The 72,089-nt window shown below is 35.8% G+C and overlaps 3 protein-coding genes and 1 long non-coding RNA gene across 5 annotated transcripts; 3 read left to right on the top strand and 1 right to left on the bottom strand.

Annotated features, from left to right (window-relative positions):
• Window positions 1–29,123: 29,123 nt before the first annotated feature.
• On the top strand, window positions 29,124–34,416 carry LOC110777059 (MLP-like protein 43). The gene is made up of 3 exons (XM_056839695.1): window positions 29,124–29,134; window positions 31,585–31,745; window positions 33,696–34,416. Exons 1-3 carry the CDS (start codon window positions 29,124–29,126, stop codon window positions 33,965–33,967), a joined length of 444 nt encoding a protein of 147 aa, XP_056695673.1. The 3' UTR covers window positions 33,968–34,416.
• A 4,617-nt stretch (window positions 34,417–39,033) lies between these two features.
• LOC130469428 (uncharacterized) lies at window positions 39,034–44,561 on the top strand. The gene is made up of 4 exons (XR_008929962.1): window positions 39,034–39,240; window positions 41,595–41,663; window positions 43,903–43,975; window positions 44,196–44,561. It is a non-coding gene; the product is annotated as an uncharacterized lncRNA (long non-coding RNA).
• A 3,327-nt stretch (window positions 44,562–47,888) lies between these two features.
• Window positions 47,889–49,408, top strand: LOC130470106 (uncharacterized). Its single transcript, XM_056839694.1, has 4 exons — window positions 47,889–48,015; window positions 48,138–48,523; window positions 48,614–48,789; window positions 48,937–49,408. Exons 1-4 carry the CDS (start codon window positions 47,889–47,891, stop codon window positions 49,406–49,408), a joined length of 1,161 nt encoding a protein of 386 aa, XP_056695672.1.
• Window positions 49,409–50,209: 801 nt separating this feature from the next.
• LOC110777058 (uncharacterized) lies at window positions 50,210–62,519 on the bottom strand. Of its 2 annotated transcripts, XM_021981666.2 has the most exons (8): window positions 61,998–62,513; window positions 60,919–60,994; window positions 51,449–51,798; window positions 51,146–51,334; window positions 50,923–51,039; window positions 50,700–50,781; window positions 50,510–50,611; window positions 50,210–50,420 (listed from the first exon to the last, which is right to left on the bottom strand). In XM_021981666.2, the coding sequence occupies exons 3-8, from the start codon at window positions 51,604–51,606 to the stop codon at window positions 50,313–50,315; spliced, it is 756 nt and encodes a 251-aa protein (XP_021837358.2). In that variant the 5' UTR covers window positions 51,607–51,798; window positions 60,919–60,994; window positions 61,998–62,513; the 3' UTR covers window positions 50,210–50,312. The 2 variants fall into 2 exon arrangements, with proteins under 2 accessions (XP_021837358.2, XP_021837359.2); XM_021981667.2 differs by lacking the exon at window positions 50,510–50,611 and having other exon boundaries at window positions 61,998–62,519.
• Between the last annotated feature and the right edge of the window lie 9,570 nt (window positions 62,520–72,089).

Below are 72,089 nucleotides of genomic sequence, written 5' to 3'. Positions count from 1 at the left end.
TTTAAACTCTAAAACTTTAAAACATTAAACAGAGACATCAAAGCCATTCTCCAATATGCTCGATTCCCATAGCTGCAGTGTGCGAGTTGTGCTTCGCCTGCGGCAGAGGTTTAGTTAATGGATCTGATATGTTGTCATCAGTACCAATTTTGCTTATCTCGACTTCTTTTCTTTCAACGAACTCTCGTAAAAGGTGAAATCTACGAAGTACATGCTTGACTCTCTGGTGGTGTCTAGGCTCCTTTGCCTGTGCAATAGCTCCGTTATTATCACAATACAGGGCTATTGGTCCTTTAATGGAGGGGACTACACCGAGTTCACCTATGAACTTCCTTAGCCATATAGCTTCCTTTGCTGCTTCATGTGCAGCAATGTACTCCGCTTCAGTTGTAGAATCCGCAATGGTGCTTTGCTTAGCACTTTTCCAGCTTACTGCTCCTCCGTTGAGGCAGAAGACAAACCCAGATTGTGATCTGAAATCATCTTTGTCGGTTTGGAAACTTGCGTCTGTATAGCCTTTAACAATTAATTCATCATCTCCACCATAGACCAGGAAGTCATCTTTGTGCCTTTTCAGGTACTTCAGAATGTTCTTGGCAGCAGTCCAATGCGCCTCTCCTGGGTCTGACTGGTATCTGCTCGTAGCACTGAGTGCGTACGCAACATCCGGGCGTGTACATATCATAGCATACATTATTGAACCAATCAATGATGCATATGGAATCCCATTTATTCGTCTACGCTCATCAAGTGTTTTTGGGAACTGAGTCTTGCTTAGAGTCATTCCATGAGACATGGGTAGGTAGCCTCGCTTGGAGTCCGCCATCTTGAACCTATCAAGCACCTTATTGATATAAGTGCTTTGACTAAGTCCAATCATCTTTTTAGATCTATCTCTGTAAATCTTGATGCCCAATATGTACTGTGCTTCTCCTAGATCTTTCATCGAAAAACATTTCCCAAGCCAAATCTTGACAGAGTTCAACATAGGAATGTCATTTCCGATAAGTAATATGTCGTCGACATATAATACTAGGAAAGCAATTTTGCTCCCACTGACCTTCTTGTATACACAAGATTCGTCCGCGTTCTTGATGAAACCAAAGTCACTGACTGCTTCATCAAAACGTATATTCCAGCTCCTGGATGCCTGCTTCAATCCATAGATTGACTTCTTTAGCTTGCATACCTTTTTAGCATTCTTTGGATCCTCAAAACCTTCAGGCTGTGTCATAAACACAGTTTCTGTTAAAACGCCGTTTTAGAAAGCAGTTTTGACATCCATCTGCCATATTTCGTAATCGTAATATGCAGCGATTGCTAACATTATCCGAATAGACTTTAGCATTGCAACTGGTGAAAAGGTTTCATCGTAATCCACACCGTGGACTAGCCTGTAACCTTTTGCAACCAATCTAGCTTTGAAAACTTCAAGTTTCCCATCCTTGTCCTTTTTCAGTTTGAAAACCCATTTGCTTCCAATGGCTTGGTAGCCATCTGGCAAATCGACCAAATCCTATACTTGGTTTTCAGACATGGAGTCTAATTCAGATTGCATGGCTTCTTGCCACTGCTTGGAGCTAGGGCTCGTCATAGCTTGTTTGTAAGTCGCAGGTTCATCACTTTCAAGTAATAGAACGTCATAGCTCTCGTTCGTCAAAATACCTACGTACCTTTCCGGTTGAGATCTATATCTTTGCGATCTACGCGGGGTAACATTTCTGGATTGACCATGATTCTCACCAGATTCTTCTAAAGATCTCTGAGCTTCATCCTGAATGTCATCTTGAGCATTCTCTAGAGTTTGTTGTTCGACTCGAATTTCTTCGAGGTCTACTTTTCTCCCACTTGTCATTTTGGAAATGTGATCTTTCTCCAAAAAGACACCATCTCGAGCAACAAACACCTTGTTCTCAGATGTATTGTAGAAGTAATACCCCTTTGTTTCCTTTGGATAGCCCACAAGGATACATTTGTCAGATTTTGGATGAAGTTTGTCTGAAATTAATCGTTTGACGTATACTTCACATCCCCAAATCTTAAGAAAAGACACATTTGGAGGCTTTCCAAACCATAATTCGTATGGAGTCTTTTCGACAGCTTTAGACGGAGCTCTATTTATAGTGAGTGCAGCTGTATTTAGTGCATGTCCCCAAAATTCTAATGGAAGTTCGGCCTGATCCATCATTGACCTGACCATGTCTAGCAAGGTTCTGTTCCTCCGTTCCGACACACCGTTCCATTGTGGTGTTCCAGGAGGAGTCAATTCTGATAGAATTCCACATTCTTTCAGATGGTCATCAAATTCATAGCTCAGATATTCACCGCCTCTATCAGACCGCAGTGCCTTAATCTTCTTGCCTAATTGATTCTCTACTTCACTATGAAATTCCTTGAATTTGTCAAAGGATTCAGACTTATGCTTCATTAGGTAGACATAACCATATCTACTGAAGTCATCAGTGAAAGTGATAAAGTAGCTGAAACCACCTCTAGCATTTGTACTCATTGGTCCACATACATCTGTATGGATTAAACCCAATAGTTCATTTGCTCTTTCTCCAACTTTAGAGAAAGGTTGCTTTGTCATTTTGCCAAGTAAACATGATTCGCATTTACCATAATCCTCTAAGTCAAATGGTTCTAGAATTCCTTCCTTTTGAAGTCTTTCTAAGCGTTTCAAGTTTATATGGCCTAATCGACAATGCCACAGATAGGTGAGATCTGAATCATCTTTTTTGGCCTTTTTGGTATTTATGTTATATACTTGTTTGTCGTGATCTAATAAATAAAGTCCATTGACTAATCTAGCAGATCCATAAAACATCTCTTTAAAATAAAACGAACAACTATTGTCTTTTATTAAAAAGGAAAATCCCTTAGCATCTAAGCAAGAAACTGAAATGATGTTTTTAGTAAGACTTGGAACATGGAAACATTCTTCCAGTTCCAAAACTAGCCCGGAGGGCAACGACAAAAAGTAAGTTCCTACAGCTAATGCAGCAATCCGTGCTCCATTTCCCACTCGTAGGTCGACTTCACCCTTGCTTAAATTTCTACTTCTTCTTAGTCCCTGTGGATTGGAACATAGGTGTGAGCCACAACCTGTATCTAATACCCAAGAAGTTGAATTAGCAAGTATACAGTCTATAACGAAAATACCTGAAGATGGAACGACTGTTCCGTTCTTCTGATCTTCCTTTATCTTCAAGCAATCTCTCTTCCAATGCCCCTTCTTCTTGCAGTAGAAGCATTCGGATTCAGAAGTGGGTTGACTGACCTTCCTCTTTACAGATTTGGCGCCAGTTTGCTTAGTTGGGCTGGCCTTGTTGCCACCTTTCTTAGCATTCCTCTTCTTTCCAGATTTCTTGAACTTGCCCCCACGCACCATAAGCACATCCTGCTTATCACTTTTGAGCGTCTTTTCAGCGGTCTTCAGCATACCGTGAAGCTCAGTGAGCGTTTTGTCCAGACTATTCATACTGTAGTTCAGTTTGAACTGATCATACCCTCTATGAAGAGAATGGAGGATGATGTCTATAGCCATTTCCTGAGAAAATTGCTGATCCAGCCGACTCATATTCTCAATGAGTCCAATCATTTTGAGAACATGTGGACTTACGGGCTCGCCTTTCTTAAGCTTGGTCTCAAGAATTTTCCTATGAGTCTCGAATCTTTCGACTCGAGCCAGATCTTGGAACATGTTCTTCAACTCACTGATGATTGTGAAAGCATCTGAGTTGATGAACGTTTTCTGCAGATCCGCACTCATGGTGGCGAGCATTAGACATTTCACATCCTTGTTGGCATCAATCCAACGATTGAGGGCTGCCTGAGTGACCCCGTCGCCTGCGGCTTCGGGCATCGCCTCATCTAGGACATACTCCTTTTCTTCCTGCATAAGAACTATTTGCAAGTTTCTTTGCCAGTCAAGGAAGTTTTTCCCGTTCAACTTCTCCTTTTCGAGAATTGATCGAATGTTGAATGAATTGTTGTTTGCCATATTAAAAACTACAATTGAAAAGAATAAACAAATAAATAACCATTCACAGTTTCTCTTAATAAACTTAAATTCTAGCATACATGCATAATTCAATGTTTATTAAGCATTTTATTCAAGTTATGTGTTCCGGCAGGTGTGAATAAAATGATTCCAAGATCCTAATGAAGGAAATAATGCCCTTGGTCCAAGTATGCATTCTATGTTAAGTCTAATAAATGCGGTTCAGTATTAATTAACAAGTTAATAATTCAGTGAGATCAGGTGAGCTGAATGCCTAGCTAGAGGCCGCTTCAGTTCAAGTGGAATTAATGATATTAATCCACAGCTTACTCTTGACTGAACCCGTAGGGTCACACAAATAGTACGTAAACGGATCAAGTATTTAATGGCATTAGATACTCCATCTATGGATATTCGGAATCGATGGATCTTGGTTTCAGTGGGAGCTGAGATCGCCACAGGCAAGAAATGAATACTCCGGAAACGATGATATTGCCGGAAACGGAAATATGGATCGTATCCGAAATATAAATATTATCCAAGTCGTAGATGTTGCCGGAAACAGAAACATGGTACGTATCGGAAAATATTATCGGAAATGGAAATATTACCAGAATCAGAAATATTGCCGGAAACGGAAATATTGTCAGAATCGGAAATATTATCGGAATCGGAAAATAATTCCGGAAACGGAAATATTAAATATTTGTTCGAAACGGAAATTGATTCCGGAATCGGAAATATTAAATATTGTTCGTATCGGAAATGAATTCCGGAACCGGGAATTTAATCGGAAGCGTATCGTACGAATTAGCATCGGACGAGGCCTGCCGGACGAAGGCCCAGCACGAAGTCGGGCCATCGCCCAGCAAGCCAAACGCGCGCCCAGCCAAGGCAGCGCCCAGGCCCACCGCAAGGCAGGCCCAGCGCGCGCCAAGGCCATGGCCTCGCTGCGTGGGCTGCTGCTCGCACGCACACGCATGGGCGGCCCATCGTGGCTGCCGTGTGTGTGTGAGTTTTTGTTCATGCACGATTCCTAAAACTATTAGAATTAGTATATGATTAAAATCCTATTCCTAAAAGGATAAATTAATTAATTAGAGTTCTTGTAGGATTCTAAGTTTAATTAATTCGTATCCTACTAGGATTCCAATTCCCTTTCCATAACTCTATAAATACGTGCCTAGGGTCACATATTTTCTGAGATTAATTCAAGTATTCAAAGTGAGTTTTGAGAGAAAAATTCAGTCATATTTCTTACCTAAGAGTGCCGAAAATTCTAGTACCTTAAGGGCGATTCTAGTTGGTCAATCTTAAGGCGGATCCGGACGTGCTGTGGACTATCTACGGAGGGACGACACTTGGAGTCCTAAAGACTTGTTCTTGTTCGGTTCGGGCACAGCTAGGGAAGGCACGCAACAAATAGTATGCATCTAAATTATGCTATATGATTATGTGTAAATAATATGTATTCCTGGCTAAATGGTTGTTTCCGCATGATTTATGAATTGTCATATGTATCATAACCTAACAGTGGTATCACGAGCCCCTTATTATTTTCATAATCTAAATTGCATGAACATGGTTAAATATTACAAATTTGCAAGAATTAAAAGGGGTGATTAATTTTCGTAATTGTTAATTAATTGCAAATTGCGTTTATTTAATTATACGTACGTAGTTTTTCGGCAGTTTCTTCGTTACTCATCCAAATCGAGTGATTTTTGTGTCAATTCCGCATGTAAAAGGCATTCTAAAATTTTGACAAAAACAATATTTTTCTGCCGAACCCAGAATTCTCAAATTCGAAGCCTAACTATGACTTTTCGAAGGTTTTAGTTATTCGAATGCAAAATTTCGTAAATTTAAGATGTTAAATTAAATATTTGCGATTCTTGTTGATAAATCTTGAATTTTTTATTGACCTACTGTATATGTTTAACAAGTTTGAATGCCTAGCCTTGTTAATTATGCAATCTAATTTGTAATTATGATTAATTTGTTGAAAATTAGAATAATTTAGAATTAATTTGATTTTCATATTTAATTATAATTTAATTAGAAACCTATGATTAAAAACCACCATAAAAATTGTAAATTTATGATAAATTTTAAATTTTTATGACCTAGGCTTGAATCCATAATAATCGGAAATCAGTTGAATAATAAATTTTCGATTTTTCGCCCTAAAATTATGAAATTAATATTATTTATTAATTTGTCATTAATTTTAAATATAAATTTTAAATTTTTTATGCGATTCGTTCATATAACTTGCACGCACAAAGCAATGGACGCTTCGTGTTACCCTTAAGGGGTGTTGTATAGTGCGGGCATGCGACGACGAGCAAGGGAGCTCGTCGCCCGTGCGGCACGAATGCAATGAGCGAGGCATGGTGCACGAGCACAAGGCAGCAGCCCTGCCTTGTGTCGTGGGCCACGAGCTATGGACGTATGGGCATGGGCGAAAGGCAAGCCATGGCAGTCGCGTGTGGGCAGCAAGCGAGCTGCGCCACAACGCGCACTGCCTCGCGCAAGCGGGCGCAGCCTCGCGCGCAGCGAGCGCAAGCTCGCGTGCCACGAGCGCTGCGCCCAGCGTTGAACGCGCGCAATTGCTCGCGCACAGCGAGCGATGGGTCGCGCGCACAGCGAGCGATGGCTCGCGCGCACAGCGAGCAATGGCTCGCGCGCACAGCGAGCGATGGAGCGCGCGCAGCGTGCGCTGGCGAGCGCGCACAGCGAGCGATGGCTCGCGTGCGTCGAGCGCTGGCGCGCGCGCAGCAAGCACCACAGCGTGCGATGGCTTGCTATGGGAAAATGCAGCAGCTATGCGACGAGCGCATGGGCTGCGCGCACATGGCCAGCGATGGCTGTGTGCGTGCGGCCCATGGGCGTGCGATGCGTAGGGTGTTTGCGTTGCGATTAGATCGTTTTGAATGTTTAATTTGAAATTTTTCAGTTTACGTAATTTTAATTAATTTTAAAATTAATAATTTAAATTATTTTCTTGGATTTTGATTTTGAATATTGTAATTATAATAAATTTTATTTATTCTAATTATTTTACTAAAATTAAAATCATGAATTAATTTAAATACGACTGAAATTAAATTAAACTTTTGGATTCAATTATAAATTTATATGAGCTTTAAATTTTAATTAAATTTGTATGTTTCCGGTTAGACTAGAAATACATTTTTATGTTTAAAATTAGTAAAGCATATGAATTTATTGGTTTAAGTGGGAGCCCTTTTAGTCATAAAACTCTTGATTAGGTCTACAAATCCTTAAGGTTAAAACAACTTGAATAGAATTAATAAGGATTGAATAATTGGTAGATTATTGGTGCCCTTGATTAATTGCTACAAATGTTTACGTGATGCATAATGTGTTTTACTAACCAGCTATGTGGGCCATTCATGATAATGAATGGGTGAATGGTATATATTGTATATGTACTGTTTTGCAGGTTATGAAGTGACTAGTATGGCCCAAATAGGATAGAAAATATGGTCTGCGTACCATTAATTTGAATGTAATTGGTCTAAAGTACCAAAGTTATTTTTCAATTCAAATATGGTCTGCGTACCATCAAATAAGTTGTAATTAGTTATAGCTTATCCTATTTGAAGAAAATGGTGCCTCCCACGGAGATATTCAAGACGGACTTTGAAGTCAAAGCTTCAAGATGAAGTCGGGCCATACTAGATCACATTTATCTTATGCATGTTTTAAGTTATTTATTGCTTTTAAATATGTCTTAAAATGCATGAGATCAAAAGCTTGATTATGTTGCATGATTAAGGATTTTAGTTCACTTAAAATCTAACCAACATAGTAAGAGCCTTAAGTTCCAAACTTAAAAATTGAGTTATAAGGTGCCATGCCAAAATATACACTTGCTTGGATATCCTTTACATCAATCTAGTAATAGTTTTCGCTCAGCGAGGTGTTACTTATTGGTCCTAAAGGGGCAAGGTACACAAATAATTGTGAGTACATGTTTGTTTTGGTGAAACTCAACGATATAAGAAAGGAGTCCTTTTATGTCGTGGCAAAATCGATAGGTTTACCTAATAAGTTCTTAGACGTACCTATCAACCAAGAGTAGTTTCTAGACTATTAGCAAAAGGCTTTTGCTTACCTAAGATGTTTTAGGATTAAGTCGACAAACTGTGCTTAGTTCTTCAATGATTTTAGGATCTTGGAATCATTTTATTCACACCTGCCGGAACAATAAATTCGAATAAAATGCTAATAACTTGTTGAAATTGCATGATTGCTTTGATTTTCAAGTTATTATTCATGATAAATGTTTAGACTTTGCATGCTTCAATGTATGTTTTAATTATTGTTTATAATTAAATATCTTGCACTGCAATAAATCCTTTTAGAAAGGTAACAGTAAATTTCCTCGATTGGTAGTGAATCCAAGAACGATTCACGGAAAAGAGAGAAAGTGAGCAATTTAAAATGTACGTTTCTTATATCGACTTTTATGGTTGTTTTCGAACATTAAAATCGAATGGCAAACCAATTGGTGCTTGTGAATTCAAAATACACTGTAGTTTTGAGATCATAAAGCATTGAGCTTAAACGCTCAGCTTTACCAATGGTTAACAACCTAATATCTTTGTCCATTTAATTCTCGAATGAGTCTAGTCCCTAGACATTCGAATAGATCGATGCTTAGAGAACTTTAGAAGCTTCTGGTAAGATCATCTAGTTGAAACTTAATATTCAACATAAATTAAATGTTAAGAACCTTGTTGGGGTGACATTGGACATGTCTAACAAAGTTCAAAAGTCAACACTAAAGAATTCAATTCTTAAGACTATAAGAAAGGGTACAAGAAATAGGAAAACGAGGAACAAATGAAAGGAATTTACGATTCCGTTTCTACCTATAAGTTTATGTTTAAAGAGAAGTGACCTAGCAATCAAACTTCCTTGGTATCATATACCGCTTGAGGTTCTTACTTCGGTAATAACTCAAACAATGGAAGCTAGGATACACTAATGACCTACAAGTGGGAAATGAAGCATGGCATTGCTACATTAATTGTAGGGTCATCTAAGTTTGTTTTAAGTCCTTTCAAAGGCTGGAACTTAATGGCTATTTTGTTCCATAATCAGCATACCTAAATTTCTGCTTCAAACACAGAAAGACTCACATTCAGAAGAACGAAAACAATGCTTGTTTGTTTGTTTATTTGAATGAAATGGTCATTTACGATTTGAGTCAATATGCTTGATTAAAACAAACAACTCTTTAAATAAAAACTTTACTAGGTTCAAATCAAACCCTTGATTTGAGTTCCATTAATCTTTGGCATTGTTGCTTAGACCATATCAACAAGTTAACATTCACAAGCTCTATTTTAATGGACTATTGAAAGTTGATTGATTTCTAGATCAACTTAAGACAAGCTAGTCTTACTTGTTGAAAGTAACAAAGAATATGAACTATTGTTAGAACGCCCAGACGATAGAGTTCAAAGCTAAAGAAATATTTTATGACTTTATTATTTCACATGGATTTGAGTGAATATAGGTTTATTTACTCAAATGTGATATAAGTTGAATCTGTTTGGCTAGTTCAAAGATTCAGAAGTATAAAATCCACTTGGCAAGAAATCATAAAGATCTAGGTTAGATCATGTTGATGATTACTTGAGACCAAATATGATCATCAATGATTGTGTATTGTAATTTCACAATCTAGGTCCATAAGATATGGCATATCTTAGTTGGAATAATCGAAGTCAATTAGTACTTGATTCGATCAATGATGGATCATAAAGACTTTTCCTATAATTTCTAAAACAAAATGCTCAACTACCACCAAACTAAACAAATTCGTCAAAGCTATTGAAAAGTAATTTCAGAATAACTTTTCATAAAATATATCTAGAGAGTTCCTAAACTCAGTGGGAGCTTAGTGTTTGTCATTCGACAAACTAAGGCCCAAGTATAGATATATGTTTCATTGTGATTTATTCAAATGAGACACAAGGGTATTGTTTCTACCACGAATTTTTGATAACATAATGTTTGTTTGCTCGAAATGATGTCCTTTTGGAGATTCGTTTCCAAAATGACAAGTGGGAGAAAATAGACCTCGAAAGTCTTCGAGGCGAACAACAAACATAAACGGACATTCCGGAGGCTTTTCGAAGTGCTTCAGAAAATCCGAACTTATTCTTTAAGGACTTTAGAAGTGGCTTTAAAGAATAGACATCTCTTAGAAGACTTTACAAGTGCTTCAAGGAGAACAGAATATTCAAAGGATTTTCAAGTGGCTATTGATATTCTATTGTTTGATGTTCTATACCCTAGTAGGCATAGAGTTCAAGTCACTGGAACTATGAGATTCTTCTATTAGATAGTGAAGAAACGTGGAGTTCAGGTCATTGAAGCTATGCGATTCTTCCATTAGATAGTGAAGAAACCTTCAACTTGCAGTCAAACTATTATCATGTAGATTAATGAGTTTGTGACTTGTAAGAAAGCTATGACGAAACCCAGATTCCCTAAAATGGTTAGAGGCCATATATAGACTCAAATGTTTTAAATGGTTAGAGGCCATAAAACATACTCAATGTTTTGATGACAAAATTGAAATTTTGTTGATTTGCAAGAATAGTTTCACACCTATTGGTTGCAAAGTTTGTTTTAAGGATAAAAACCATCAAACATGGAATTGTGTTCACACACAAAGCTAGATTAGTTGCTAAAAGGTTACAAGCAAATTCATGGCATGGATTGTGTTGAAACCTCATGCATAATCGTAATGCTCAAGTCTATAAATCAAGCAATGGTTGCATATTGGTACATATGGCAATTGGATGACAAAACATATTCCTCAATCAAATGTTGGAAGAAAACTATGTACATGGCATGTCATAGGATTTGTGGATCCAAATAATGCTTGAAATGAATGCCAGCTTAGGAAATCTAAGTACAGATTTAAGCAAGCAATTGGGAATTGGAATTGTATTTTAGTGAAGCTAATAAGTATTTTAGTTTCATAAAATGTACATGATTCTTATAGATATATAAGAAGTTTAGTGGGAGTGCATAAAAACTTGATTGGTCCTGTGTGTATCACACACATATCTCTCTATTGTGAAATAACATTCAAATGCTAATGACTTAGATTTGAAATTATTCATCAATGATGGACCAAGGCGAAACTTAGTACATACTGGGTACTAAGATCTATTTACAAAGATCTTATAATATTGTTTTGGATTAAGTAATGGCATTTACTAAATCAAACACAAAATACTCCATTGGAGATATTCGACCCATGTGAATAAATCTAAGTAATGAATGTTTGAACTATGTATAAGCATTTACTAAGTTAAACATCAAAGAATCTAATGAGATTCTTCACCTATATTATATGTCAAAGAATTTAGTTGGATTCAGTATCTACTGTAACTGAATGAGCTAAAGTTACATGAATAGAATTCAATTGGGAATTATTCTGCAAAAGAATTTATCATGTATGATATAATATGAGGATCGCCAAAAACGTATCGTATGACTTTAGCCATGACGAACATATACCAATCTCTATTGATCTAAGTAAAGATCAACTAGATTGAGATCAAGAATACTTATGGTACTTGAAAAGGTACATAGGAATAGTTCTTGATTCAAGGAAATAAAGATATGCTAAATATTGATGCTACACGCATAAACACTGGCAAAGGATCAAGCAAGACCCTTTGGAGTTAACCATTGATAAGGACGAGCTATAGAGCATCGTGTTTTGAAAATGGCAACATGGGTTGGAGACCATGAGTTGTTGCGTGGGAAATTAAAATATTAATGTTCTAAGATACAGCTGGAAAGTCTTCCACATGTCTGTGAACTGCTTGGATAAGTAAATCCAAACAAAGCATCACTAGCAACCTAAACAGTTGAAGTAAAAGTACTTATTGGCTAAGAAGCAATAAAACAGAGTTGTTTATATTAATGAGTTCTTCATTGAACTTGGGTGGATCACATGTCTGCTAACTTGATGGCTCTTCATTGCAAAATGCGTAGAACCACTATCGAAGTAAGAAAGACTAGATCACATAATAAATAAACTCAAAAGATCTTATCATCCTATCTCGAATATCATTCGATGAAAAGGATATTAAGATTGGCAAAGCATGATAACTAAACCTATGCAACAAGTGAGAAGCAACACTCACATTGTAGCACTGGAAATAAAGCATAGCTTTTAATTCCATGAAATGTTTTAAAGATGGGTTAGAGGCCCATGGTTGTAAAACATTGGGGTTGAACATTTATCATATATGAAGTGTACTTTCATATTCCATTTAATCTTGGTTTAGTATTAAATGATGAGTCCCTTCAAAATTGACGAAATATTCAAGATAGACTGTCAGGACCAGTCCTGTGACTAAGAAATGTCTATCAAGTGAACTTGAATGTCAAAGGTTGAAAATGGTCCCTAGTCGGAGTTTTCTATAAAATTGGACGCATAGAAAACGTTAGACGACTAGAATGCAAGATGACTAGTAGTTCTGTTTCTTGAACTATGTGGACATGGCAATGTCATAATCATTTGCATAGATACTTACTTTGGGAAGACTAGTATCGGACAAGACCTATGAAACTTTACTGTAAGAGATGAAAATCTGTCATAAGTAAATTTCATTAAAATTATTAGACACTAAATCCTCAATACCTGAGTGATTTGAGATTACTTGTTTAAGAACTGGTTGCTTTGACGTTGACCAACCGTCGCACCGTAAAAGGAGGCTATAAAGGCAACGCTCAGGTAATCACCTATCAAACGAAGTCTAATCTCAAGATCGCAAGATTGGGATTGTCCTCCCATAAATCGGGATGAGATGCTTAAAAGTTGTACAAGGCCACTCGGAGAGCTAGAAACTGTGAAATGCATGGCCGTGCTCGGATGAATCATAGGCTATGATTATCTGTTTATTTGATCAGTTGAACTCTGAAACCGAGGAACACCTCTGGACATAATAAGGATGACAACTCTTACCTTATGTTCAAGAGCAAGCATCGAGCGACAAAGGAATTAGGAAATGCACACTTGTCCCTAAGGACAAGTGGGAGACTGAAGGAAATAATGCCCTTGGTCCAAGTATGCATTCTATGTTAAGTCTAATAAATGCGGTTCAGTATTAATTAACAAGTTAATAATTCAGTGAGATCAAGTGAGCTGAATGCCTAGCTAGAGGCCGCTTCAGTTCAAGTGGAATTAATGATATTAATCCACAGCTTACTCTTGACTGAACCCGTAGGGTCACACAAATAGTACGTAAACGGATCAAGTATTTAATGGCATTAGATACTCCATCTATGGATATTCGGAATCGACGGATCTTGGTTTCAGTGGGAGATGAGATCGTCACATGCAAGAAATGAATACTCCGGAAACGATGATATTGCCGAAAACGGAAATATGGATCGTATCGGAAATATAAATATTATCCAAGTCGTAGATGTTGCCGGAAACGGAAACATGGTACGTATCGGAAAATATTATCGGAAATGGAAATATTACCAGAATCGGAAATATTGCCGGAAACGGAAATATTGTCAGAATCGGAAATATTATCGGAATCGGAAAATAATTCCGGAAACGGAAATATTAAATATTTGTTCGAAACGGAAATTGATTGCGGAATCAGAAATATTAAATATTGTTCGTATCGGAAATGTATTCCGGAACCGGGAATTTAATCGGAAGCGTATCGTACGAATTAGCATCGGACGAGGCCTGCTGGACGAAGGCCCAGCACGTAGTCGGGCCATCGCCCAGCAAGCCAAACGCGCGCCCAGCCAAGGCAGCGCCCAGGCCCACCGCAAGGGAGGCCCAGCGCGCGCCAAGGCCATGGCCTCGCTGCGTGGGCTGCTGCTCGCACGCACACGCATGGGCGGCCCATCGTGGCTGCCGTGTGTGTGTGAGTTTGTGTTCATGCACGATTCCTAAAACTATTAGAATTAGTATATGATTAAAATCCTATTCCTAAAAGGATAAATTAATTAATTAGAGTTCTTGTAGGATTCTAAGTTTAATTAATTCGTATCCTACTAGGATTCCAATTCCCTTTCCATAACTCTATAAATACGTGCCTAGGGTCACATATTTTCTGAGATTAATTCAAGTATTCAAAGTGAGTTTTGAGAGAAAAATTCAGTCATATTTCTTACCTAAGAGTGCCGAAAATTCTAGTACCTTAAGGGCGATTCTAGTTGGTCAATCTTAAGGCGGATCCGGACGTGCTGTGGACTATCTACGGAGGGACGACACTTGGAGTCCTAAAGACTTGTTCTTGTTCGGTTCGGGCGCAGCTAGGGAAGGCACGCAACAAAGAGTATGCATCTAAATTATGCTATATGATTATGTGTAAATAATATGTATTCCTGGCTAAATGGTTGTTTCCGCATGATTTATGAATTGTCATATGTATCATAACCTAACACCTAAAATCATTGAAGAACTAAGCACAGTTTGTCGACTTAATCCTAAAACATCTTAGGTAAGCAAAAGCCTTTTGCTAATAGTCTAGAAACTATTCTTGGTTGATAGGTACGTCTAAGAACTTATTAGGTAAACCTATCGATTTTGCCACGACATAAAAGGACTCCTTACTTATATCGTTGAGTTTCACCAAAACTAACATGTACTCACAATTATTTGTGTACCTTGCTCCTTTAGGACCAATAAGTAACACCTCGCTGAGCGAAAACTATTACTAGATTGATGTAAAGGATATCCAAGCAAGTGTATATTTTGGCATGGCACCTTTTAACTTAATTTTTAAGTTTGGAACTTAAGGCTCTTACTATGTTGGTTAGATTTTAAGTGAACTAAAATCCTTAATCATGCAACATAATTACAACTATTTGATGGTACGCAGACCATATTTGAATTGAAAAACAACTTTGGTACTTTAGACCAATTACATTCAAATTAATGGTACACAGACCATATTTTCTATCCTATTTGGGCCATACTAGTCACTTCATAACCTGCAAAACAGTACATATACAATATATACCATTCACCCATTCATTATTATGAATGGCCCACATAGCTGGTCAGTAAAACACATTATGCATCACGTAAACATTTGCAGTAATTAATCAAGGGCACCAATAATCTACCAATTATTCAGTCCTTATTAATTCTAATCAAGTTGTTTTAACCTTAAGGATTCGTAGACCTAATCAAGAGTTTATGACTAAAAAGCGCTCCCACTTAAACCAATAAATTCATATGCTTTACTAATTTTAAACATAAAAATGTATTTCAAGTCTAACCGGAAACATACAAATTTAATTAAAATTTAAAGCCCAAATAAATTTATAATTGAATCCAAAAATTTTAATTTGATTTCAGTCGTATTTAAATTAATTCATGATTTTAATTTTAGTAAAATAATTAGAATAAATAAAATTTATTATAATTACAATATTCAAAATTAAAATCCAAGAAAATAATTTAAATTATTAATTTTAAAATTAATTAAAATTACGTAAACTAAAAATGTCAAATTAAACATTCAAAACGATCTAATCGTAATGCAAACACCCTACGCATCGCACGCCCATGGGCCACACGCACACAGCCATCGCTGGCCATGTGCGCGCAGCCCATGCGCTCGTCGCATAGCTGCTGCATCTTCCCATCGCAAGCCATCGCACAAGTTGGTGCTCGCTGCGCGCGCGCCAGCGCTCGATGCACGCGAGCCATCGCTCGCTGTGCGCGCTCGCCATCGCTTGCTGCGCGCGCTCCAGCGCTCGATGCACGCGAGCCATCGCTCGCTGCGCGCGAGCAATTGCTCGCTGCGCGCGATCGACGCTGGGCGCAGCGCTCGTGGCACGCGAGCTTGCGCTCGCTGCGCGCGCTTGTGCGAGGCAGTGCGCGTTGTGGCGCAGCTCGCTTGCTGCCCACACGCGACTGCCGTGCCTTGCCTTCGCCCATGCTCATTCGTCCATAGCTCGTGGCCCACGACATAAGGCAGGGCTGCTGCCTTGTGCTCGTGCACCATGCCCTTGCTCATTGCATTCGTGCCGCACGGGCGAAGAGCTCCCTTAAGTTATATGAACGAATCGCATAAAAAATTTAAAATTTATATTTAAAATTAATGACAAATTAATAAATTAATATTAATTTCATAATTTTAGGGCGAAAAATCGAAAATTTATTATTCAATTGATTTCCGATTATCATGGATTCAAGCCTAGGTCATAAAAATTTAAAATTTATCATAAATTTACAATTTTTATGGTGGTTTTTAATCATAGGTTTCTAATTAAATTATAATTAATTATGAAAATCAAATTAATTCTAAATTATTCTAATTTTCAACTAATTAATCATAATTACAAATTAGATTGCATAATTAACAAAGCTAGGCATTCAAACTTGTTAAACATATACATTAGGTCAATAAAAAATTCAAGATTTATCAACAAGAATCGCAAATATTTAATTTAACATCTTAAATTTACGAAATTTTGCATTCGAAAAACTAAAACCTTCGAAAAGTCATAGTTAGGCTTCGAATTTGAGAATTCTGGGTTCGGCAGAAAAATAGAATTTTTGTCAAAATTTTAGAATGCCTTTTACATGCGGAATTGACACAAAAATCACTCGATTTGGATGAGTAACGAAGAAACTGCCGAAAAACTGCGTACGTATAATTAAATAAACGCAATTTGCAATTAATTAACAATTACGAAAATTAATCACCCCTTTTAATTCTTGCAAATTTGTAATATTTAACCATGTTCATGAAATTTAGATTATGAAAATAATAAGAGGCTCGTGATACCACTGTTAGGTTATGATACATATGACAATTCATAAATCATGCGGAAACAACCATTAAGCCAGGAATACATATTATTTACACATAATCATTTAGCATAGTTTAGATGCATACTCTTTGTTGCGTGCCTTCCCTAGCTGCGCCCGAACCGAACAAGAACAAGTCTTTAGGACTCCAAGTGTCGTCCCTCCGTAGATAGTCCACAGCACGTCCGGATCCGCCTTAAGATTGACCAACTAGAATCGCCCCTAAGGTACTACAAATTTTCGGCACTTTTGAGCAAGATGTGTAACTGAATTTTTCTCTCAAAAACTCACTTTGAATACTTGAATAACTCGTTATAAATTGTGAACCCAGGCCACATATTTATAGGGGTATGGAAAGAGAATTGGAATCCTATTAGGATACGAATTAATTAAATTAGAATTATAATAAAACTCTTATTTAATTAATTTATCAAATAGAATTAGGAATTTAATCATTAAACGAATTCTGCACGTTTTAGGTTTCGTATGCGAACACAAACACTTACGCGAGCATGACCCGCAAGCGTGCAGGCCATGCCCGCGCACAGCCCACACGGCCGCACGGCCCACGCGAGCTACAAGCCCACGCGAGCTGCAGCAATGCTCGCAGCCCACTGCTCGCAGCCCACTGCTCGCAGCCCACTGCTCGCAGCCCACTGCTCGCAGCTGCGCGCGCTGCGCGCGCTGTGCGCGCTGCCACGGCCTGGCCTTGCGCTGGGCCTGGCGTGGCCTTGGCTGTTCGTGTGGCGCGCTTGGCTTGCTGGGCGATGGCATGGCTTCGTGCTGGGCCCTCGTCCGGCAGCCCTCGTCCGATGCTTATTCGTACGATACGCTTCCGATTAAATTCCCGATTCCGGAATATATTTCCGATACGAACAATATTTAATATTTTCGATTCCGGAATTAATTTCCGTTTCGAACAAATATTTAATATTTCCGTTTCCGGAATTATTTTCCGATTCCGATAATATTTCCGATTCTGACAATATTTCCGTTTCCGGCAATATTTCCGATTCCGGCAATATTTCCATTTCCGATAATATTTCCCGATACGTACCATGTTTCCGTTTCCGGCAACATCTACGACTTGGATAATATTTATATTTCCGATACGATCCATATTTCCGTTTACGGCAATATCATCGTTTCCGGAGTATTCATTTCTTGCCTGTGACGATCTCAGCTCCCACTGAGACCAAGATCCGTCGATTCCGAATATCCATAGTTGGAGTATTTAATGCCATTAAATACTTGATCCGTTTACGTACTATTTGTGTGACCCTACGGGTTCAGTCAAGAGTAAGCTGTGGATTAATATCATTAATTCCACTTGAACTGAAGCGGCCTCTAGCTAGGCATTCAGCTCACTTGATCTCACTGAATTATTAACTTGTTAATTAATACTGAACCGCATTTATTAGACTTAACATAGAATGCATACTTGGACCAAGGGCATTATTTCCTTCAACTAGACCATGACTTTTTAATTATTTAATTATTTAATTATTATTATTAAATAATAAATAATAAATAATAAATAATAAATGATAAATAAAAATAATTATTAATGTCCATAATGAAAACTTCAATTGAAAATAATAATAATAAAAATAATAACCATTCATACATGCTCTTAATATTTAAATTCAAGAAAATATGCATAATTAAAAATTATTAAGCATTTTATTCAAGTTATGTGTTCCGGCAGGTGTGAATAAAATGAATCCAAGACCCTTAAAATCATTAAAGAATTAAGCATTCTTTGGCTTGTCTTAATCCTAAAATATTTCAGGTAAGCAAATCCTTTGTTAATAGTCTAGAAACTACTTTTGGTTGATAGGTACGTTAAGAACTAATCAAGAAAATCTATCCCGTTTGCCACGACATAAAAGGACTCCTTACTTATATCGTTGAGTTCAACCAAAATCAACATGTACTCACAACTAATGTGTACCTTACCCCTTTGAGATAAAGAACTGACACCTCGTTTTGGCGAAAACTATCACTAAATTGATATAAAGGTAAAAAAGTACACCGTAAGTGTTATTTTGGAATGACACTTTTTAACTCAATTTTAAGTTTGGAACTTAAGGCTTTGCTATTTTGGTTAGATTTTAAGTGGACTAAAATCCTTAATCATGTAACATATTCAAGTCATATTCTTATGAATAATTCAAGATATATTTAAAAGCAATAAATATCTTAGCATGCATAAGAATTAAATGTGATCTAGTATGGACCAACTTCATCTTGAAGCTTCAACTTCAAACTCCATCTTGAAAATGGAATTGAACCTTCGTACTTGAACTATGGGAGGCGCCATTTTCACCAAATAGGAATTGGAAAATTGAAATAACTAATCTAATTATTACAACATATCAATAGTACGCGGACCATATTTAAATAAAACTTATCGTACTTTAGACCATATTTTACATTCAAATTAATGGTTCGCAAACTATATTTTCTATCCTATGTGGGTCATACTAGTCACTTTTCGCAACCTACAAAATAATATATATGCAATATATACTTTTCACTCATTCATTTATTAATGAATAACACACTTAACAAGTTAGCAGAAAAACGCATCACGCAATATTTGAAACAACTAATTAAGGCTCAAGAATTTACCAATTATTTAACCTTATTAGTTCTAATCAAGTTGTTAATCCTAAGGAAATAATGACATAATCAGGGATAAAATGGAGTTTTAACCAAACATGAATAAAAACTTCAACTCAAACCAAGAATTATATGCTTTACTAATTTTAAACGTAAATATTTGTTTTTCCAAGTCCAACCGGAAACCACAAATTTTAAATAAAATTTAAAGCTCATATAATACTTATTTTAAATCCCAATATTTAAATTTTAGTTTATTAAATCAATTAATTATTTGCCAAAAAAAAAATCAATTAATTATAATTTATTCAAGGTTTTAATTTTATTAAATAATTATTATAAAATTAATATAATAATTAAAATAATAAAATTAAATTCCGAGAAAAAGTTATAAGCACGAACGTAAAATAAATTAAGTACGTCGCTCAACAGAAAATCAAAACCGCATTAGGCACACAATGGCACGAGGCCATTATGCCTTACGCGTGCTGTGCTAGCAAGCATATGGGAGCGGCGCCCATACCTCGCTTGGGAAAAAGAATCATTGTGTGCCCATGGCCATAGCGCGAAGCCATACCATCGCACATAAGCACGCAAGCTGGCTTGATGCAATATCTCGCTGTGCAGGCAAGCATCGTAGAGAAATGCGCTGCATGGCTCGAGGCCATCTCTCGCTCCCTCTTCGCTAGCGTTCGTTGGGCGGAAAAGTAACGCGCAGAGCACATGCTAGCTCCCTTTCTCATCGTGTCGCTCGCCCATCTATCGCTTATGCATGATGCCTTCGCCTCGCACGACCACTCGCACAACCGTGGGCACTTATACGCCTTTGGCCCTTGCGGCCTCGTTCGTATATGCAAGCTTGTGAACGTTTTTATACAAATCGTAACTTTTATATTTTCAAAATTCATGACAAATAAAAAAACGTATAAATTTCATGAATTTTAGAAGAAAATCAAAAATTTATTTATCAATTAATTTCCGATTACAAGAATATATGGGCTTAAAAATTAGGGTTCATAAAATTTTAAAGTTACAACCTTTAACAATTTTAGGTGGTATTTTAATCATTAGATCCCAATGAAATTATCAATTAATTATGAAAAATCGAATCAAGATCCAATTTATTCGAAAACTCAACAAAGTAATCATAATTACAAATTAGGTAGCATAATTAACGAATTTAATTTTTTTAAAAGTTAATCATATGCAATAGGTCATTTATTAAGTCAAGAATTACACACAATATTCGCAAATGTTAAATTCAATATCATTAAAAATTATAATTTTGCGTTCGGAAAAAATAAAACCTCTAAAAAGTCATAGTTAGGCTTCTAAAAATTATCATTTAAATGTTGATTGTAGTAGGTAGGGATGGCAACAGGTATGATCTGGACCGGATCCTCTAGGATCCAGATCCATTTTTTAGGAAAGGATCCAGATCCTACCCGGATCCACAGGGTAATAAAATTGAGGATCCATATCAAGATCCGACGAATCCTACGGATCCAGGTCCAAAACGGATCCAAAACGGATCCTAATTCTTCAAACGACCCTAATTTTCGAGCAAATTAAAAAACCAAGCTGATTAAACAAGCAAAATAAATTTTGAGAAAATAAAAAACTAAGTTGATTAAACAACACACATAAAATAAATTTCGAGCCAAAAACAAAAAAGATCAATTAAACAAGCAAAAAAACCAAATTCGTTGTCGTGGATCGCTGGTTCCGATTGCCAAGTTCCGACAATGTTGTTAGGTTCAGAGAGAGAAACGAAAGAGAGGGTGAACGACGCTGGGGAAAAAATTGTTTTAAGGTTTCATTTTACCCCTTAATTTTATATTTTAACTTTTTTAAAAAAGCGGGTAAACGGATCTGAATCCGGGTAATAACTTAGGACCTGATCCAAATCCGTTTTTAAAATCGAGGATCTAGATCTTACCTAGATCCGTCGGGTCCAAAAAATGAGGATCCAGATCCGCTGAAAATGGATCTAGATCTACGGATTCGGGTTGGGTCCATTACCCGCCGCCATCCCTAGTAGTAGGTGCTAGCTTTCTTGTAGTTGTGTTGGAAATTTGTTGGTAGCCATCTTGAACATTAACTGTTGGAACTTAGAATTTTGAACTGCGTATCATGTATGATGGGAATTTGTAGATGCCTTGCATGACATAGCCTTATTGGGTTATGTAGGGGAATACAGTTAAACATAATAACATGTGCGGAAACAATCCCCAAAGCCAGGAAGCATGTATAAAGCACAGATTAAGCATACTTACGTTTGAAGCGTGTTTTCCACAGATCTGTCAACAAACACCAACTTAGAACTCCACTTGTCGTTCCTCTACTTGGTTCACCGACACGATCAGATCCGTCTTGATTATCGTAGCTTAGACAATCGATTAAGATAGTTTGCGTTTAGGAAGAACTCTCTTTGGAGGCACAAAGAGAATTAGGGTTCTCTGTGTCTCTAGGGTTTTGAGTATGTGAATTGTGTTGTTGGAAAAGCGGGTTAGAAGGTTATTAACATAACCTTACTAACCGGCCAAGCCACAAGGGGCAAGACCGGCCAGCAAGCCCGCGCAAACGTACAGGAGCACACGCAGCGTGCTGGGCCATGGACCGCGCTGTTGTTGCTGTGTCGTTGCCTTGGCCCGCGCGCACACACGCGCAGCTCGCTCGGCCATGGGCCAGCGCTGCCGTGTTGTGGCCTTGCTTGCGTGCTGAGCGCCCATTGGCCTTGAGTGCTTCGCGCACTCGGCTCGTGGGCTACTCCTCGTAGTCGCGACTTAATATCGTTCCGGATATTATTTAGAGTTTCGTATACGACGAATCACCGTCGTACGATACGATTTATTCGTTTCGCCTAGCTTACGAATATTCGCGATACGATATACGATTCCGACGCAAGGTCGTATCGTATAATACGTTTTCCAAAACTAATTTCCGAAAAGCTAATAAATGAATTTCCGATTCATTTAATCCGGTGACCTGTTACGTGTCATTGGTGTGACCTTGTAGGTTCAGTCAAGAGTAAGCTGTGAGCTTAATATTCATTAGAACTCACTGATCGGAAGCATTGCTCCAGCTAGCTGTTCCGATCACTTGATCTCACTAAATTAATTGTTCGCAATTAATCTGAACCTTGGTATTAGACTTAATGCACCTTGGGTGAAGGACATATTTCCTTCAGGTTAGAGGGTGCATAAATTTTGTATGCGGGGCACTGGGTGGTTGCTTTTTGAACATAGACCTTGAGGGATCTTGCAGGGAGATGGTAGGCTTGGATAGCCTAGGCATTGATGTAGACTTGAAACAACTGCTTAGGCACGGATAGCCTAGGCGTTGGTGTAGACTTTGAACACTTGTATGAGCAACCTTGGCTACGCTTGTATTGCCACTTGGGATGTTAGGTCTTGAAATTGAACGAGCTAGTATAAGATAGCCGCCCCCGAGATTGAATGTTAACTTTGTATTTTGAACATTTTAGTATGCCTCTTCGTCGTACCCGAAGAAAGATCGCCGAGAGCTCACCTAGTTGGGCTGCTGAAGAGGATGCCTGTGACGTGGAGGTAGGGGAGCTGGAGGAAGCGGAGGTCAGGGGTATGGTCCCACATAAGAAGACCATTTTCGACAACGTGGATCGATGGAGGCAAGAGGACTTGGTTTTCAACCTGATCCACCATTTGTCTCATCAGCCGTTCACAGGCATGGTATGTCTTTTTGTATTTTCCTTTGATCTGTCCTTGGGCCATGCTCAGTACTTGTACTAATTTCCTATTTTTGTTGTGGACCGAGGACGCGACCATCCGAGTTTTTTGGTCATGATGGTGAAGTGAATGTATCTTAATAATTGAGATCTCTTTCTACTTATAGGAGTGTGCCAGTTATTACGAAATCGCTGGAAAAAGATAGTGTGTCACTTATTCTGAAACGGCAAAAGAACTTGCACGCAATAGGTGTCCAATAAATTTATTGTACATCAAAGTATTTTTACCTAGTTTTTGGTAACTTTTAACATGTTTTGATCGGTGAACTTTTATATTATAATTTATTTTTATGGATAAACATTTTAAAGGGTTACCTAGTTACTTTTATACGGAGTATGTAAGTAGTGATTTTGAAGGATAAATTTTATTAAAGCGGAAATTTTTGTAACTAATAAAAATAGATAACTTTTACATTATACGGGATAAATTTTAAACAATTTTGCTTAATTTTTTACTCTAATAATATACAACATTTGTTATACATCATCTTTAAATAAGAACGTGTGTTTTCATTATTGTCGTTGTTCGGTCGTTTTTTCTTGCATTTATGACAGTAGCAAGAGTAAAATTAAGTCTTTCAGATTACAATCTGTACTACCTAAATTTGTTTTCCAAGTTCTATTGAAGTATTGTATCAACAAATGTTAAGATCGAGTATAATCCACATGTGGGTATTGGACTAGTTATTCCATATTGGAGAATAGAGAGAGGTTGACTGACATATACAATTGGTGGGGGTACTCCAATTAATTTTAAAATAAAACCCCCGTCAAAATTATATGTGGTCCGTCTTTTTTCATATACGGGCTCGTATATGGCCCGCTGAATTTATCAACAAAGGAGAACTCATGAGAGGGATCCGGCCATGCACGAGAAACTCATGAGAGGGATCCGGCCATGCATGAGAATCACAAGATGACAGGTTCCAAACTTCCAACTATATGGACTACGTAAAACATATTATCTGTGTATTTTTTTAAGTTTTACTCATTCTTCGTTTTACATCTATACGTTTTTATATATTAGTTAATTAAGATCGATTTAGATTTTATTCTATCGTGCACACAATGCATGATGCAGGAGATATGATGACGACGTTCCAATTAAACGATTCTCACAACGTAACGGCCAATTATTACATTATCTCTTAATTTCTATAAATAGGGCACTTCGATGAACAATATTTTCATCACCAAATTCTAATTTAATTATATTTCTAAAGTTATTTATTTAATTTGAAGTATGGGAGTTACAGGTAAGCTAGAAGTTGATGTTGAAATTTGATAGTTCAGTAGGAACACTTGACAAGAGGGGGGGTGAATTGTTTCTTGGGAACTTGAGTAAGTTTCTTGCGGAATTTAAACAATAAAGAGACTGAGAACAATGAGCGAAGAAAGATATAAAACGGAGGAACCTTCTTGACCCTAATCAAGAAGAACCTCACTACTCTTTTGTATTAATGCAATAACTCTATTACAAATACACTCTTTAACTCGAGTTCCTCTCGAACACGAGTTCCCCACAGCAATCCCCTTCGATTACTGTGCTACTCTTTCTCTCTCTGACTTAACTCTAAGTCGCTCCTTTTCTCTTTGACTTAACTCTAAGTCGCTGTTTCTCTCTTTGACTAAACTCTTAGTCGCTCTTTCTCTCTTTGACTTAACTCTAAGTCACTCAAGGATCACTCAATCCTTAAACCCAAAATACAATATGATAGATAGATTCTAGTACGTAATAAAGCTTATAATAATAAGGAACTCAAGGAACACTCTATTTTGCCAACTGATTCTTTTAAAACGTTTAAGCTCTTTAAGATAGATTTTGTAGAAATCAGTTGTGTTTTGAAAAGCCAAAACTCTTCTCCTTTTATAGGAGAGTTTTACTTAGGGTTGGGTACCCATGTTCTCCTCAACTACCCACTAACAGTTACTGCTCAGTAACATGGGCATAGTTGGAGAGAAACAAGGGAGACCAAATCAAAACACTAAATGTACGTTAAACAGAAATACGTGGGGAGAGTTTCAAGGAACATGGAAAATCTTTTACTTGAGAAACAAGGATAATAAATCAGAATCCTATGTTTCATTTATTAATTAAATTCATTTTATTTATTAAAAAGATTTTCCAAGTTAAAACTCTTTTATAATTACAGTTAACATATTTCATTTAAAACGTACCAAAATACTTAGGTTCCTTTCGTTCCAAATTACGTATAAACAATATTAAATACTTACATAAATCCTAAACATAAACTCATATGTTGTAGTCTTCATGTTGCACCTTTAGAAGCTTCACTCGAAAACTTCCCAATTTGTTCCTTCTCTGGAACATCGAGGATCCACATAATATATGAGGATCTCGCCTTAGGAACTCGCCTAAGGATCTCGCCTTGCTTAATGATTATTTCTTTCAATGTAGTGTCTGACATGGGTCAATTACTTGCTTATATTCCACGTTGCTTAGTTTATCCAACTCAGGATCTCCTTAACTTAGCATTATCCCTCTAAGGATCTCGGAACCTATTATGCAACATAACTTAACCAATTGTCAGGAGTTTGCTTTGTCATCATCAAAACTTTAGGGTCAACAATATTCCCCCTTTTTGGTGATGACAACAAAAGCAAACTTTCACTAAATGCAATAATAATCAATAAGCATAAATATAAAACAATAAATTAAATAAAGTATTTTTATAAAAATTAATCTAAATTTCCTAAATGAAATTAAGGAAAATTGAAATTAATTTTAATAAACGAAAATAAAATTAAAAACGAGAAATAAAATTTTATAAACTTACATCGAGAAGAGAGTAGTGAGACGGACTCAAGTGATCAATTTAAGTTAAGTTTGCATTCATTTCCCCCTGTTGGCATTAACAAAAAGTAGAAAAATACAGTACTAATATATACCGATTATAGCGCCCTCCGATCAACGGTTGGCAAACTAAGTTAGCCTCAAAGTTAAGTTCCAACGTACTAAATTCGAATATAAAACATAATAATTAACAAGCCAAGTTTTTAGAGATACGATCTTTTAGGAGTTCCACGGAAATAAAAGAATAAAAATCGTATGTTTTCCAACAGAGGGTTACATACCAAAAAGAATATGAAAAATAAAATAAAAAATTCCAAAAAAAATCAAAAGCATAATGTAACACAGCTAGGATCAGGGAGGATGGTTTTGGTATGTAGCAAGTGTAGGTTGGTCCTTTCACAACTTCATATCGATCCACATCTTTTCTCAATTTCTACTGCTTCCTTTAATTCTTCCACTTTCTCATCAATATTCTCATTATCAAAAGATGTATCAACAAACAACAGAGGACTGTTTACCTTAGGAACCACGTTGTTAACCCTTTCATATTTACTCTTTTTTTTTTTTTTTTTTTTTTTTTTTTTTTTGTATAACAACGCCATCCTTTTAATATAACACATAACCCATAAATCTTCAATATTAATTGCAAACCCTTGTCACCATATTTACATCATCAACCGAAGGAACACGGAATGAGGTAATTTCCCCCTTAGAACAATCCGTATTTTTTTTTTTTTTTTTTTTTTTTTGGTTTATGTAATAACCTCACCACCCAACGCGGGTCGGTGTTGGGCCTCCTTATCTCTCGGCGAACTGAACAGAAACACGGGGGGGTGTGGGTTTTTCTCTGACGGGTCGGGGCTTGGTTTGTGGTTGCGAACAGGGCAGGCGGGTCGCGAACGGGTCTGGGAATCGATGGTGGGCGCGAACGGGCAGGGCGAGGGTTTGCGTTCGCGAACTGGGTGGAGTGAGGGCTGGTGTTCGCGGACGGTTCGGTGTTTAGGGGAACAGGAACGGTGTTTGGTTTGTCGGAGTCGGACGACGGGTTAGTGTGGGTGGCCGGCGCCGAGGGTTGTTGTGGGGTGAGGAGGTGGTGGTTCGTGGCTTGGGAGAAGTACGAATGTGTGGTGGTTCGCGGCTGGGCTCGAGGCTAGCGGGTGGGCTCAGTCGATTGGCCGGGTCGAGTCCGGTCGCCGAACCGAGGTCGCCGGTGGTCGTGGTCTGTTGGGTCCGGCCGCCGGTGATGGTGGTGGTGGTGGTTTTCAGTTTGGGTGTTTTTCATGGCTAGGGTTTTAATTTGGGGATTTTTAATTTTTAGGGTTCCTTGTGTTTGGAAAGGATCATGTGTTTTGAATTGGTGAGATTTGAATTTGTAGTGGCCTTGGGTATGAGAGATCCATAGGTGTGATCCATCAGCTTTTAATTTTGGAAAAAATAAAATTTAATGGAATAAAAGAAATTGGATATATTTATAAAAGAAAATAAAAATAATTGGTGGAAAAATAAAATAAATAAAAGGGAAAAAAATTGTAAAAGAAAAAATATATATCCATGATCCTCATATTTTAGTGGAACTGTTTGAATCACGTATCTCATATTACTGACTAATTAAATACATATTTTAATTCTAAATTTTTAGTTGTTCCTTAACAATGGTAAACTTCAGTTATGCTTTACGCACATGTATTTATAATGGTATATAGTAGTTATGCATAAATCTATAAAAGTAATACCTTGTGAGGAACTTTCCTGCTTACTTATCTCAGCTTGATCATCCCGAGGTCCAATCTCATTTTCCCGTGCTTCTTTCTGCTTGTTTACTTTGCATGTTCCTTGCACAAATTTTCATTAGTTGTACCAAACAGTATATTATCAACGTAAAATTGTACAACTAGTGAGTCAGTTCCTTTTGATTTTAAGAATAAATTTTTGTCATACCTGCTTCGTTTAAAATCATTTTTCAGAAGGATTTTAGATAATATTTTGCACCACGATCTTGTAACTTGCTTTAACCCATGGAGAGCTTTGTCAGGCTTATAGATGTGATTTGAAAATTCATGATTTTTATAATGGGGAGGTTGTTCCACACATACGTCCTTTTTAAAAAATTCATTTATGGAGACACGTTTGACGTCCATGTGGTACAACTTAATTTCTGTAAGGGCTGCAAAAATAATTAAAGTTTTTATAGTTTCTAATCTAACAACAGGAACAAAAGTTTCTTCGAAATTAGTACCTTCCTGTTGATTGTAGCCTTTAACAACTAACCTTGCTCTGTTCCTGACCATTGTTCCACGTTTATCAAGCTTGATCCTGTACATCCATTTGAGTTCTATCCCCTTCTGGTTATTTGGCTTGATTATGGAGAGGAACGCATGGAAAGTACAGAAGTTCCTGAGTTCAGATCTTGTCACAATTCCTCTTTCAATGTCGCTGACGATCAGATCCATTGGAGAGGAACTCTGATGTTTCCATGGCTTAGGTTGAGATTGAGCCACAAGAATATTCAAACTTTCCTCAGTTACTTCTGTTTCTTGAGTTCCTTGAGATCCTCGAGTTCCTTGTTCCTGTTTAATAATAGGGTGATCCTCAGGAACAGGAACTTCTGGATCATGAACTCTAAGATCTTGTTCCTCTTGAGTAGGAACTCCCTGATTCACTTTGATTTCTTGAACTCCTGATTCAACTGTCTCTTTATGTTGTCTAGCTGGAGAAGTTTCCTCATTGTTATCTGTGAAGTGAATCAAACCATTTTCGAAATCCTTCTGTTCCTGAACTTCATTAGTTTCATCAAGCATAATATGTACATTTTCAACTCTTTTAAAAGAGTCTTTAAGAGAGGTGTTCCTGTCAGGCAACTGAAAGAACCTACCATGTACATCAGATTTAACATTATCGAGGTAGGTTGTGTGTTCTTTGCTAAGTTCCATTGCCTTGTCACTTTGAGCCTTTATTACGATAAGCTTTTTAAAAATGTCTAGAGTTTCTATCAATAATTCCACTAATTTATTTACAGACAGAGATTGAAGAGTTGAGGAACTTACTTCACGTGATGGATCTTGTGTTGATTCATCGATCTTTGCCATAAGACAAAGGTTTGTTGTTTCTTCTGGTTGATCCTCATCTTCTTCCGAGTCAGTGGCTTCTTCCCAAGCTTCGATCATTGCCTTCTTGAAGTTGGGCTTGGCAAAGGTGCATTTGTTGAATCTTTCCTTATATTGATCCTTTCCCTTTCCTTTCCCTTTTTCATTTTCCCACTGAGGGCAGTCTTTGATTTGATGGTCAGAATCACCGCACTTGAAACATCCTTGGTCAGACTTAAACCGCTTGGTTTTCTCATTGAGTTCCTTCCTCTTAGATTTCCAGGTTTAGAGTTCCTGTAAAATCTTTTCATTCTTCTAACCAACGTAGCAACCTCATCTTCATCAGGTTCTGAGTCCTCTTGTTCCTCAGCCTTGAGAGCAAGGCCTCGGTTCTCAGGAACAGCTGCTCCTAGATGTAATTCATGAGTCATCAAGGATCCCGCCAATTGTTCAATGTTGAATTTGGTGAAGTCCTTTGTTTCAAACAATGCAGTGACCTTGGTTCTCCATCTATCATCCTGTGGCATGCTCCTTAGGATCTTCCTAACCTGTTCATCAGAGGGAATATTTCTTCCAAGAGAAACTAGTTCATTAGTGATATTAGTGAAACGAGTAAACATTTCCTGTATTGTTTCTCTTGGTTGCATTTCAAAACGTTCATACTTAGACATTAATAAATCAATTTTTGAACGTTTGACCTCATTAGTTCCTTCATGAGTTATTTGAAGGAGATCCCAGATTTGCTTTGCGCTCTTGCACCCTATAACTCTGTTATGTTCATGAGGTCCAAGGCCGCAATGCAAGATTTTCACAGCCATTGCGTTGATTTCAAATTTCTCAAAATCTTCCTTAGTAAAATCAGACATGGGTTTAGGAACTACCTCATTTTGAGCATTGATCATTGTTACCTCGAAATCACCGACTTCTATGACTCGCCAGACTTGATAGTTCTCTGCCTTGATGTAGATCTCCATCCTGTTCTTCCAGTAGGTGTAGAATTTTCCGTTGAACATTGGAGGTCTTTGAGTGGAATAACCTTCCTCTAGTTTCTCGTAAGCGTTCATACTTTCCAGGAACTTTTTCTCAACAGGGTTTCCTGTATTTTTGTGAGATCCTGCTCTGATACCAACTGATAGTTCAGTAGGAACACTTGACAAGAGGGGGGGTGAATTGTTTCTTGGGAACTTGAGTAAGTTTCTTGCGGAATTTAAACAATAAAGAGACTGAGAACAATGAGCGAAGAAAGATATAAAACGGAGGAACCTTCTTGACCCTAATCAAGAAGAACCTCACTACTCTTTTGTATTAATGCAATAACTCTATTACAAATACACTCTTTAACTCGAGTTCCTCTCGAACACGAGTTCCCCACAGCAATCCCCTTCGATTACTGTGCTACTCTTTCTCTCTCTGACTTAACTCTAAGTCGCTCCTTTTCTCTTTGACTTAACTCTAAGTCGCTGTTTCTCTCTTTGACTAAACTCTTAGTCGCTCTTTCTCTCTTTGACTTAACTCTAAGTCACTCAAGGATCACTCAATCCTTAAACCCAAAATACAATATGATAGATAGATTCTAGTACGTAATAAAGCTTATAATAATAAGGAACTCAAGGAACACTCTATTTTGCCAACTGATTCTTTTAAAACGTTTAAGCTCTTTAAGATAGATTTTGTAGAAATCAGTTGTGTTTTGAAAAGCCAAAACTCTTCTCCTTTTATAGGAGAGTTTTACTTAGGGTTGGGTACCCATGTTCTCCTCAACTACCCACTAACAGTTACTGCTCAGTAACATGGGCATAGTTGGAGAGAAACAAGGGAGACCAAATCAAAATACTAAATGTACGTTAAACAGAAATACGTGGGGAGAGTTTCAAGGAACATGGAAAATCTTTTACTTGAGAAACAAGGATAATAAATCAGAATCCTATGTTTCATTTATTAATTAAATTCATTTTATTTATTAAAAAGATTTTCCAAGTTAAAACTCTTTTATAATTACAGTTAACATATTTCATTTAAAACGTACCAAAATACTTAGGTTCCTTTCGTTCCAAATTACGTATAAACAATATTAAATACTTACATAAATCCTAAACATAAACTCATATGTTGTAGTCTTCATGTTGCACCTTTAGAAGCTTCACTCGAAAACTTCCCAATTTGTTCCTTCTCTGGAACATCGAGGATCCACATAATATATGAGGATCTCGCCTTAGGAACTCGCCTAAGGATCTCGCCTTGCTTAATGATTATTTCTTTCAATGTAGTGTCTGACATGGGTCAATTACTTGCTTATATTCCACGTTGCTTAGTTTATCCAACTCAGGATCTCCTTAACTTAGCATTATCCCTCTAAGGATCTCGGAACCTATTATGCAACATAACTTAACCAATTGTCAGGAGTTTGCTTTGTCATCATCAAAACTTTAGGGTCAACAAAATTAAGTCACAAGGAGATATTTTTCATGAACTCTTTGGGCAGAAGCCACACCATGTTGCTAATATCACCCCGGATAAAATCCATGCGTGTGACGTTCACGAGGGTCATTTTGGAAAGCCCGGCTCTATCATTTGTTGGGATTATACTTTTGGTAATTATTTCCCTAACACAATCCTCAATTAGCTAGATACTTTGTGTTTGTTATTATGTTGCAATATATTGTTATGTTGTTAAAATTATTCACTACAGAGAATTGTACCATTAACGACGGGAAATTATGTTGCGAACCCGTTATAAAAGGCGGCGTCATTGATGAAAAATTTCGTCGTTAGCATGTCGTAAAAGTCATTTATGACGGTTGTTCCTGTCTTTATTTAGTTGTTAGCCCTGTACAAAAAGGTTTTTGCAACGAGATTTTTGACCTGTCATTGTTGGGTTGTCATTAATGATCCAAATTCTAGTAGTGTTTTATTTATTTTATTTAGTAATTGCTTGCATTGTCAATTGAAAATATTCGACCACGTCCCTAAAAGCACACACAACCTTACATTTGACTTGGGTTAAATAATAATTGACAGAATAAATTGACTACAATGTTAACAGTGTCAAGGATTAAACATTTACCCACTTGACTTGGGTCGGATTCCTAACCCCAAGTCAAGGTTGTTTTGTGGGACAATACCGCACATTTGTCTCATGAATTTGCATTTTGGGCCCGTTACTTGAGGTTGTTTTTTCGGATATCAGATATGTGTGGCAACACACATATCAGCTAAAAGACAAATAGCTAAAAGACAAAAAAGGAAGTACCATTTATGTTAAAAAAGTACCATTCTGTAAAAAAAAGTACCATTCAGTTTAAAAAAGTACCATTTTTGTTTAAAAAAGTACCATTTAATTTCTTTTTTATCATTTTTCTTATTTTGTCTTTTACTATGATATGTATTTGCCCACACATATCTGATATCCGAAAATACTTCCTCCCGTTACTTTGCCCATTGCAGTTCTTTTGCTTTTTTCTTTATTTTTTATTTTTTGGATAGTTGTATTTTATTTATTTTATCAGATATTTGTGGGGTTTTTTTTTTTTTGGATATTTGTATTTAATTTACATTTGTGTTTTAACTAGTACTCGGTTATGTATTAAATTTCACATTATTGTATCTTTTAGAATATTATGTTTCTATATATGCATGTATAAGGTTATTTGTTACATTTTTATTTAATATATATGTTAATTTAATTTCAAAATTGTTAGTTTGTTAAAATTAATCATTGTATTGGGATGATTAATTTGAGTGGGATATATGTAAAAGTAAAAAGTAGGTAAGATAAATTAGCAACACTGAGTCAAGATTGTAGAAGAAAATGAAGAGATTTAAGCAAGAGGTATGTCAAGTTAGTGTAATTTGAGGTAGAAGAAGAAGAAGTACGAGAAAGAAATTATTTGTCAATTTCGGAGATCAATGATGCACATGGTCTAAACGGTAGTTATATTACTTATATATACGTACTTATTGTAGTTATATAGAGTTGGCCCGGTAAAAGAGAAAGTGTGTCGTGAGTTGACGAGGTGTAGGCGCTATTTAATTCATCTGGTTTTAGTTGAGCTGGAATTATTGATTTCAAAAGGTCTTGCGCGCACAAGGTGTACAATAAATTTATTGTACACCAAGATAACTTTTATGCAGTTTTTTGTAACTTTAACCTATTTTTCTGTAACTTTTGTATTATAAAATTAAAAAGTTGATAGACAAACATTTTAAAGGGTTAAACGATTAATTTATACATTATTAGTGATTTTGAAGAAATAATTTTTATTCAAATGAAAAAATTTATCATTAAAAAATAGATAACTTTTACATATATAAATGTAACTTTTAAGCATTTTGAGTCAACTTTTACTACGGTGTACAATATTTATTGTACACCCATTATAAATAAGAATTTGTGATTTGCTTACTGCTGAAAACAACTTGTTTTTACTCTCTCGTTAATGTTTTTATTGTTTGAAATTACTGGATTTTACTAACTAAAAATTGATTTAATTATTAGAACTGATTCATACTTCTTAAAACTAAATATTATCCATGGATCGCAGAAGGGAAGAAATGTGTAGTAAAGGAGTTAGTTGAAGAAATAGATGAAGAGAAACAATATATGAAATTCAAAGTCATTGAAGGAGATCTCCTTGAAGAGTTCAAGAGCTTGAACATTATTCTTCATGTTATTCCTAATGGTGAAACAACAATTGTGAAGTGGATTGCTGAGTTTGAGAGGTTTGCTGTTGATGGGCCCTATCCAACCAAGATCATGGACTTTGCTATTGGTATCACCAAGGATGTCGAGGCTCATCATCTAAATGAACAATAATATACTTCGTATATGTACTATTTTTGTTCTTCCTGTTTTAATTTTATTTTTCCGAAAAGAAAAAGTCAAAATAGAAAGAACAAAATTAAAGAGATTGATGGAATATTAATTTGTCATTGACATAAGTGCATGTTGTAATTGTGTGCTCGTATTTTGTATCTTATTGTGTGCCATTGGTATCACCAAGGATATCGAGGCTCATCATCTAAATGAACAATAATATTACTTCGTATATGTACTCTTTTTGTTCTTCCTGTTTTGATTTTATTTTTCCGAAAAGAAAAAGTCAAAATAGAAAGAACAAAATTATATAGACTGATGGAGTATTAATTTGTCATTGAAATAAGTGGATGTTGTAATTGTGTGCTCGTATTTTGTACTCCGTATCTTATTGTATGAGAAATAGTGATTTGTTATTGTGAAATGTTGTTTATGTTAGAACATCGAAGGATTTGGACTTTTGGAAATAAGAAGATTTGATATTTCTTTTAAGATTGTAAAATATCAATTTCTTAATACTTAATATGGACAACTTATAAACATACAATCGTGTAACACGATACAAATATTGAAACCTTTTATCAAATTGGCTACTTTTGACAAATTCATTTATAAAATACGGCTAATTTATATTTTAATTTCCAAACTAACTAAAATTTACTTAATTACTGAAATGAATATTGACTTTGAACCAAATACATATATAATATTGAACCTATATTTTTTTTTGGGTTTACATATTAGTTATTTACAAATAATCCTACACAAGCAATAAGAGGCATGTTGCCTTTGTTGGTGTTTTGTTCTTTTGAGGCTCGAGGGGTCCTTTCTAGAAGGTTTTCTCATCCTCAAGTACATTGTTTGGTGTTTGTTTGTGTTTGTGCAGAAGTGTGGACATGCATATGCTGGTGGAGAGCGTAAAGAATGTAGGGCTATTTAATCTAGGATAATTTGTTTTTTACCACCTAAAAAAATTAAAAAATTGTTTTTTACCACCTAAAAAACAAAAACTTGTATTTTACCATCTAAAAAAAATTTAAAAATTATTTTTTACCACCTGAAATATGGAAAAATAGATTAAAATGTTATGTAGGGGGTCACAATAACGGTAATACTTCTAATATGTTCTATTCTTCCACAATTTCATGTATTTAACTCAATTTTCTTCCCCCGTTTCCTTATTTTCCATTAATTTACATAATTTTTCACCACCATTGATTCACAAAATTGACAAAATTTAATGGAAGTAAAGAGCAAAGGGTGAAAGAGTTAAAGAAAATCACACAAGGAATGTATAAAATTGGAAGGAAATTGAATTAGGTAGCCATACATAAAGGTTTCATCTATTTTTTGGTTTTTTAGGTGGTAAAAAACAAGTTTTAATTATTTTTTAGGTGGTAAAATACAAGTTTTAATTTTTTAGGTGGTAAAAAACAATTTTTTGATTTTTGTAGGTGGTAAAAAACAATTTGTCCTTTAATCTATATATTGATTGAGTACTGTTTAGAAGACATGCATGAAATTCCATATATAGGATTTTCAATGACAGATAATATTCTGTACTTATCAATCTTGAGAACTCCATAAAATCAAGTATTGTACAATTGAATAAAAGAGAATATAAAATATGCCTTTTCTTGTTTGCTTCTAAGTATCATATCAAAACATGGAAATCGGGAACTCCCTAATCACTAACTCCAAGTAAACAATTGAATGTAATTAAACATCAAAACTAACTTTATACAAAGAGAAAAAAATACATACTTTTCAATTTTCCAACGTAATAGTTTAGGAATGCCGACGTACTACTCCCCGTCAATTGAGTTGGAAATCGTTGAAGTAGCAATGTTGGTCGACTTCTCGTTCAAGATATAGCACGATAGGTACTAAAAAAAACCCGGCTGGTTCACTATTATTTAAAATAAAATAAAAAACCAAATTTAACCGGTTTATTGATTTTTGCTTAAATAGTCAGAATTTTAACTAGTTTGGAAATTAAAATTTAAAATTAGAGTAAATAAATTTGTCCAAGTATCCATTTTGGTAAACAAACCAAATATTGAGATATATACAAAAGAAAAGACAATTACTTGTACTCCTAAATCAATCAACTATTGTACAAGAATATATCTATAACATCAATATATACGCATACTAGATATCGATCATGCTCTAATTATTTATTTTTCAAACACGTACGAGGCTTAAGGCTTGGAGCTAATAATCTATCTATTTAATCTATAACCTTTTAAAAGCAAGGAGTATGATTTCACTATTCATTCAATAGTGTATTGCCTAAAAGACCCTTAAGTTTCTTATCATTTATCATTTGTGCCCTCCTCTAAATCTCGTGTTCACTCGGTGCCTCCCTTCTCCCTCCTCCCTACTTCCCTTCTTCTTTTCCTTTCACATGTGGTTCTGGATGGTTTTTCAGCAAACCGTAGCTCTTTACGCCCTCATTTCGTCTCTCCTCTCTTCTCCCTCCTTCTTTCTCTATCCATTTTTCTTCTCTGCTACATCTATCTCACTCCACAATAATTGAACATGGCGGTTGATATCCTTGATTGTGGCTAGGGTTTTCTCGTTCTTCTTCTTTCAAGGTTAACAGGAAGTAGACGAAGATAATGGACAAGGTAGTTTTCTTCTTTTCTCAATTTCTGAATTTTATAGGTCTAGGTATTTAAAATTCGATTCTTTTAGGGGTTTTAGTGTTTCAGATTCTAATTTCTCTTAATTTCTGCATTTTCTAAGTCTTGGTATTTAAAATTCGATTTTGTAGGGGTTTTAGGTGTTTCAGATTTCTATCTTTCTGAATTTTCTAGGTCTAGGTAATTTTAGGGGTTTTTGGTGTTCAGATTCTTATCATTTCTTAGTTTCTGAAATTTGTAAGAGTATGCATAAATAACTATCTTAGCCTCTGGATTTCTTATGAGAGTGTTAGGATTCTACTCTTTTCATAATTGCTTGATTTATGAATTTGTTCGATAGATTACCAGCCAAAGGAAGGAGATATGCCGAAACTGAGCTTGAAAAGCACTAAGATACTCTGGGCTGAGATGGCTCGAGCTGAGGTGACATTCTACTATTTTTTTCATCTACTATTCATTGTGACTATGGTTGGCAAACTATTGGTGTGTAAATGTGGATTATGTATTGCCAAATTCTATTTGGTTTCAGGCAGCTAAGAAACTCCGGGCTTATATAGTGAAGGATTTGCTTAAGATCCCAACAGGCGTAACATAAAATTTGACAAGAAGTTGCATTCCATTTTTCGTGTAGATACCATCAACAGGTTCCGGATGAATAAATCTCTCTATAAGCATGTATGGTCGCTTAGTCAGAAGAAGGTAATACTGATCTCCTGTTTTATGTTTTATGATCATCTTTCACGAGATATTGCCATTTCAAGTTCTGATTAACAACTGAATTATCTGTGTATGGCAAATGACTCTGATCCTAGGACAGGGGCTCTGATGCTCTATGATGGAAAACTTTTTGAGAAATTATAGATTATGCAAAATGGTCATAGTAACATTGTGGTAACATTTATTATCTTATAAAAAACTCTTCTGCTAGATTTCTATGGATGTTTTTCTTTGATCATCAATTTTCGTTCCTCCTTAACACACTGTTTCCTTTCCCATTGCTTGATAATGTGAGTTTATTTCATATACCAGGTCTTGGAAGATAAGCCTGATCAATCAAAATGGACGCTGAAATATATAGCATTTGGCCGTGACATTGAGTTCTCTTTGCTTGCTCGAAATCTGCAGGTACCATCATTCTTTGGTTTTTCTATATTTTATCATTATCTGTTCACTTGAAAGTTGTCTCCTGGATATGGTTTAATTTGTACTATTTCTGGCGTCACTGCAGCCCATCCCAAACCAGAAAATTCATTGGAGATCTCTAGAAGATCTTCCAATCAGGTGAGAATTATATGCAGCAGCAATGCTGAAGCTTGTACTTTCACTGCTTCGTCTATGTGTAGTTCTTTGGAATTCTTCATTACACTTTTGCCCATGTTTGCAATCCTCATTATAATCTTGTTGTACATGAAATTCTGTGGGCTCTAAAGGACCAGAAGTTATATAGTCAATTGACTTAATATCACTGTTGCTTTGCTTCGCCTTTTTTTCCATCTGAATTAAATGGGCATTGAAGCTGTGGTATTCACATCGGCATACTGCTAATGGTGCTCTAGACTTCTAAATTTTATCCTATAGGAGTATCAATTGGTTGTTGATGAAAAATATTCTTCCTTTGCAGTGGTGCTGTTCGATTTTACCCAAGAGGTACTTCATCATGTCTTGTAGAAGTAAGGACCCTCTCCCTGATGTGTCCAGTTTAATTTGTAATTGACCCTGCTTTGTTAAAACTTGATTTTTTTATTTTTATTTTTTATGATTCATTTGTCTCCAGTCCACTGCCTCCTTAGAAAATCCCTAACTAAAATATGTCTTAAAAAGCTTGGGTCCTGTGGTTCATAAATCTATATACATATGAACTGAATGATCAGTTTGTTTCAACAGATGAGCTGTTGTTGCTATTTTGGAGCTCTTTGATTAGTTTAAATAAGGTTAACAGGAAGTAGACGAAGATAATCGACAAGGCACTTTTCTTCTTTTCGATCTCAATTTCTGAAATTTCTAGGTCTAGGTATTTAAAATCCTATTCTTTTAGGGGTTTTGCCGTTTTGGTTTTTCAGATTCTTATTTTCTTCCAATTTCTGCATTTTCTAAGTCTTGGTATTTAAAATTTAATCTTTCAGGGGTTTTAGGTGTTTCAGATTTCTGTCATCTCTCAATTTCTGAATTTTCTAGGTCTAGGTAATTTTAGGGGTTTTTGGTGTTTAGATTCTACCCTCCAAAACCAGATTAATTGCAGGGCTACTGGCCACTTTAAACAGGTTAATTAAATTTGTTGTAAGCTGGGTTCATAAGTTTATCAATAATGTGTATTCTGCTGTTTTTACTTCTCATATGCATAATAACAGGTTGCTCCTTTTCACTCTTATGCATCAGCTTCTAAAGAATATTAGGGTGTAGAATTTTCAGAATTTGGCATTAGTGTAGCCTTTGCGTTTGTTATTATGATGTTGGGAGATCTTCTTTAATTTGTATGAACTGATGGAATGATTATGGAATTACAGAATGTGGCCTGATGGTCAGACTGCTGTTACTGCAGATTGGAAGCGCAGTGCTCACTTTTGAGCATACTTTACTGGTATCCCTTATGACCTTTTATGTGTCTCTCAACTGTCAAATTTGAAAGTACCAATTTCTTATTTACTCTGGTTATTATTAGTTCATTTCATATTATGTTAGGTTACTACGACTTTCTCTATATTCATCTGTTTTGACACTCCTGTTAGGCATCATTCAATTATAAAGAAAATTTTAATTGCTTTCTGATTTTCAAAATCAGTAATATGACAAGCATGAAAAGCGAATTTTTAAGCGGTTTTGGTTGTATCTATCAAATTTTGAATTTCCGTAGGTCTTGGTGTGAAGCATAGTGGTTGTGATTTGTGTGTGAACCAGAATATATTTCCCAGTTTTCTTTGTTGTTATGTAATTACAATTTATGTCTCAATGTTTTTTACTCGGGCTTGGTACAGTTACTATTCTTTTTGTTGTGAAATTTATAATTTTTTGATCATACTGTTGAATAAAATCTTCAATAGTTTATTGCGATCAATTTAGTTTTTAGGGGTCTGATTAGTTGGGTTTTTTTTGCTACTTCCCAAACAAGATTGAGGGGTTTAATCCAATTTACTTTGTAGTTCGAATTAATTATAGGCTGGAACTTTGTCTAAAATTTCAATTTTAGACAGAAATTGAATTGTCTGTTTTGCTTAATTTCTAGCAGCAGTGTGTCTTGATTTACACTGAGTTTGCCAATTTTGTAAAATTTCAATGGTCAGAATCGGATTTTAGTCAGGATCGTTGTGGGATCGTGAAGGATCATTTAGGATCGCGATCTTACATCCGATTCTAACGATCCTACTTCCAATACTACAACCAACATTCAACGCTAAAAAAAATATGAGTAAAACACTTGAATTAAACCAATAATTCTTCAGATTAACATCTTACCCATCTTTTGAATGATAATTCGACTTAAAACCCTTAATTGATTGTACAAAATTTCTTCACTTTGTACCCAAAATAAAAACCCCAATTTGGCATGAAACCCTAACTTTCGAGTTAAACAAAATTGAAAATTTCCATATACACGTTCTGGAACAGAGGTAGGCAGAGAGTAGTGCTTGGTATCTTCTTCCGGAAATATCATCTCTGGTGTCGCTCGCCGGTCATCAGATCTTCTTTTGGTTGGCTCGTTTCTCATTACTGGTTAATTGGTTTGAGCAGGTTTAGCAAGTTCGTAATAATGCTTTCTTTCCTTGAAATAGGTAATACTTTGTTTTTATTTTTGTTTTGGGAACTGAAAACACTAAAATGAGTATACGGAGTATATTCTTTTGCAACTAAGTAATTATCTTTATCAATCTATTGTACAAACCTAAACACTGGTAAGATATTTTTTACCTTTATTATTATAAATAATCTTACCTTTATTTTTAATTTGTTTGTTATTTTAAGAAAACACATTTATTTTATATTGCATTGGTTATACAATAACCACATTTTTAAATTAATGTCACATAACCATTAATAAATTATTAAAAATATTTTTTGGACACGTGAAATTTCAAAATGTATAGGTAAATTGTTAATAAGGGCCATATCATATTATTTAAGAAGGAAAGAACAATTAATACGGGGTACTAATCTTTGTAAAATTGTTTTTATATGGCAAAATTTTGTATTTAATTATTTTTATTCGTGAAATAAGTGTATTTCGTCATGCTATATTATTTTTATTACCCTTTTTGGCGATCCTACGATCCGATCCTACCCCCCCCCCCTCACCGATCCCAAGTGGGATCCCGATCCTAACAACCTTGGTTGGACCGATGTCCCGAGAAATAGTAGTATATAAATCTAGATTTTCTGGTTGGGTCATGATTGAATGTGCCATGAATTGAGGATTTTTTTGCGAAGCAGGCACATATTGGGATATTGATATTAGGAGTTTGGCCTTTCTACTGAAAGATCCTCTTTCCGCGCCTAGGTTTTTCATGTGAAAGAACGAGGAGAATGGTAACAGGATAAGGGTGGTGAATTTTAATCAGATGTTAATCAGTCTAACGATCATGTTAATCAGATGTTTTGGAAAGGGAAAGAACAGCAATAGATTAATAATCAAACCAACTGCGAAGACGAGAAGTAGATAACAGCTTAGCAAAACAATTAGTTTTGACCGTTAGACTCCAAGCTGAAAATATGCACAATGTTGAGTGGGTTTTTCAGTTTTGATGGGATAGGGAAATGTTGCACATTGGCAGTGCTTAAGTTTTGCTTCTTCATTCTTAAAGAATTGATTCTATCACACTGAACTTTTGGGGGAAAGCATTTATCAATAAGCACTATAGTGTTATGACTAGCTGATATAGTTAACTCCTCAAAGAAACATTAGATCAATATTTTTTTATATATATTTATTAGTAGATGATACATATTGTTTGCTTGTTAATGCATCTATGTTGTCTTTTTTTTTGTAGGTTATCTTGGTTTAGGGGCTAACTATGGCGCAGAGATGGACTTCTTGACGTTGTGGTATAAACAATCTGGTATTATCTGGTTCTGAAAATATGCAGTTTAGGAATCTCTTTGTATAAATTGCGTAAAAAAAAAATTGATACCTTTTTTTGGGGATTAACCGTGTTATTGTGCCTGTACAGTTTATTACTCACCTAATATGCATTCAGATTTTAAAGGCTTCATTGTTAGTGTATGTTGTTACTAGGCATGGTCGGATATGGATGTTGAGATTGAAATCGGGATGGGATAGAACTAAACTTCTTATGCAAGTAGAAACGTACAGTACGTAGTATGCTTGCCACTAACTTGTTTCCTTTTTATTTGGGGAAAGGGAATAATGTAGATGATAATATTCATAGAAGTCAGCTAAAATTGACGATCTTAATTAGTACGAAAAAGGTGGTGTGCGTAGTTCGATCTGGAATCTTGTTTGTCGCTGGTAAAGTAGTATAAGGTTTGCATCATGCTCTTGACTTTTAGGAACAATAACTTATTTGCAGTCGTGTTGGTGCAGAAAGGATTGTAATTATGAGAATTGATCTCGATATGGGGTTATGGCCTGGTATTTGATATAGTTTTTCATTATGAGGGTAGTAAGGGAAATTTTCTTACCTAGAAATTAAAGAAAGAAGTTATCCACATTGTGTTGTATTTACGCCTTTACATGGTAAACTTCTCGAGACAAAGGAACTTTTCTAGGGCTATTTTTTAAAATAATAAGAAAAATACAATGGTTCAGTAGTAGTGTATGAGGATGAACATTGGGACAAGAAAGCCATTAGTTAGAAAAGGGGGTTGAGGTTTTCAGGAAAAAACGTCTTTGATAATAATTTGTAGCCTGGAGTATAATGCACGTAGAAGGCAAGATAATTATAATGCACGTAGAAGGCAAGATAATTTGTTGCCAGAGTACACGTCTGCAATCAGTATGCCACCCATGTACAGTACTTGATGTTTTGTCTAAAAACAATATAGGTCATTTATTACTTAACAATCATGGAAATTGTAGTGTCCACTACGAAGGAATTTCCATTGATTTAGGTATTAATCCTCTGTGATGCGTTTGAAGGATGCAAGTAGGTGTGCCTGGAAAGTCATATTAGTTACTTTATTGGAGAAGAGTTAGTCTGGTTTAAGATCCATATAAATGAAGTTAACCTATATCATACTTCGTATGTGTTAATCGTACTTTAATCGTATATGATTTTTAGGAAAGATGTCTGGAAATGTATCAAATTATTAACAAAATGTGATGGTCTGATACTAATTGAACTAAGTGGCTGCTAGGTAGTAAGATAAAGGGAGTTGATGTTTTGGGTGGAGAAATAAACTAAGAGGCTTTAATCGTATAGTTTTTTGTGGGAAAGATGTCTGGAAATGTATCAAATGATTAACAAAATGTGATGGTCTGAGACTAATTGAATTAAGTAGCTGTTAGGTTGTATGATAAAGGACATGGATTTTTTGGGTAGAGAAATATCATATTTTCGTTCAAGCCTTTAGTTGAATACTGAGATAGCAAAATTTCAAGGTGGGGAAGAGGTGAAGATAATTGGGCTCTCTCTCTCCCACATCTTATTAAGGTTAGGCTTGATGGTTGATAGGATTTTGTGCAGTTACCATGTTTGAGTAAACCTCATTATCTGAAATTCCTGCACTAGGTCATTTTTATAACTTGGAAGATATGGGAAATAGAAGCACCAACACTAGCAACAACGAGGGATAAATATTTAACAACATTCTTACCCTCCCTTTAATCTCTTGGCATGTATTCTATGGAAAGTTAAAAGGATGGTGGAGGGGGAGAGTTAGTTAAGAATGATCATGTCTTGAAAAGTTGACCTCCCTTTGTAGTTGTTACAAACTCTTTTATTGTCCTAGCTGCCTGAATGGATTAGCCTTTTATTGTCGCTTCAGTCTCTGTCTATCACAAATTGTGGTACCATGACTTAATTTCCAAAATCAATGGGAAACCTCATATCACTTCAGATACTTAAGATGTATTTATGGTCATGGGCTTCATCTATATCTAGAACAGAAGTTCAATGAACCAAATGCGGAGGATTGACACAAGATTAAACACGTCTCATATTGATTGTAGTTAATTAATAGGTGAGCTCCAATTCTTAGATCTCGTTTTGATTATTCCTCTCTGCCTAAGTTCCTCTCTACTTTAAAACACTCTGTCATAGTATTTCTAGCTTGTATTTCTCTAACTGCATGAGCTGATATTTATCATGTGTAACTTTCTTTATGTTTTTCTCCCAGGAGAGTACAAATGCTTGAGGAGTCCTATGCCGATGTTTTCTAATGCAACATTTTGTGATCCCTTTATCTTAGGGTAGGTCTAGAGGTCATAACCATCATGGTTTCTCATATGGTTATTTGATATCCTGCTGATTATTTTATGCCAGCATTGTTTTTTTTATTTCACATAAAGCTTGATTGTGAGTTCCCAACCTTCAGATTAGAGTCCGAGTGATTCTTATGTTCGATTTTGAAATAATACTAGGCTATGTTTTTTATTGAACGTATGTCTATATGTGTTTGTACGTATGCAGGGGACTAAGGACATGTAGGCTATGCTTGTGTTTGCGCATGTGAAATTGTGAATGATGATGAAACATCGCAGCTGTTCATGTTTGAACACTAAATACGGAGTAAGAATGAAGACGCTGCTGGAAAAGACTAAACATGTTAAAGGGTCAGAATTTGAGTGTCGCAACATGATAACATACACAATCTATTTCAATTCATTATTTACAAAAGAAATGTTATACATGTAACATGTAAGAACTATGTTGTAGAAATCTGTAAGAAATAAATCTGTAAGAAATATATTTCTTCCTTCAAATACAAAGTTTTATTTGATTAACCATAATTGAGATAATTCAATAAAAATAATTGCACAATTAATTTTTTTCTACCTTGGGGGACGGCGCGCTTCGGCCAACAACTAGAATACTAAAAGAGAGAAAATCAATATGGTGATAAAAAACCAAAGAGCTGCGTTTGAGAGGTTTCGAAGAGGCGATCACCTTCTTCGTCACCGTGGGAAGACCTCGGAAAACTCAGCCCAAATCTTCTGGAAAGAAGTCGAAGAAACAGGATGAAGCTGTCATTCCTAAACCACACACTCGAGCAACTGTTAAGAACCACCAAGCTCCATCAATGGTGGAGGATGATGAAAATTCTGGAAAATCGATTGTAGACCCAGATGATTTGATTTTCGAGGAACACGAAATTCTTACTCCAAAATCATCATTGGTTGCTCTACAACAACGTTCACAGGTCCGAAATGATTTCAATGAATGGATTAATGGCCTTCAATCGGGTAATGATGCTCGTACCCTTTTTCATTCAAATGTAAGAATTGGCGCGAACACCCATATTTTGCCTGCGAAATCAATTGATCATAATACTGCAACTAATGTGCTGCCTGATGTTGAGATTACAACTGATAATGAAAATCTAATAACCCCTGCAATTATTGAACTAGATGATATTGAGGATGAAATTACTTTCTGGAAATCAGCCATTGTTTGTTATGTGTTGGGAGCTAACCCTCCCCAACATGTCATGGAGGGGTATGTGCATCGAATTTGGGGGAAACTGGGAGTAGACAAAGTAGCAATGGTGGGGAAGGGATTGTTCCTCATTAGATTTACCACTATGGAGAATTGCCAGAAGGTGATCAATGGAGGTACTCAGTTCTTTGATTCCAAACCAGTGATCATCAAGCCATGGTCTGAAGAGATTAACTATGCTAAAGACCCAATCAAACAGGTTCCTGTGTGGATTAAACTGCCTGGACTTGAGGTGAAATATTGGGGAGAGAAGAGCTTGTTTAAGATTGCAGGACAAGTTGGACAAGCCATTAGAGTTGATCAAGCAACTAAGAATAGGGATAAACTCATGTTTGCAAAGATTCTAGTTGAGGTCACAATTGGTCAACACTACCCTAAATGCATTCAGTTTGTGAATGAGAAAGGGGCACTAATGGAGCAAAGTGTGGAATATGACTGGCTCCCCATTGAGTGCACCCATTGCAGGGGGATTGGGCATGCTAGTCATGCTTGTTCCAAGAACAACCCAAAACAGAACAAGGTTACCAAGGTGGTGAGCAAGCCTGTTAAAAAGGTGTGGCAACCCAAAGCTGTTGAAAGAACACAGGTGATAGAAGAGCAAGTCAATGAACAAGTTGTCACTACTCTTGATGCTGAAGGGTTCATGCAGGCAACTTCTTTCAGCAGGCAACAATGTCAACAACTGAAACCAGTGAACACAAGGAATAGATTTCAGACACTGGGGTTCCCTGATGATAATGATGGTGAACATAACTCTGATACTAAGGTGTTTGGGGATGGTCTGTTAGATCAGGGGTTGAGTGCCCCTGGGTCTAATGGATAATATCCTTTGCTGGAATGTGAGGGGACTGAATAGAAGAGCCAAACAATCTGAAGTGGGGAGGTTTATCCATTCTCACAAAGCTAAACTTTTCAGTCTCCTTGAAACAAAGGTCAAGGCACCAAAAATGGGTGACTTGTACCTCAATATCTGCCCAGGGTGGAATTTCACTTCCAACCTTAGCTGTTCCTCTGTAGGAAGAATAATTCTGGCATGGGATTCTTCTACTTTTGATGTGGATATAGTGTCCATGAGTAGCCAGCACATTCATAGTGTTATCACACCAAAAAGCACCGGTGTCAGTTTTCAGTGCACATTCATATATGAGATGAATTTGAAAAATGAGAGATTGCCCCTTTGGAACTCTCTCTCTCACATTGCTGATAACTGTAAGCAACCATGGGTCATTATGGGTGACTTTAATGCACTAATGGAGATTGAGGATAGAATTGGTGGGCCTGTTAGGCTTGGTGATATTCAGGCTATGAGGAACTGTATGTTCCATTGCAATCTCTCCACCATTAAGATTGTGGGTAGACAATATACCTGGAACAATAAGCAAGAAGGGGAGGCAAGAGTTTTTTCAAGAATTGATAGAGTTTTGGCCAATGCTAGCTGGTTGGATCTTTTCCCTACTGCAGAAGCAAACTACCTCCCTGAAGGTGAGTTTGACCATAGCCCTATGTTGCTTTGTTTTCACAAAAATGATAACTTAAAAAGGCCTTTCAGATTCTTTAATATGTGGGCTAATGCTGAGAACTTTATTGATGTTGTTCAAACCAATTGGGAGAAACCTGTGTTTGGTTGTACCATGTACAGAATCCTACAGAGACTCAAGTGGTTAAAGGTGGACTTGAAGCAAATGAACAAGGAGGGTTTAAGTAATGTTGAAGCTGAAAACACCAAACTCTACTCTAATTTACTACAAATCCAAGCTAGATTACATGCCACCCCAAATGATGGAAGCTTGGCTGATGCTAAAAAGCTAGCTGCAGCTGATTATAAACAGGCTCACAATGCTTATATGTCTTATCTCCATCAGACAGCCAAGATTAATTGGCTAGCTCAGGGGGATGAGAACACTAGAGTTTTCCACCAGAGTATCAAGCAGAGAAGAAGACATAATACAATTCACTCAATTCAGAACATGCAAGGTGACAGAGTCACAACAATTGAAGGGGTGAAGGATGCCTTCACTCAGTTCTACTCTGATTTGTTCTGTACTCAAATGGAACACAGAACTCATGCCAATCCTGTGATTATTAGAAGAGGGCCAACACTTACTGAGTCTCAGAAATCCTTGCTGGATTGTGATTTCTCAATGGATGATGTAAAGAAGGCTTTATTTTCAATTCCTAATCATAAGGCTCCTGGAATGGATGGTTACAATAGCTATTTCTTTAAAACTGCTTGGCATGTTGTCAAAGATGATCTCTATAAGGCAATCACTGACTTCTTTACCACAGGGAAAATCCTCAAAGAAGTTAATGTAACATCAATTACTCTAGTTCCTAAAATCCCAGTTCCAGCTGCTGTGGGTGATTTCAGGCCAATAGCTTGTTGTTCTGTCATCTACAAATGCATTTCCAAACTCATCTGCAGTAAGCTCAGTTTGGTGCTTCCTGAGCTTATCTCTCCCAATCAGGGAGCTTTTGTCTCTGGTAGATCAATTCTGCATAATGTTCTGATCTGTCAAGATATAGTTAAGATGTATAACCAATCTCACACCCCCCCCTTGCTGTTTGATGAAAGTTGATATTAGGAAAGCCTATGACACAGTAGAGTGGGCATTCATTGAGGAAATGTTGACTGAGCTTGGGTTTCCTATTTTCTTCACCAAACTAATAATGACTTGTCTTTCAACAACAAGTTACTCTCTTCTCATTAATGGTAGCCCTTCTGATCTTATCCAGCCTAAAAGAGGACTCAGACAAGGGGATCCCCTCTCCCCCTCCTCTTTACCCTTTGCATGGAGTATTTTTCCAGAGCCATGTCTACAGTTGGTGAACACCCTCAATTTCATTTCCATACCAGGTGTAGAACTATTCAGCTGAATCATTTGTGTTTTGCTGATGATCTATTGATGTTTTGTAAAGGGGATATTACTTCAGTTAGTTTGCTCTTGGAAGGGTTTAACCTATTTTCAAACACTACTGGCTTGCAAGCAAATCCCTGCAAATCCTCAGTATACTGTTGTGGTATTTCTAATGCTGACAAAGAAGGAATCAGTGTTGTTTCTGGCTTCAGCTTTGGAGAGCTACCTTTTAGGTACTTGGGTGTTCCAATCAGTACCAGAAAACTTCAGGCTGGTGAGTGTGATCTACTGGTGAACAAAATGGTTGCTAGAATTAAAATTTGGAGCTCAAGACATCTCTCTTTTGCTGGAAGAATGCAGCTTGTTAACTCAGTTCTAATGAGTGTCAGTGTGTACTGGTGCCAGATTTTCATCCTTCCTAAGAGTGTTATTAGGAAAATTAACTCTGTTTGCAGAGCTTATCTTTGGCATGGTACTTATGATGATAGCAGGCCTGGTCTAGTGGCATGGATTAATCTGTGTAAGTAAAAAACACAGGGTGGGTTTGGGTTCAGAAACCTTGCTATTTGGAACCAAGCATCTGTTGGGAAACTGGCATGGTCCATTGCTCAGAAAGAAGATAATTTATGGGTAAAATGGGTGCATGCAGTCTATGTTAAACAGAAGAATTGGTTGGTGTACATGCCTTCTATTGCTGCTAGTGGGGCAGTAAAGTATATTTGCAAAGTCAAACTTGATTGTACCAATAGACTGCATTCTGACTCTTGGCTGACAACCACAAAATATTCTATTGGAGACATGTATAAGCAATTGAGTGAGCAACAGGCTAAGACCAATTGATCTCATTTTGTATGGAATAGATTCACCATTCCAAAACATAGGGTCATTCTTTGGCTGGCTCTGCAGGACAGGTTAAAAACTAAGGCCAGGTTGTTCCCTTATGGGGTTACTGATGATGATCTGTGTGCTCTATGTGGCTTACATACAGAGAATAGCTCTCATCTGTTTTTCTCCTGTCACTACAGCACTGAATGTTGTAGGAAAGTTCTTCACTGGTTGGGGTTCAACACTCACAGAACAAGCTTGTTCATGATCCTCAAATGGGCTCATAGGCATTGTGTTGGTGGTTTTAGAAAGAGAGTTTGTTATGCTGCTGTTGCAGGGGTGGTTTATCAGATTTGGAAGGCAAGAAATTCAGCAATTTGGGATGCTAAGGTTCCATCTTTGGATAGCAGTGTTAACTGTATTCAGTCTGATGTTAGACACAGAATTAAGAGTATCCTAGGTAGGAAAGTGAGTACTAGAGATAAGGATTGGTTATATTCCTTGTAATGTTTCTGGTTTTCTGCTCTTTTGAGCTTTTGTTTTGCCTGCTAAAGTGGAGGGAGTCCTTCCTAGAAGGTTTGTCTCCCTTTAGTTGGGCTTAGTTTGTAATAGTTGGTCGGTTAATATATAAAATCCTCTCTTACTTGTCAAAAAAAAAAAATTAAAAAAAAAATCAATATGGTGATGACAAATGTCATTCGCCTTTTTTTTAATATAAAATTTTTTACGGAAATTTCATGAAATACCCCCTAGTTTTGCCATAATTCACCAAACGCCCATCAAGTTTCAATACACTAGTAGAAAAAATCACATTTGCAGCGCGTGTAAAACAGGCTTTTTGCAGCATTTTCGCGCGCTGCAATTGTGATGGCTGCAAATACCGTAAGATTTTTTGCAGCGATCGTACACGCTGCAAATAACAGGTTAATTGCAGCGCGGGTTACCTGTATAGGTTGCAAATAGTGTATTATTCGCAGCGCAGGTCGACCCCTCTAAGTTGCAAATAAAAAGTATTTGTAGCGCATTGTTGAGAAAAACGCGCTGCAATTAGTTGTCATTTTACAACTTAGTTTTAGCACACGCGCTGCAAATAATTTTTTATTTTTTTTAATAAATACATATAATAGCTCCGATCAGATGCAGATTTATATATTATCCTTGGACAATCCTGTTATTTTGACAAAAAATTATAATAAAAACATTATTAATAGGTTGCAAAAAATTTGCCATAGTTTCCCTTGTAATTTGCGAAACCCGGACAAAACGGGAATTTATAAAGACCTGTATAAAAGACATAACATACATATATGTTCCAACAACTACATATATATATATGCTCCAAGTAGCATCCAACTTCATATCCAACACATAACAAAAACATAAAACATAACATTACTAGATCACAACAAACTCATTCGCCGGCATCCATCAAATAGTTGTCCTTAAAATACTTTGCCCATTGTTCTCGAGTTTCTTCTAACTCCTCATCAGAATATGGCATTTCTCTTTGTACATAACCCTTCAAAAAAGAAAAACTTGGTATTAATTACTCGAAAACTAATTTAAGAGAAAATTGAATCTTATACCTAATTAAATAAGTTCACGTACCTCAGACAAATTATCCTTGTATTCATTGTATACTGTGACAACATCATGCATGTATTTCATCACATAATAACCACTATCCACTGCATCAACTTGTTGAGCACACTATTTACACAAATGAAGCACGTATATATGTGTCAAAGCAAATATTTTCAAATTAAGAGATTTAAGGAGTACAAACTTTAATTAGTACCTTCATCTGTATGAATCGTAACTTTTGTGACTTAATCTTCCGTTTGTCATTTTCAAGATTAGTCCAATAAATTCTATATGCCCTACATAAACAATAATTATAACACTTTAGTTCTCTATCAAAAATCTAATCATATTACTTTCAATAAAGAAATTAAATATAGCATGTGTTTTATTGATATATAATATAATGAGTTGCAAATGAGTTTGTACATTCAACTTACATTTGTATACAATTGAACCCTTCTAACTTCCGTGTCCCGGGAGGGGGAGGAGTGGCCGAATCAAACACGTATGCTAGGCCAAGGACAAGATCCAGGACGATAAGAACCCAATGATTCCTATTATAAAGTACCCAAATATATGATTAGTTGCATGAAAACAAGAGTTCTAATAATATTAAAAAATAAATAACATATATAAAAGTTAGCAGGTTATATAAGATACCCTTCATGGTAGGGAGCCAACAAGAATTTTGACTGCACATCCTTTTTCCTTTCATTTAAAAAAGCATCTTTTATATAGTCAATAACGCTTAAACGATTCTTCTTCATTGCGGCACAATAAATTGCATCGGGACACAAAAAGTTAATATGAGACAACTTTAAGGGGCATATGTATTCATGATACAAGTACCTACATATGCAAACATAGGGTCATTAACCATAAGATCAAAGGATGACAAAGATTTTATAAATCGCCATGTAGGTAGAATCAAATTAATGAGATAGCATAGGCAGAATAACATACATCATATAAACTTGAAGTACTTTAATACCGGCGAAATTCTTCGTGAGAAACTCAGAGATATCACGAGATTTGACAGAAGTCGGTGTGTCCTTTTTGTACGAGAAAATTGAAGCAGGAAGTGATAATGCTGATGAAAATTTAGGCATATTGGACATCATGTAAGATAGTAGTTCACACTCCACCCTAAGGCCATCAACTTTACTACCAATGGGGTTATCACTTTTTTATGTATCTTTGTTTTTTGATCCAGATCCCTTTTTAAGGACACAACTACCTTTGGTGCTCCCTTTCTCACTTCCTTTACCATGGTGCGGTTTAGCCTTCTTCTTTGGCGGCGGCGTCACCATTTCCTTTAAACAAAAAAAACTCTAAGAAAAAAGAAAAGGGAAAATTGCACTAATGCTTTCAACAATATAACTAGGAACATTGAGAAATCAGTAACTTAAATGGTTTAGTGACATTTCTTAGTTTCTAAGACATTTTCGCTCCCATTTTAAAACTAATGAACCTAATGAATCATTTTAAACTAATAACATGTTTTATATGCTTTATTTAAACTTTCTAAGATTCATTCCAATATGGTTATACACATTTTAGTCTTGTTGGGTCGTTATGGACATATTTAGGCTAAAATGAGACCTTTTCGTTCCCATTCTTGAACTAATGAACTTAATGATTCATTTTAATCTAATTACAAGTTTTATGTGCATTGTTTAAACTTTCTAAGACTCATTCCAATCTTGTTATGCACGTTTAAGGCTCGTTGGAACGTTATAGAACATATTTAGGCCAAATTGAGGCATTTTCGCTCCCATCTTTGCACTAAAGAACCTAAGGACTCATTTAAAACTAATTACATGTTTTATATGCTTTGTTTAAACTTTCTAAGACCCATTCCAATCAAGTTATGCACGTTTTAGGCTTGTTGGGTCGTTATGGACATATTTAGGCTAAAATGAGACATTTTCGCTCCCATTTTGGAACTAATGAACCTAAGGACTCACTTTAAAATAATGACATGTTTTATATGCTTTGTTTAAACTTTCTAAGACTCATTCCAATCAAGTTATGCACGTTTTAGGCTTGTTGGGTCGTTCTGGACATATTTAGGCTAAAACGAGACATTTTCGTTCCCATTCTTGAACTAATGAACTTAATGATTCATTTTAATCTAATTACATGTTTTATATGCTATGTTTAAACTTTCTAAGACTCATTCCAATATGGTTATGCACGTTTTAGGCTTGTTGGGTCGTTATGGACATATTTAGGCTAAAATGAGACATTTTCGCTCCCATTTTGGAACTAATGAACCTAAGGACTAATTTAAAACTAATTACATGTTTTATATGCTTTGTTTTAAATTTCTAAGACTCATTCCAATCAAGTTATCCACGTTATAGGCTTGTTGGGTCGTTATGGACATATTTAGGCTAAAATGAGACATTTTCGCTCTCATTGTTGAACTAATGAACCTAAGGACTCATTTTAAACTAATGACATGTTTTATATGCTTTGTTTAAACTTTCTAAAACTTATTCCAATATGGTTATGCACGTTTTAGGCTTGTTAGGTCGTTTTGGACATATTTAGGCTAAAATGAGACATTTTCGCTCCCATTTTGGAAATAATGAACCTAAGGACTCATTTGAAACTAATTACATGTTTTATATGCTTTGTTTAAACTTTCTAAGACTCATTCCAATCAAGTTATGCACATTTTAGGCTTGTTGGGTCGTTACGGACATAATTAGGCTAAAATGAGACATTTTCGCTCCCATTTTTGAACTAATGAACCTAATGATTCATTTTAATCTAATTACATGTTTTATATGCTTAGTTTAAACTTTCTAAGACTCATTCCAATCAAGTTACGCACGTTTTAGGCTCGTTGGGTCGTTAAAGGACATATTTAGGCAAATTGAGGCATTTTCGCTCCCATTTTTGAACTAATGAACCTAAGGACTCATTTTAAACTAATTACATGTTTTATATGCTATGTTTGAACTTTCTAAGACTCATTCCAATATGGTTATGCACGTTTTAGGCTTGTTAGGTCGTTATGGACATATCTATATATTATACTAAAAGAGAGGAAATCAATGTGGTGATGACAAATGTCACTCATTGATTCGCCTCTCCTTTAATATAAATAATTAAACTTAAAAAAAACTTACAACATCAAATATTTTACAGCCCAACTATCTCCCTAAAATAGTATACAGATCCCAAAAATAGTGGCGAGAATCAATATCAAATGATTCATTACTTTTACCAAATATAATATACATAACAGACACTTACTAAATTTGCTTTTATGTATAATTTCCGTGATTCTTAACTTCGACTACGGAGTATAAAAATTTCACTAAAAATCTAGCTATTGCCTATATATACTACTTCGTTGCATAGCTAACATACAAGAAGATCGGTTGCACAGCTAGCACGTGTCTCTAATTAAAATAATATTCTCTTAAAAATTATCTAGATATTTATGTTAATTTATAATGTTCCTAAAATTGTATTCACTGTGGGATCTTTCATAATTAGAATTTGTGATGAGTTTTTTTTGACATAATCTAATATATATATATAAAGGGGAGTTTTTTCAAGAGATTTTGGAGCGCCACGTAGGATTGTACAGTCACAATTTTATTTTATTCTATATTAAATACTACGTAAAAGATAAAAACGAATGGGGATAAAATAATATGGTTGGATAACTTATCACAAATATCTTTTACAAACTACTTTACAAAATTTATCTAATTAAATGATAAGTTATAGGTTGACAGAACCACCACAAATATATCATTCTTATATATTATTGTATAAATAACGTAGTATGAAATTAAACCATCCACGACAAACGTGGTTCACAATCAAATCATTCTCAAATATTGTAACCCATGATGTAGGAAGTAATTTTGGTTTACAATGCTGCAGGTGGGATTTGTTCGAGTACAAAGGTGAGTTAATGGAGGAGATGCAAACGGAGCTAGCCTATAAACGGGCCATGAGAACATATTAGTTCCCCTTGATTTGTATGCATTGTATTATTTAAGTTTTGTTGGTTGGTGTATGAATTAGTTTTCTTTCATTTGTACGCATTAAGTTTTGTTGGTCGGTGTATGAATTAGTTTCCCTAGATTTGTATGCAATGAGTTAGTTTCCCTTGATTTGTATGCAATGAATTAGTTTCCTTGATTTGTATGTATTGTATTATTTAAGTTTTTGTTATGCTTGATTTCATCTTGTTTAATTAACTCACGCACATTAATTATTTATTGTGTTTCAGCGTAAAAGTCGATGGTGGAGTATTACGCATATAGGTTGCACACAAGAACAAGTGAAACACAAAATTTAATGCAAGGAGGGTGATTGATGCAACAAGTTATACTGGACTGCTACTGTTCAATTGATGACAAAAGGTTTTCTTTTATACAGCACAACGAACTACAATATAGGTGTGTAACTGCGGTTGCAAGCCTACATGTGTCCATAATATATTCACTGCAAACCCGAGATAGGTAGAATTAGAAGGACAACAGCCGGAAGGTCGCCCCAATATCATGTTGCATCAAGAATTGTAAAAAATATTTTACTTGGAAGCATTCCACTAACTTAACTATCTATGAAAGACATATCTAAATAAAGCTCAAATGTAGTTTTATAAAATATAAAACACAAGTAACGAGTAGGTAATATTGGTTAATCATATTGTTGCAGTGTTAAATACGTATATAGATTGGTCATATTCAAATATATAGGTTCAAAAATTATATAGATACCCTACTATGTATTAATTAATTAATTTGAATACATCAGTAACAGTTTGTTACGTTGTGTATTGGACTGAAGAATCAAGTCTGGTTTCTTTAGATCTTAAACTTGATTAGGAGTTGGGGTAGTGATGATCTAACTATAATTAACCTCCTGTTGTTAGATGTAATTTTGATTGATTTTTTTTTGTCAAACCCCTTATATTTTGTCAATCTTTGATATACTTATCTTCAAATCTGAATATGATAATTACTACTACGAAGAGATAAATTTCGGTAATAGTATAAAAGATACAATTATCCCCTTTTAAAAAATAAGATAGAATTATAAATAGTGAGTTTTCCCAAATGTAAAATACCATAGAGAGTGGATAGAATAGTCAAAGAAGAAAAATAGATAGAATTTGTATTCATATTAAGCTTTAAAATAAAAATCGAAATTAAACTTCTCGAAAAAAGATAAATATTTAAACTGGTAGTTGTGAAATCTACCTCATTACGATAAAAATAAAAAAGATAAATATACGGTAGATGTGATTCCATTCTTTGAGATAGGCGTAGGGGGTGCAAGATGAGTATTTTGTTCTTGGGTTGAATTTGTACAAGGATGACCAGATTGGACTTTATTATGAACCAAATAGAATTTTAGATAAAAATTCTTATAGAATTTTATTCACATTAAACATTTAATATTTGAACTAATTCATATTATAATAGAATTCTACTTACATTAAACCTATATTTTTCTGTAATTATTATTACAAACCCGTGCATTTATAAAACACTTATCTATATACAATGATATAATAAGACAAATATGTATTTTTCATTACAAACCCGTGCATCGCACGGGATTCAATACTAGTTTGCATATATAAAGAAAGTGTACCTATTATAACTTATTAAAACTAAAACAACCTAAATTACCAGTCATTAATACCCCCTACATAAATTACGGAAAATGATAAATCCAAGGAAAAATTTTACTTTTTCCAAGGAAATCAACTTTAAAAAAATATTGATTTCCTTGGAAAAAGTAAAATTTCCCTTGAATTTATCACTTCCACACAGAACTACCAACAAAATATTAAAAACTGAAGGAATAAGTTATTCGTTATACTAAATATGTTAGAGAATATATAAATCATGCTACATATATGATTGTACATATAAATCATGCTACATATATGATTGTATGTTTACACAATTACGAATTCAAACAAAGCTATTAAAGAAACTAAAAAGGTACTTTATAGATTACAAATTTGAGTTTTATTTATATCGGTTCTATATATGTAAATGCTACATCACATTTAATTGATGATGGAGCGAGTTTGGATTTTAGATTGGGGTGACGAAAGAGATAAACGTAGATGATTAACTAATGTAATGACTAACAATTACATATTTTATGTTGGTGGACGGTTATAAAGATAACATATATGTACCAACCTTTGTGATGAGATGAGTTTGAATTGATTGGATTTGAGAATACTCACCCAATCCTAATTATGCATGTCACTTTTAAATAAATTTATCAATATTATAGTTCATACAATCAAATTTAATATTTCCTAATAAACTTATATAAATATATCTAAAATTAGTTGAAAGGAAACGTGGATTATTTATCGAATATAGGAAAGTGGGCTGGGATGGAGGAATGTTGAGCGGGAGATGTATTTAAAAAATGTATTCGTCGCGGGGTGACGAGGCGATAATAGATTTTAGATTGGACACGCATGTTTCGCAAATCCATCATCTAATTGATTACGAGAATATAAAAAAACTACTACTAACTTACATATTATAACATTTTATTTATTTATTCAATTACTCTAACCAGAAAAACAAATTGACAATGATTCTAGAATAGAGTTTTCAAATTCACAATTCAAAAACGAGTCTAGGTGTGGGAACGTTTGAGGCGGGTGTGGATACACGGGAGGGGGGGTGGGGGATGAAAATGGGATCAATTTTATTTTGGGAGGGGCGGGTATTGTTCCTATCGCAGATGGAGAGGATGGGGTTGAGAACTGTAAGCGGGTACGAGTGTGCATGTTCAGGCCCTCCTCAAAGTCATCTCTAATTGGAAAAAGTAAATGGTGCTGGTAGGAAAGTTTAGATTTTAGATTGGATTGACAAAAAATAATAAACATAGATGATTGACTAATGTTGACTAATAATTAGATATTTTATGTTGGCGACGGATATAAGGATAACATATATGTACCAACAATGGTAATGGGGCAAGTAGATTTGAGAATACTTACCCAATCCTAATTATGTACGTCACTTTTAAATAATTTATCAATATTATAGCTAATGAGATCAAATTTAATACTTCTTAATAAACTTATATCAATATATTTAAATGAAAGTTGAAAGGAAAAGTGGATTATTTATCGAATACGGGAATGTCACATTGTCGCTGGGGTAGACTTTTTGGGAGATCCCCCGTGCATCCGCCTCCCTTTGAGCGGGTGGGTACGTTTGAGGCGGGCGTGGATAACGGGACGGGGGTGATGAACAGGGGATGAATTTTATTTTGTATCTCCCGAAAAGGGGATTAGGAAGGTTGGGTATCGTTCCTATCGTAGATGGAGGAGATGAGGATGAGAACTGTAGGCAAGTATGAGTGTGCAGGTTCATCCTCGCCTCAAAGTAATCTCTAACTGAATAAAGTGAATGATGTAGGTAGGTGTTAAATGATTGTGTAATGAGTTTGATGGGGCAACAGTGCGAGTATTAAGTGGGTATTACAATCGAAGTACGTGAATAGTAGATGAGATAACTTTATGCTTGACACAAGTGGTGAATGAAAATGAAAATAATTTTGTCTTTGTACCCTTATTTTTTTTAAATTCCTTTAATTAATAAATAAGACACCGAATGAGCAATCACAAACTTATCCATCATTAATTTTAATTTGGAGAATATCTATAAGCTATATTTTAATGATAATTGTCTACCATGTTTCATACAAATTTATAATTAGATTATAAATCGTGCATCGCACGGGTAATATACTAGTTTAGGCTAAAATGAGACACTTTCGCTCCCATTTTGGAACTAATGAACCTAAGGACTCATTTGAAACTAATTACATGTTTTATATGCTTTGTTTAAACTTTCTAAGACTCATTCCAATCAAGTTATGCACATTTTAGGCTTGTTGGGTCGTTACGGACATAATTAGGCTAAAATGAGACATTTTCGCTCCCATTTTTGAACTAATGAACCTAATGATTCATTTTAATCTAATTACATGTTTTATATGCTTAGTTTAAACTTTCTAAGACTCATTCCAATCAAGTTACGCACGTTTTAGGCTCGTTGGGTCGTTAAAGGACATATTTAGGCAAATTGAGGCATTTTCGCTCCCATTTTTGAACTAATGAACCTAAGGACTCATTTTAAACTAATTACATGTTTTATATGCTATGTTTAAACTTTCTAAGACTCATTCCAATATGGTTATGCACGTTTTAGGCTTGTTGGGTCGTTATGGACATATTTAGGCTAAAATGAGACATTTTCGCTCCCATTTTGGAACTAATGAACCTAAGGACTCATTTAAAACTAATTACATGTTTTATATGCTTTGTTTTAAATTTCTAAGACTCATTCCAATCAAGTTATGCACGTTATAGGCTTGTTGGGTCGTTATGGACATATTTAGGCTAAAATGAGACATTTTCGCTCTCATGGTTGAACTAATGAACCTAAGGACTCATTTTAAACTAATTACATGTTTTATATGTTTAGTTTAAACTTTCTAAGACTCATTACAATCAAGTTATGCACGTTTTAGGCTCGTTGGGTCATTAAAGGACATATTTAGGCAAATTGAGGCATTTTCGCTCCCATTTTTGAACTAATGAACCTAAGGACTCATTTTAAACTAATTACATGTTTAATATGCTTTCTTTAAACTTTCTAAGACACATTCCAATCAAGTAATGCACGTTTTAGGCTTGTTGGGTCGTTATGGACATATTTAGGCTAAAATGAGACATTTTCGCTCTCATTTTTTAACTAATGAACCTAAGGACTCATTTAAAACTAATTACATGTTTTATATGCTTTTTTTAAAATTTCGAAGACTCATTCCAATCAAGTTATGCACGTTATAGGCTTGTTGGGTCGTTATGGACATATTTAGGCTAAAATGAGACATTTTCGCTCCCATTTTTAAACTAATGAACCTAAGGACTCATTTTAAACTAATTACATGTTTTATATGCTTAGTTTAAACTTTCTAAGACTCATTCCAATCAAGTTATGCACGTTTTAGGCTCGTTGGGTCGTTAAAGACATATTTAGGCAAATTGAGGCATTTTCGCTCCCATTTTTGAACTAATGAACCTAAGGACTCATTTTATACTAATTACATGTTTAATATGCTTTGTTTAAACTTTCTAAGACTCATTCCAATCAAGTTATGCACGTTTTAGGCTTGTTGGGTCATTATGGACATATTTAGGCTAAAATGAGACATTTTCGCTCTCATTTTTTAACTAATGAACCTAAGGACTCATTTAAAACTAATTACATGTTTTATATGCTTTGTTTAAAATTTCTAAGACTCATTCCAATCAAGTTATGCACGTTATAGGCTTGTTGGGTCGTTATGGACATATTTATGCTAAAATGAGACATTTTCGCTCCAATTTTTAAACTAATGAACCTAAGGACTCATTTTAAACTAATTTCATGTTTTATATGCTTAGTTTAAACTTTCTAAGACTCATTCCAATCAAGTTATGCACGTTTTAGGCTTGTTGGGTCGTTAAAGGACATATTTAGGCAAATTGAGGCATTTTCGCTCCCATTTTTGAACTAATGAACCTAAGGACTCATTTTAAACTAATTACATGTTTAATATGCTTTGTTTAAACTTTCTAAGACTCATTCCAATCAAGTTATGCACGTTTTAGGCTTGTTGGGTCGTTATGGACATATTTAGGCTAAAATGAGACATTTTCGCTCTCATTTCTTAACTAATGAACCTAAGGACTCATTTAAAACTAATTACATGTTTTATATGCTTTGTTTAAAATTTCTAAGACTCATTCCAATCAAGTTATGCACGTTATAGGCTTGTTGGATCGTTATGGACATATTTAGGCTAAAATGAGACATTTTCGCTCCCATTTTTGAACTAATGAACCTAAGGACTCATTTTAAACTAATTACATGTTTTATATGCTTAGTTTAAACTTTCTAAGACTCATTCCAATGAAGTTACGCACGTTATAGGCTCGTCGGGTCGTTAAAGGACATATTTAGGCAAATTGAGGCATTTTCGCTCCCATTTTTGAACTAATGAACCTAAGGACTCATTTTAAACTAATTACATGTTTTATATGCTATGTTTAAACTTTCTAAGACTCATTCCAATATGGTTATGCACGTTTTAGGCTTGTTAGGTCGTTATGGACATATTTAGGCTAAAATTAGACATTCTCGCTCCCATTTTTGAACTAATGAACCTAATTATTCATTTTAAACTAATTACATGTTTTATATGAACCTACCTCGGCAAATAAATAACACAAACAACTAATAAGAAACAATTTGTAAGCCGACAAAAGCTATTAAAAAATTATCTAGAGACTCACATATAAGAAAATTATATTAAATTAAAATGGAAGGGGAGAATGACAGTCGGGAGATTATGCTTACCTAGTGGAAGAACTCACGCCTTGATAGGTCAAATGGATGATTTGGTTCAAGAAACTAGCAATACCAGCAAGGGGTCCTGAAAATAAAAACATACAAAATTGATTAATTTTATAATTATATTACTGCAAACAAGTCAAACAATAAATTGTGGTTCCACACACTTGCTCCAACTAATTGAACAAATACAGAGATGAGGAACTGAGCATCTTATTCACAGGTCACAACAAAAACCTTTTCAAATCATTCTCATATTGCAATACTTGAAATATAGTAAAATGAAACAAAACAAAATTGGAAATAGAGGGTTAATTACACAAACTACAAAATCTAGAATTAACCCAAAAAACCCATGAAATAAACGACAATGCCCAAAGTTGCAGCCTGAAAACATCTACAGAGTTGCTTCCTTAAAACATCTACGGAGTTGCTCAAAGTTCTTAACCACAACTAAGAGAAAACCTAACCCTAAAATCACCTAGAACTGCAAACACCAGCAGAACCAGGCAACAGAACAACCAGGCAACAACACAAATAACTGCACAACAGTAGACCAGGAAGCACAAAACTGCACAGCAGCAGACCCAAACCATGCAGCAAGCAGCAAGGGAACCCTGCACACACAACCAGAACACCCTGCACACACAAACTGTACAGCAACAACAATCTGCAGTTTGTGCAGGCCATTTGGGTCATATGCACACCTCAAGCACTTCTGTTTAGATATAATATCTACACCACAGTTAAATTATAGGCATGAATATGAATGTGAATGACCAGCCAACTCTATATTTTTATTCTTTCAGACTGATGTAAAGCAATACATACAGCAGATATAGGCATGAATTTTTGCGATTTTTCATCATTTGCTACTGCATAACAGAATTGAAATCCTACCAATCAACAATCAACAACAACAATATTTGCTACAGCATAACACAATCGAAGACCTCAATTTCGATTATTTGCAGGGAGACAGCAAGACATAATTAAACAATCAACAGCAAGACATAATTAAACAAAGATGAGAGAGCAGGGAGACCTCAATTTCGATTATTTGTAGGGAGACCTCAATTTCGTACCTCAATTTCGTATTTTTGCAGGGAGACCTGAATTTGCAGGGAGACCTCAATTTCGTACCTCAATTTGCAGGGAGACCTCAATTTCGTACCTCAATTTCGTACCTCAATTTCGTATTATAAATCCATCTTCCTCCCTCCCCTTTTCTGCAACAAGGTTCGCGGAGGAGAGAACAATAAATTTTTCCGGTGGCCGCGCGGCGAAGGACCAGACCAAGATGAAGAACGGAGTTAATGGGGGTAAGATTTGTGTAGAAGGGGGAAGAAATTGACTATGGAAATCGCAAAACCAAAGATGAAGAAGGAGTTTTTCTAGGTTTTTTTTTTGAATTCGATCTAGATCTGGGTAATTAGGTGCCGTGAGAATTGAAGGTGATTGAATTGATGTGCGTACAACCTAATTGGAGGGTTGAGTGAATGTTTCAACTAATTGCAGCAATCTCATATGGCCAAAGTTGCAATTTTTTAAAATTGCAGCAATCGACGAGGGCGGGAGATGCAAATTATTCGCCTAATTGCAGCTTGTAGTGTGTCCAGGCGCTGCGAATTATCCATTTTAAAAAAAAAATTGATTTTTTGCAACTCCGGGTCAATGAATTCGCTGCGAATAGTTCATTTAATAATTGACCCGCGTTGACCAAACCCATTTTGCAACCCATAGACTTGCGTGAGTTGCAATTGATGAGTTGCAAATGACATTTTTTCTACTAGTGATAATTCATAAAATACCCCTTACAAATGACTTAATACCCCAAATACCCCTTCATGACGTCATCATCCTCATAATAAACCAATTACGATCTAATTACACACCTATTCCCTAATTAACGCTTCTAATCCCTAATTACCCACCTAATTCCTCATTAACCCACCCATTAACCCTTTAACCCACCCATTAACCCACCCGTTTCTTTTTCTTTTCTCTCTCCCCTTCCTTCTTCCATTAACCCACCTCAAGAAATCCACCGGAGTTTGATTTTCCGGCGAGGGAGAGGACTGTCGACTTTCCAGCCACTACCGTCGTCGCCAAACAACAATAACAACATTAGCAGCTACGGTGGAAACGAGAGAGGTCGGCGAATGGTTTTCTTTGGTTTTCGGCTGCACCACCAACTCATTTCTCTCTCTTCTACTGCGACAAATCCAACTCCATCAACAACCCCATCAACAACTCCGACATCTCCCTCAAAACTCCATCAAATAGCAAGAACAACAGCACTGTCGCCGCCTCCAACATCTGTGTTGAACCTCTCCTCCTCACCAACTGCCAAAATCAATTAAATTGAAAAAAAAGTTGCGGGAGGCTGGAATTCATAAAATGGCTGTCGAAGGTTGTATAAGGGGTGAAGATGGTGACGAAGTGGAGTGTGTTGGTGGGGCTAAGTAGATAACTCCTTTGTATGGGTCCACCTTTCAAGGGGGGGGGGGAAGTTCTAGTGTTCTACCATGGAGACAAATTAATCAGAAATTCACGCTCACACATTAGAAACTCACAAACCAAAAGCCTCTAACCAATTAAGGTTTCCATTAAACAAACAAACATATCCTTAATCGCAACCGATTGTTGTCAGGCCAAATTGGAAAAACTAACTCACCTCGTCAAAAGCTCCAGAAACCAAATTCTTCAACTAATTAATTAATTAATTACCAATTACATATTAAATTGAATTGAATTGTCAAAATAGTAGCAATAACAATGGTGGTGATAGTTTCATGAATTACCTATCCAAAGATGAAGTTGTGGACTTGTGGGTATTGTTATGGTTCGAAGGAAGTGAAATCGGGGAATTATTTCACTCACTCTCTCTCCTGTAAAAGCCGATCTTAGTTTTTTTTTTTTTTATTGTGCAGTGGTCACTGGTGCAGTAAAAGAGAGGGGAAATGAGCCGGTGGTGCAGCTGTACCCAGAATTTAGGCGGTGCAAGGTGGGTAGCCATGGAGTAAAGGTCATGGAAGAAGGAATGGCAGAGGAAGAAGAGGTGGTGGAGAATAAGGGAGAGGAAGATTAAAGATGGGTTGATTAGGAAAAAAATGGGTTAATTAGGGAAAATGGGTAAATGGATGGGTTAATTAGATGTTAATTGAGTTAATTATGTATGATGATGTCATGAAAGGGTATTTGGGGTATTAAGTAATTTGTGAGGGGTATTTTATGAATTATTGAAACTTGATGGGCGTTTGGTGAATTATGGTAAAACTCGGGGGTATTTCATGAAATTTCCGAATTTTTTAAGTAGATAATGTTTTTGTCGTATTTGAGTTTTATGGTAACAATTACTAATATGAAAAAATCCATAAAAAATTAAAAATTCATCAATGTTTTTACTAACTTATAGAACTTTCTCCTTATGTATAATGAATATCATGTAAATCTATATATATATATATCTATTCTACCTATCTATATATACATACTTTTTGTCAGCACATTAACTGCAAAAATGAAATGTATCCCTACTTTTTATATTTTTTTATTTTTCTTACGCCTTACTAGCTAGTATTTAATCTCATCGCAATAAGTCTCATATGCGAAGATTGATAATTTTTATTTTTATTTTTTTACACCTAAGTATAGTACTAACTTCTACGTTGTATTATTCAAAATTCCTATTAAATTTTTTAATAATGAAAATAGAAACATATATACCAGTATAATTCATCATCCAAATCAGAGCGAATAATTTGTTCAAGTATTACTTAGTTGTATCGATGTTGGACATCTACCCCGACCCCAACTTGTATTACATATTATGATTTATTCAAAATTATAATCTTCAACATCAATGATTCATCAACCTTAATCTCTTATGTTTTGACTTCAGATATACCAAATAACATTTTCTATGAATTCCTACTCATAATTTACTAATAATAAGTGGTATTGGAATAGAGTATGAGATTGTTTTTGCTAACAGTTGACCGATAATGGATAATTGATGGCAAATGCATTATTTCCAAGTTCTAGTATTGTGTTCAAATTTCTAATTTTGTAGATTGTCTATCATAAATAAACTTTATTTAGCAACTTGATAGAAATTGATTATTGTCCTCGATTATAGTTTCATATGTTTTTTTTGCTGAGTATATTTTTCGAATGAGTCTAGAGTAAATGATGTGCGCCGCTATGTACTGAAACTATTATGTACTGCTATGTATTGCAATTAATTAATTTAATAATTGAAGTTAATTACATTAAACCCCAACTCTTATTCTCACTCATTAGTTCAATTAACGTTTTTTAAAAATATCTTCTAATATATACATGTAGCCGGAGCACAATATTTGCAATTGAGTCAAAGTTATGAAATTATGCAATCTTATATTGACTTTTGTATAAGGTAATTAAGTACATAATCATCTTTTGTGTTAGGTAAGCTCGCGTTATTATACTTGCATTAATTGCATAGGATCGTACATAGTTTGTATTCTATAGGGATATTGTTGACTATTCATAAGGGGGAACCGAAATGCCACTTATGTTAATGATCTCAGGAGTTCCTTATATAACAGAGATATGTTTTAATTAGGTCCTAAAAGTTGGCTCTGTCAATTTATTCTCTTAATATCAGTCCTGATAAGGTCCAGTTATTTCCAATTAGGTGTGATCAAGTCAATCAGCTCTAACAGATAAGTTCAGGTTTCATCCAACGAAGAGAACGCACCCTAATTTTTCTTTTAAATTAACTTTAAAATTAAAAGTTACTACGTAGTAAGTAAGTGTTGACCCTGATTTTGGTTGATGACAAATAGCAAACTTCCTGATTAAAGTTTCTGTTGTGTCTACAAGTAAAGTGTTTCTGTTCCAGAGAGGAACTTGAGATGGCTGCTGATATTCCTGAGGTGGAATGCGCAAAGCTAGGAACTCCAAGCTAATACACAACAGAGGAACAACAAAGCAAAGGAGGATGAAGTTTCCATGTGATGAGTTCCTCTGTCCCTTTAGAGGAACTCACCTGTTCCAGAGAAGGAACCATTGCAGCTGCTGAGTTGTAGCTCCAGTAAAAGAGCAAAACACGAACCTAGGTAGTTAAATACTCTTAGATTTCTGTGTAAAATAATAACAGCTATAAAGATACATTGTGGAACTAGGATGCTTGATTTAATATTTATTAAGATTTTATCAAAATATTTAACAGCTAGTTTTAAGGGAAAATTACATAAATAAAGTGTCGTTTTATTTTCTTTAATAAAATCTGTTTTTATCCTTTCTGTTAAAACAGTTTTACTTTCCCTAAAACTTCTCCTAAATATCTGATTTGATTTCAGTAAATAATTTCACAAATCTTTTAGTGGTTGACAAAATCTAAACCATGATTTTCTCTAAAAAACCGTTTTAAAGGAAGTGGTCTTCCCTTGATCCACAAGTCATGGATCGTGGAGACCAAGTTTGTAGGAGTGGGGGTAGTTGAGATTTGAAGGGAACTAACCCTAAGGATCATCTCTATATAAAGAGTGGTTTTCCTTCTGGTAAAATTACACAAATATTCTACCTACTTTTCAATCTAGAAAAACGCTTTCAAAAGAGTTTATAAAATTGATTTGTGTCCTAGCAATATTCAAGTTCCTAAGTTCCACAAATATCAGAAGAGCTTTATTATTAACTAGAGTTTTCAAAACAAAATTGTAATCTGAGTGAGTAGAGATTGAGTAATCTTGTAAAGGCTTTTGAGTTAAAGTCGTGAAAGAGAAGTGGAGAGTAGCTGATGCTGGCACTTTGATGTACAAAGTGGTTCTGAAGCTGAAAAGAATGAAAGGTGTCTTTAGGAAATTGAACAAGGATGGCTTCAATGACATCCATGTGGCAGACCTGAGAGCTCTCACTGAGTTACAGCAGATTCAAAAAGAGTTACATGATCACCCAGGTGATAATGATCTTGCTGATAAGGAAATTGATGCAGCAAATAAGTACAGAATCACACATGCGGCATATCTGTCTTACTTGAGACAAAAAGCAAAGGAGAAGTGGATTAAAGAAGGGGATGAAAACAGTGCCTATTTTCATAAAAGTATTCGAGCTAGAGCAATGCACAATACTGTCTACTCTATCCATGATATGCATGGTAATTGGGTGAATCAAGCAGATGCAGTTAACAATGCTTTCCTTGAGTACTATCAATTGTTACTGGGGTCTGTTAGCTCTCACAGAAGCAAGATTTTATCTCATGTAGTCAGTGTTGGCCCTGTATTGGATCAGCTTCAAGGGCAAAGCTTAACTCTGGCCTTCACTGGGGATGATGTAAAGAATGCCATGTTTTCTATTGATGATGATAAAGCTCCTGGACCTGATGGTTTTGGCAGCCACTTTTTCAAAGAAAATTGGCACATTGTTGGTGGAGATATTACTGCTGCTGTGCTTGGCTTTTTCAGAACTGGTAAGTTATTAAAGGAAATCAATGCTACTACCATAACTTTGATTCCCAAAACCAAGTGTCCATCTAGTGTAACTGAATTCAGACCCATCTCTTGTTGCAATGCTATATACAAATGCATCACCAAAATGATTTGTGAGAGAATGAGAGGTGTTCTTCCTGGGTTAATTGCTGAAAACCAGGGAGCCTTTGTCCATGGGAGGTTCATTATGCATAACATCATGATGTGCCAGGAAATAGTTAGACAGTATGGTAGGAAGAATGCTACTCCCAGCTGCCTAATTAAGTTGGATATGCAGAAGGCCTATGATACCATAGAATGGGATTTTCTACAAGAAATGCTCACTGGTTTGGGTTTCCCTAAGCAGTTTGTTGATTGGATTATGACTTGTGTTACTACACCCAAGTTCTCTCTTATGCTGAATGGCTCATCCCATGGGTTCTTTGCTTCAAGAAGGGGGCTTAGACAGGGTGACCCACTGTCACCCTTACTATTTGTAGTTTGTATGGAATACCTTTCCAGAATTCTGTTAAAACTGGGACAGGAGAGTGACTTCAAGTTTCATCCTAGGTGCAAATCAACAAAACTCACCCATTTGTGTTTTGCTGATGACCTTATTCTCTGTTGCAAGGGGGAGCTAGCTTCCATTTCTATGCTTCTGCAGTGTTTCAAATTGTTCTCAGACACTTCTGGTTTGAAGGCTAATGTTCAAAAATCAGCTATTTATTGTGCTGGTATGCAGCAAGGGGTGATAGACCAAGTTGTTGAGCTGTCTGGTTTCACAATTGGTTCTTTTCCTTTCAGATACTTAGGTGTCCCAATCTACTTCAAGAGAATAACTAATGCTGATTGTGAATGCCTTGTGGACAAAATGCTGGCCAGAATCAAAATCTGGAGTTCTAGAAATCTCTCTTTTGCTGGAAGGATTACCCTGATTAATGCTGTGCTTATGAGCATTCACTCTTACTGGGCTCAGGTGTTTGTGTTGCCTAAACATGTGTTACACACAGTGGAGTCAATCTGTAGAGCCTTTCTATGGCAAGGTACCTATTTTAGCTCTAAACCAGGATATGTAGCTTGGGGAAGAGTGTGTTCTGAGAAGAAAGAAGGGGGGTTAGGGATCAGAAATGTTCAGATATGGAATATTGCTGCACTGGGGAAGTATGTCTGGGCTATTGCTAAAAAACAGGATTCCTTGTGGGTGAGATGGGTGAATGCCATCTATATTAAAGGGGGGAATTGGTGGGAGTATCAGCCAAGGGCTGATAGTGGTTGGTATTGGAGAAAGATTTGTGAAGTTAAGGACACTTTAAAACTGCATTATGATGAGAGTGCTATATGTGATATGCCTTTTTACTCAGTAAAAAAGGTCTATCAGCAATTACTTCAGCACACTCAGCATGTATCTTGGTGTAGTGCAGTCTGGAATAGATCATCTATTCCAAAAACCAGAGTCATTTGCTGGTTGATGTTACAAGGTAGGCTTCAGACAAGAACCAGATTGTGTAAGTTTGGGGTGTGTGATACTACAAGTTGCCTTTTCTGTGACAGTCATGAGGAGACTCATGTGCATCTGTTTTTTGACTGTCTATACAGTAGGAAGTGTCTTTTGGAGGTTAAGTAATGGCTGGGAATACCAGTGAACATTGTTAGATATATGGCTTTGATGAGATGGATACACTGGAAGAGTAGAGGATGCAAATTTCAGAAGCATGTCATGTATGCTGCTATTAATGCAACAGTTTACACAATATGGAGAGCTAGAAATGAGGTTCTTTGGAACCAAAAGCTTCCTACTGTGACTCATACAGTTAGATTTGTACAGCAAAGTGTAATAGATAGAATGCAGCAATTACGGATTCCCAGAATCAGTAGTAGAGTCCAGGTTTGGTGGCAGAGTAAAATGCTTGTATAGCTTGGGTCTTTCACATGACTGCTGTCATGTTTTTTGGTAGGGGATGAGCTCTCTGAAAGCTTATCCTAGGTTGTAAATTGGTTCAACTTTTTTGCTAATGAAGCTAATCTTACTTATCAAAAAAAAAAAAGTCGTGAAAGAGAGGAAAAGAATAGAGAGTAATCAGAGCAGATTACTGTGAGATACTTGAGATTGAGTGGAACTCAAGTTGTTATATTATTGTAATCGAGGAATTATTTTAATATAAAAAGGGTTTTGAGGTTTTCTCTTCTTGATTAGTGTCAAGAAGTTTCCTCAAATTGAGCAACATTCGTTTCTGTCTTTTTCAGTTCTTTATATTACCTTAAAAGCAAAGGAACTCACTCTAGTTCCGAAAACAATTCACCCCCCCCCCCTCTTGTGCGTGTTCCTATTAGACTATCAATTGGTATCAGAGCCAGTACTCAATAAAAACACAGGAAACCCTGTTTGAGTCTAGTTCCTGATAGTATGAATACACAAGAGAAACTGGAAGAAGGCTACTCCACGCAAAGGCCACCTATGTTCAACGGCAAATTCTACTCATACTGGAAGAACAGAATGGAGATATTCATCAAAGCAGAAAATTACCAAGTATGGCGTGTGATTGAAGTTGGAGACTTCGAGGTAACAAAAACCAATGCAGAAAACGAGGTAGTTCCTAAACCAATGTCTGAATTCTCTAAAGAAGATTTTGATAAATATGAGATGAATGCTATGGCAGTTAAAATCTTGCATTGTGGACTTGGACCCCATGAACACAATAGGGTCATGGGATGCAAGAACGCTAAACAAATTTGGGAATTACTACAAGTAACCCACGAAGGAACTAACGAAGTTAAACGTTCCAAAATTGATCTGTTAATGTCTAAATATGAGAGATTTGAAATGCTTCCAAAAGAAACTATTCAAGAGATGTTTACTCGTTTTACTAACATAACAAATGAATTAGTTTCCCTTGGTAGAATCATTCCCACAGATGAACAAGTGAGAAAAATCCTAAGGAGCATGCCTCAAGATGATCGTTGGAGAACAAAGGTCACAGCACTGTTTAAGACCAAGGATTTCACAAAATTCAACATTGAACAACTTGCTGGTTCCTTGATGACTCATGAACTGCATCTTGGAGCTGCTGTTCCTGAGAGCTCCAGAAACCGAGGGCTTGCTCTAAAAGCTGAGGAACTCGATGATTCTGAACCAGATGAAGAGGAGGCTGCTATGCTGGTCAGAAGAATGAGAAAACTCTACAGGAACTTCAAACCTGGCAACCAGAAAGGAAGGAACTTTACAAGGAAAACTGTCAGTTCCAAAACTGAGCAAGGTTGCTTCAAATGTGGAGAAACTGATCACCAAATTCGTGAGTGCCCTCAGTGGGAAAACGACAAAAGAAAAGGAAAGGAACAGGTCAAGGAACGCTACAATAAATCCACCTTCAACAAGCCTAACTTCAAAAAGGCTATGATAGCTGCATGGGGCGAAGAAACTGATTCAGAAGATGATGAGGAACAACCAAATGAAGAAACTGCAAATCTTTGTCTTATGGCAAGAACAGAAGGAACTGAACAAGTTCCATCAGAAGAAGTAAGTTCCTCCACTCTTCAGTGTCTCTCAAAGTCAAAACTAATTGAACTATTGCTAGAAACTCTAGATGATTATAAAAAGCTAAGTATTTTAAAAGCACAAAGTGATAGAGCCTTGGAACTCAGTAAAGATCACATAAATTACTTGAAAAACATTAGATCTGATGTTCAAGGCAGGTTCTTTGAGTTGCTAGATAGAAATACCTCCATTAATGAGTCTTTTGAGAAAATTAGAAATGAGAACATACTTCTACAAGTGCAACTCAGTCAATATAAGATGTTTAACCTAAGTTTAGATCCCACAAAGTCCCTGGAGATTAACATGGGAGTGTTCAACATCGACTTAGAAAGGTTGAACAAAGATCTGATAACCACAAAGGAACAGAAAGAGAAACTAGAGAGGGAATTGGCCATGGCTAGGGCACAGAAACATCCACCTAAAGTTCCCCCCAAGTGGATTGAGAATGCTCAATCCAAGAGAACAGAAGGTCTAGGTTACAATCACAAAACCAATCATAAGAAAAAGTATGTGGAACTCCCTAGTGTAAAAGTCTGTTTCTCGTGTGGCAGTGGAAATCATGTAAGCACTGAATGCTCTAAAATGAAGGAACTAGATCAAAGAAACATAGATTATGTAAAGAAAAAGTGGGTTAAGAAGTCAGACATTGTAGTTGAAAAGGAACTCGAGGAAACCCGAGTTCCTGTAACTAATCTTTGATTTCTTTACAGGTTCTAGTGAAGAGGAACAGCTCGTGGTATCTCGACAGCGGGTGTTCCAAACACATGACATGAGACAAATCAAAATTCCTCTCGCTAGAAGCCTACAATGGAGGAACTGTGACCTTTGGAGACAACATGAAAGGAGAAATTGTCGGAATTGGAAAAGTCGGAAGGTCAAGTTCCTATGCAATTGAAAATGTATTTTTAGTCGAGGGTTTAATGTACAGTCTACTAAGTATTTCACAATTTTGTGACAAAGGAAACTCTGTAAGTTTTACTTCTGAAAATTGTCAAATCATTAATAATCACACTGGGAAGGTTATCTTGGAAGGAACTCGTAAAGGGAACACATATTCTGTGGATCTCAATACAGTTCCCAGGAACAATTTAACCTGCCTCAGTGCCTTTGAAGAAGATTCCCTACTATGGCACCGGAGGTTTGGACATGCTAGTTTCTCACTGCTTGACAAACTAAGATCAAAGGAACTAGTT

This window comes from Spinacia oleracea, chromosome 3, assembly GCF_020520425.1.
Source record: "Spinacia oleracea cultivar Varoflay chromosome 3, BTI_SOV_V1, whole genome shotgun sequence".
Classification (NCBI taxonomy): Eukaryota; Viridiplantae; Streptophyta; class Magnoliopsida; order Caryophyllales; family Amaranthaceae; genus Spinacia; species Spinacia oleracea.
Note: the sequence above shows the minus strand (reverse complement) of the source record. Positions and strands in the feature narration are given on the sequence as shown.

Excerpts from the sequence above, each read along its gene's own strand:
- LOC110777059 (XM_056839695.1), top strand. Across the intron at positions 31,746-33,695 it reads TTGTTGGGATTATACTTTTG|AAGGGAAGAAATGTGTAGTA; the intron begins GTAATTATTTCC and ends CATGGATCGCAG.
- LOC110777058 (XM_021981666.2), bottom strand. The coding sequence starts at position 51,606 with ATGATGTCCAATATGCCTAAATTTTCATCAGCATTATCACTTCCTGCT. Across the intron at positions 51,040-51,145 it reads TTGGCTCCCTACCATGAAGG|GAATCATTGGGTTCTTATCG; the intron begins GTATCTTATATA and ends ACTTTATAATAG. Across the intron at positions 50,782-50,922 it reads GGGTTCAATTGTATACAAAT|GGCATATAGAATTTATTGGA; the intron begins GTAAGTTGAATG and ends TTGTTTATGTAG.
- LOC130470106 (XM_056839694.1), top strand. The coding sequence starts at position 47,889 with ATGACTTGTCTTTCAACAACAAGTTACTCTCTTCTCATTAATGGTAGC. Across the intron at positions 48,016-48,137 it reads CTCTTTACCCTTTGCATGGA|GGGATATTACTTCAGTTAGT; the intron begins GTATTTTTCCAG and ends TGTTTTGTAAAG. Across the intron at positions 48,790-48,936 it reads GCTGCTAGTGGGGCAGTAAA|ATTCACCATTCCAAAACATA; the intron begins GTATATTTGCAA and ends TGTATGGAATAG.